The 72,089-nt window shown below is 39.9% G+C and overlaps 3 protein-coding genes across 4 annotated transcripts; 2 read left to right on the top strand and 1 right to left on the bottom strand.

Annotated features, from left to right (window-relative positions):
- The first annotated feature begins 13,123 nt into the window (after positions 1-13,123).
- LOC125904011 (uncharacterized) lies at positions 13,124-15,504 on the top strand. Its single transcript, XM_049601272.1, has 3 exons — positions 13,124-13,358; positions 13,454-13,638; positions 14,398-15,504. The coding sequence occupies exons 1-3, from the start codon at positions 13,176-13,178 to the stop codon at positions 14,822-14,824; spliced, it is 795 nt and encodes a 264-aa protein (XP_049457229.1). The 5' UTR covers positions 13,124-13,175; the 3' UTR covers positions 14,825-15,504.
- A 1,208-nt stretch (positions 15,505-16,712) lies between these two features.
- LOC125903985 (G2/M phase-specific E3 ubiquitin-protein ligase-like) lies at positions 16,713-19,913 on the bottom strand. Its single transcript, XM_049601233.1, has 8 exons — positions 19,740-19,913; positions 19,471-19,641; positions 19,008-19,375; positions 18,531-18,841; positions 17,959-18,137; positions 17,686-17,858; positions 17,386-17,600; positions 16,713-16,930 (listed from the first exon to the last, which is right to left on the bottom strand). The coding sequence occupies exons 1-6, from the start codon at positions 19,884-19,886 to the stop codon at positions 17,850-17,852; spliced, it is 1,185 nt and encodes a 394-aa protein (XP_049457190.1). The 5' UTR covers positions 19,887-19,913; the 3' UTR covers positions 16,713-16,930; positions 17,386-17,600; positions 17,686-17,849.
- A 7,466-nt stretch (positions 19,914-27,379) lies between these two features.
- On the top strand, positions 27,380-71,019 carry si:ch211-195b21.5 (uncharacterized). 2 transcript variants are annotated; one of them, XM_049601179.1, is made up of 9 exons: positions 27,380-27,748; positions 38,749-38,868; positions 48,685-48,830; positions 48,939-49,539; positions 51,220-51,859; positions 57,391-57,458; positions 57,622-57,718; positions 57,826-57,944; positions 69,032-71,019. In XM_049601179.1, the coding sequence occupies exons 1-9, from the start codon at positions 27,545-27,547 to the stop codon at positions 69,575-69,577; spliced, it is 2,541 nt and encodes an 846-aa protein (XP_049457136.1). In that variant the 5' UTR covers positions 27,380-27,544; the 3' UTR covers positions 69,578-71,019. The 2 variants fall into 2 exon arrangements, with proteins under 2 accessions (XP_049457136.1, XP_049457137.1); XM_049601180.1 differs by lacking the exon at positions 38,749-38,868 and having other exon boundaries at positions 69,032-71,017.
- The last annotated feature ends 1,070 nt before the right edge of the window (positions 71,020-72,089 follow it).

The raw sequence follows: 72,089 nt of genomic DNA, 5'->3' as shown, positions 1-72,089 counted from the left end.
CAGTGGTCAAACCAAACTGGTGTCCAGTGTTCCACCCGCACTGTACGTGGCCGACTTTTAGATCATGGCTTAAGGTCCTACAAGGCTATCAAGAAGCCCTGATCAATGAGAGACAGAGGTTAGGCGTCATTGGGCCCAGGCACACAAGAACTGGACAGCCAGGAACTGGAAGAAGATTTTGTGGTCAGATGAGTCCAGTTTCCAGCTTTATCTTCCTCCTACTAATGTGAGGGTACGCAGAAGGCCAGGCGAAGCATTATCTCCAGCATGTACAGTACTGTCAAGCATGGTGGAGGCAGTATCATGGTTTGGGGATGCATGAGTGCTGCTGGTGTTGGTCATCTCACTGTCTGTGATGGCACATTGACCACTACCAAGTATTGTACCATTCTCGAAACCCACATGCTCCCTTCTGCGCGTGCACTGTTCTGTCGAGGTAAAAACTGGATGTTTCAACAAGATAATATCCCTTGCCACACATCCAAGGCCAGTAGAACTTGGCTGCAGGAGCACAGTATCCAGGTCTTAGAGTGGCCAGCTCAATCCCCGGACATGAGCCCCATTGAAAATCTGTGGTGGATTATCAAAAGGTCTGTTTCAAAGCATAAACCAAAGAATTTAGAAGAATTAAAAGCAGTAATTCAAGAAGAATGGGACAAGATTACCCCTCAACAGTGTGAAAGGCTCGTGGGGAACATGCCAGCCAGGCTTAGAGCTCTACTACGTGCCAATGGCAGGACTACTAAATATTAATTTGGTGATGTGATGGTCTATTTATTTTTTGTTCAGTTTTGAACACATTCTCTATTATTTGTTGACTTTGATACCGACAATGTTGAGAACTGACATATTGAAACTGTCAAGAATTTAGTTTTGTTAGTTTTTCTTGTAAACAATAAACAAAAAAATATAATTTGTATTTGTTTGTATCTGTCTAATGCAGCCACACCTTTTGAAACACAAAAAAGATTTTTCCACAAATATTTCATGATAATATTTGAGATTGTGTAAAATTTTAAGGGTGTCCGAAAACTTTTTTCCACCACTGTATATATATATATATATATATATAATATATATCTAATCTATATATAGATTAATCTATATATATCTAATTCTTCGATGCATCGCATTTGTAAATAGCACGAATTACATCTTAGAAACCATACCACACTCGTTGGATGATAATTAAAAGACTATTTTTCTTACCGTTCTCTCGTTCTCTAAACACAACCCGCTAATCAGTATGGCCGCCGAATAAGCAAAAAATTACACGAAGAAGAAACTTCCGCTTGGGACTTTCCAACTTTCCAGTATAGACTAGATATATGGCGACGCCCTAGTCGGCCATCTTGACTGCAGTTGGGTCCCTCTCCCGCGCATAGATGTTTTAGCATTTCCACACAATTATCTTTTTGAGCGGTACTGTTTCAAGTCACAGTCCATCATCTACATACACAACCTAATCCGTCCTTACATTTGCAACATTACCAATCGTAGTCATGCTCTCACATCCCAGCAGATATTGTATGTTGCGCTCATAGACTGTATAAAAATGCGCTGCGTTTCTTTGCAAATGGAAGTTTTTTGTACAATGTCAGAGACGCTGAGCACGTGAGTAAGGCAAATGTATGCAGGGCGGTCAGAAAAGTGTGCTCGTTTTATGGGCATCTGCCTTCTTTCTGTTGGCTGAGTAGAAGTCTGTGTTAGTTTAAATAGGCTTAATTATTTAACAGAACATGATATAGATGAGAAGACATTTATGTGTGTGAAAACAGCATTATGTTGGGGATACAACAACTGCACAGTCAAACAGCCACTTAATATTTATTTTACAATGTAAAACATGATCAAAATCAGGCACCCCCATGAGATTATGCCGAGCCTTACCTGTTTGAACAATGTTTTTATATTTCATCCTAAACTGCTGCCAAGTGCGCTTCTCCCCCGCGGGATTGCACCTAAATGACATAAATTAATAGGCTACCATTCAAGCAGTTTTCCCCTGTAATATTATTGTGATTGCAAAGGACTACATTTAAACTTATGCATTCTCCCACGCTGTCTCCCTCTCTTTTGCAGCTGCAGCGGTGTTGCACTTCTTTTTGAAAACGTGTGCAAACTCTCCGTATGAGCGCATTAAGATTTCTAATCTAGTGGGGTGAAAAACGCAGCCCTCCTCTTCCCCGTTGCAATGGTGACTCGTCGAATTGGGGCTCCATTGATGCTGGCTTTTTATAGTTGTGGTGCACGCGCTTAACTCCAGGTGAAACTACTCCGAGTTGATTAAACTGATTCAAATCAGCTGTTCTGGAACCGGAAACTCAGAGTTTCCTATCTCAGAGTAGATCAACTCAGAGTTCAGGATTTGACTAAGAGTTTGTTGAACCTGTTTTGTGAAACGGACCCCTGATGTAGGTGTGCACATTTAAACACGGGATCCAGAATGCCGTTCCAACAGTTTATTGTGGACAATTGAGTAATTGGATAATTTGTTCTACAAAGAAATATAGAGCAGAATGGGGTCATCCCTGTGTTTCCCGGATTCTATGTTCCACTTAACCCTGCAAAAAAGGTTTTATGTTCCTTGCTTGGTTGAGCAGGGAACATAGAGCCTGGGGAACATAGAACTTTTTTTTCTGTAAGTGGGGAACATAGAACCTTTTTTGCAGGGTTAAGTGGGGAACACAGAACCCGGGAGACATAGAACCCAGGAAACATAGATACGCTCCCAATGCATTGGCTTTCATTTACTCAAACATGGGGAGAAACTCAAGAATATCCATCCTCTTTGTTCTGGCTGGTGGTGTGGAGGGAAATCAGAGAGGACTCACACGCCTGAAGGCCTGACCTATATAATTTTAGGGGCAGGACTTACTCAGGAGTGACAGGGTGATGATGCAGGTAGGGTGGAAACTTGTGATTTAACAGATGGTGAAGTTTAGAGTCTACTGTATATTAACACTGGACTGTTTTAATTATTGAAGTAGCCTATTTAGCAACACAGAGACTTGTGGTCGGTGGGATGTGAGGATTCTTAAAATAACATCAGATGTGAAGCCCTGACTGTATCTGACTGAACCTTAATGAAAGCTGTTGTCTTTTTTTTTTTTTCCTCTGAAAATATGAACCTTATAGTCAGACACAGTGTATTCAGGCTGTGTAGTTGAGGGGACAGGTCAAACTGATATGATGCTGATTTACAGGAGAAATCATGTGAAATGGAGGTTAAACCATGAACATAAACTACAGATCACCTGTAAAGCATTTTAATAAATTAATCTATCATAATTAAAACAACTGGAGACTGAAAACAAACTGATATACGGGTCTGATCACTTTTTTAATGAATTGACATCATTCCAGACAGGATGTTAGAGTGTCTGTGACTCCCAGTACGGACTGAAGGCTGCTGGAAACTGTTGGGAAACTGTCCGACTTCACCGCTGCTTTTAACCAAGCAAACTACTACTACTGATACGAGGAGAGAGGTCTTAAAGCCATCAATATAATGGCACCATTAAAATTAATTGGCTAAGATCCTTGTTAAGAGATGAAAATAGCCAATAGTTTCACATCCCAAACCATATTTTTATGAGTTTAGGAGGCATTAACTTTCTCCTTAGATGCGACTTTGATCTTAAAAGGCTCCCCATCCAATTATCTGCCTTCCATCAACGAGTTTACTATACTGGAAAATGATGTTCAAGCATAATTGTAGTCCCCATAACACCCCACTATGGACTTGCAGGTATGCCTTACTTAGAAATAAATCCATATTTTACCAAGATCGGTTAGAGAAAGGAATATGGTCTGTAATGCATTTGTTAGATAACACTGGAAATATTATACCCTTTGCAGAATTGTGTTCCAAATGTAATCATAATGACAGAAGGCAATACGATAATGTAATCAAAGCAATTCCATCCATCTTCCATCGAACCGCTTCATCCTCTTGAGGGTTGCGTGGGGGCTGGAGCCTTTCCCAGCTGACATTGGGCGAGTGGCAGGGTACACCCTGGACAGGTCGCCAGACTATCAGACAATTTAAAGTTATCAATTAACCTAATCCCCAACCTGCATGTCTTTGGACTGTGAGAGGAAGCCGGAGTGCCCAGAGAGGGAGACACAGGGAGAACATGCAAACTCCACACAGAAGAGCTCCCACACCCAGGATCGAAACGGCAACCCTCTTGCTGTGAGGCGAGAGTGCTAACCACCACACCACTGTGCCACCCCAAAGCAATTCCTCAATCTATTATTACAATGTCCAATAACTTATTTCAAAGTAATATTAACCCAAATCTTCCTTCACTATTGTTGAATGGTCATAATCTCAATAACCTAAAGTTGCCTAACGTCACAATCCAGCAAACCTTTATTAATGAGTTATATCCACTCTCAACAAGCAGAAACTCAATTCTACAATTCTTCTCTAAAAAGGAAGCTGAGAATTATTTAAGGTCCAAATTCTTTAAGTGTCCAATTGCACCAAAAACTTGAAAATTCTTAATGGAATATAGTCGACCCTTCTGCTGAATTTTTACGATGTTGTTTTGGTTTAGAGCACAACTGCTCATTCTGTAATGATGAAATTGAAACTACGGAACATTTATTTTATGATTGTAAATTTATTAATGTCTTTTGGGAAGATTTACATGACTGGTTATTCCCTAAATTTGTCAATTTCTCTAATTTAACAGAAGAGAATATTTTGTATGGTATACCTGTTAAAGATCCAGTACATGACCCTGGAATTAATACAATTATCATCCTTGCAAAATGCTTTATATATAAGAACAAATTCATGAAAACAAAACCCCAAATATATTTTTTTCATAAGGAGTTATGCCATTATTTTTCATCTCTAAAATGCATGAAGAAAAAGACTGCTGTGAAGCTTTATAATTTAGTAGAGGAGCCTAATCTCACAGAGTTCCCTTAGCTCTCTCCCCTTATTTCCTTTTTTTTTTTTTTTTTTATTTAGGCCTACTTGTGTATTTACTTTCTTTACTTTCATTATTTGTGTAAAATTGGCTTGTCTGTAGCCTATATAATTGTATAAGACACTGTACCGTGCCAAATTGTTTTGTACATTTGTCAAAAAAATGTTTAAAAAAATTCACCGCGGCTTTTTGTCACCGCCTCCTGCTGAAGTCGCCTGCCCTCGTCTACTTTCCAGGCAAGGCGCAGCTCGTCTCAAACGAGCCTATAATGGCCGGGTTCCACCGGGCACGTCAGCGGCGCGACACTTCTGCAACGCGAGTCCTGTAGCAGCTCGCCCAACTGTCAATTACGGCGGCTCCACTGGCAACGGAAGCGGCGCCACACACCCGTCTGTCGCGCGACAATTACGCGGCTCTTCTATTTTTGTTGCGCTACGCTCCCCTACGCGACCCTCCAGCAGATAAAAACTACATGAAATAGTGTGCTAAACGAGCACAATGTGTTTTTAAATGAATAAAACATTATCAGAGGTGATATGTGATGATTTTTTTTCATGCATTTACCCATGTTTATCCGTGATCCTACTGTTTAAACTATGTATTTTAATACAGTTCAAACTGTTTATTGTATTCTGTGGAACCCTGCATAAAAAAACATAAAATAAAAAAGTCAATAGGCCTATGCAGGCAATGAAGCTGATCCGAGGGGTGGAAAAGTACTGATGCGAGGTAGCCTCGCATCACCAGGCTCTTAACATAAAGTGAAGAGCCTGGTTTCTATTCACTCTGAATTTTGTCTGGATTCTGGTTCCAGTCTAGAGAACCAGAATCACCAAAGTAAAAGTGTTCACCAAAGTAAAACTTTAAATTCTGGCACACCATCAATTGGGGGTGATGAGGGGTGTAAGAAAATCAATTAACTTAATGGCTTGGGGCTTTTCTTGTAAATTATATTGTTTAAATTAAAAAATTTAACCGCTTTTTTATTAGCTTGGTGCTCTTATTTTGACGGAAAGGCGCATCCATCAAATTCCGGATCCTGTCTCACTTGCCCTGGTTCCCTTTCTTATCAAAACGGCCACTAACGGCCCCAGACTAGATGCGAGGTGTGTGGAGTTCGCTACTTGCTTGTTACTGGGTAGGAAGGGAGTGGGTGGTTCCTGCCTGCTTGTTGTTGGAGGTGGAAAATGCTTTAACTTACCCATTTCATGCAGCCTCTCTCGGCTCAGCAAACCGTAAATATGGAAAGCTGAAAGTGCCATATATCACCACTATTTCAATGCTACCTTTCTTAAGACGCGCTTTTTTACGGCCATTTTTAATTTAAATGTCTTAAATGCTTTTTGGTGTTCCATCAAACACGACGAACGCGATTTACTTGCGTGAGTAAATGAAAATTCATTGCGCTGCTCGCTCGAGTTTGGACGCTGGGCCATTTATGTAAAATTTACGTTATCGCATCACTGGGCGTTCACACAGAACGCGAAGTCACAAATTCGCGTGTTGAGATTACGTACAAAGTCAATGCAAAGACGCGACAGTCAAAGTCAAAGTCAATGGACGCGTCAAGTGCGACGCGATGGACGCGATAGACGCGTAGGCGCGGCGCGAAAGCCGCGAAATTCGCGTTCATCGCCTCATCGCTTGAGTTGAAAATATGAACTTTTGTGGTGAATTCGCGTGACGCTGTGCCGCGAAAGCCAATCAGCGTTGAGATTCTCCCAACGTCACTGGCGTCATGACATCAGTGACATCTTGACGCTCTGACGTCCAGTTGTTGATGCCAAGATGGAGGAGACAGATGGGAATGCAATCCCCAGCTGAATTGGAGCGCCTGTAGTAGGTGTCCTGCCGGGAGATCCTGGCGCCAACCCTCGCCAACAGGTCCTCCAGGGTTCCCACTCTTTTCTTGAAATTATTTTCCAGGACTTTTTCAGGACTTTTTCAGCTGCTACAGTATGAGTCAAGTTATCACAACATACACTAATAAATTCCACCCCAAGCTTTGGAGAAGTGTTATTTTCTACAATTGTACCTTATATTTTGTACATTTAACCAGATTGCTTCAATGTTTATTCCTCTCCCTCTTTCTCTCTTGTACTTTCTCCACAAAATAATTTTATATGTTATATGTTTATATATGTCCTTTAGTTCATGTGTTTACTGTTTACTTACAGTTTACTTTGTGCATCTGACACCTGCATTCTTAAAGTAAAAATCAAAATCACTGCAAAAATAAATCAAAAATATAAATATCAAAATCAAATCCTATCCTGCAGTGCAAAAAGGTCAATATAAAACAAAGCAATGTCATTTAAATTAAAATGTTCTTTTGGCAATCTCACTGTCTGGGAACATCTGACCAAAAATGGCTGAGATATCAGAGCTGGAGTTGAATGAGTAGTGTGACCTCACCAGCTTAATTACCCAGCGAATCTCTGCTTCAAACACAGCTTGGCTTGAAAAAATGCTGAGCTTCCTTGTGTTCCTGAGCTTTTCCTCTGTCCACTTGTACTAGACACTTGTAATGCTGTACTTTCACTACTGACACTTTCCTTATGTACACTGGCTGTCTGTAGCTCTTTGTTTGTTGGACAGCTGCTTCCCTCTCTTGTGTCTGTTGAAGGAGTCTTCCTCATGAAATCTGTCATTCTTCTCTCAATGTTTAATTGTCCAGAAATCTTGACATGGCCTTGTCCTCGTGCATGACTCCTGAGTGCTGAGACACCCATGTTACCAATATCAAAAGACTTCACACAGAGCTTGCAATATGCCCTGTGCACATCTCCAGACACTTCTCCTAGCCAGTCCCTGAACTGGTGGTGTTCTTTCCACTCAATTTTGAATTTGCACTGTCTTCCTGACATCATCACTCACTCCTGTAATTAGAGGACAACAACACACATTTGAAAGTCTATTACTGCTCATATTGACTGTTTACACAGTAAATTACTTTTCATACCTTAGTTTTTTCATATCTTTCATATTCTATGTATTATACATACTGTACACACCACATGGCACTTCACTGCTTATTTCACACATAAACTGCATTTCCTCATTTAGGCTAAGGGATGTGCCTCTTCGTTGTGGTCTGTGTGCATCTCACTCATGGATATATAAGATCTCACTTGGATGTTGACATCTAAATTACTTTCATTGCAAAGTAGCTAGCTAAAAACTGCATGAAAAGTCGGAGCTCTGCTCTCTGTGCACATACACAGTATTTTAATAGAGCTGAATTCCTAATGAAGTTTTTCTCATTCACATATTTTCTGTTTCTGCTGTCGGACAATGGAGTAAGTATGAAAGACTGAGTGAAACGTGGCCCAGGAAGACTACCTGTTACCTGTCGCTATCTCGAAACTGTCGTCATGGTCGCTGCGGCTCTACTGAAACCAGAGATGTATTTCATCTCAGTGCGCACAGCCAAAAGTGACAGCACGCCCACTACAGCTCTCTGCTGCTCCTCTGTCACTCAACAGAGGAGACAGAGAAAGGGAGAAAAACCTCATACTCGATATACAGCGATACAGCAACACTCTTGAACTGAAAGTCGCTAGTTTTGGCGCTTCTGTGGAGAAAATAAATCCTTACTTGGGTCTGAAAAGTCGGTAAATCTAGCAACAAAGTCATATGGAAACACTGGGCATCAGAACTGTTCTAAGGGAATATGCAATTTGATTGGTTGGTAGCGTCACATGGGGCACTGTGCCGGCTAGAAGCAGAGATGAAGCGCTACAGCTCAATGTTGCCCATTAAAGGCAGCTGAAAACAGACATACATGCGTAAAATGTTTAACCCGTTTGCGTTCACCCACAAGGCAGAGAGAAGCAGAGGGAGGAAAAATAATCTTCCAGGACAACTCAAGCTTTTCCAGGACATTTGACTTTTTTTCTCATTTTCCATGTGTTTTCCATGACTGGAAAATTGGTCAATCGATTTCCAGGTTTTCCAGGACGCGTGGGAACCTTGTCCTCAAACTGGGCCCCAATCAGCCTGAAGTACCGCTGAAAGCAGCTATCATCCAGACAGAGTTCCTGGAGGAGGTGGTGAAACTCGCCGAGCTGGATGAGCTTCTGCAGGATAGGGTGAACCCAAAAACGATGGCGTTTGGCCCTCCGACGCATCTGGGACTTCCAGAGCAGGTACAAAGCAGCGATGGTGGTTATCTCAGCCATGGTTGAGGAGAGAATGAATTTGGCGGGCCAGATGTTGTTATCTAGTGAAAATGGGCGGGCTCGCTACTCGCAACTGACGCGATAACATGAATTAACAAAATGGTCCGGCGTCCAAACTCACGTGTTACTCGCCACACGTTACTCGCGAGTAATTCGCTTCACTCGCACTCTCTGTGAACGCACAGTCAGACGTGCGAGTACGAGCCCACCCATTTTCACTAGATAACAACAACATTACTTCCGCCATTTCTTTCTCTTATTGACCACGACTGAGATCACCACAATCACTGCACTGTACCTGCTCTGGAGGTCCCAGATTCGTCTGAGGGCCAAACACCGCCGTTGGTTCTGGGTGCATGATAGCCTGCAGAGGCACACTGAGCTTGGCGAGTTCCACCGTCTCCTATAGGAGCGCCGCCTGGATGATAGCCGTTTTCAGCGGTACTTCAGGCTGATTGGGGCCCAGTTTGAGGACCTGTTGGCGAGGGTTGGCGCCAGGATGCGGTCTCTGTAGAGTAGACACGTTGAATCATACAGCTCCAGGTAGCCACACATCACAACGATGAGTTTCTCCTCAATCTTGGCATCAACAACTGGACGTCAGGGCATCAAGATGTCACTGACATCATGACGCCAGTGACGTCGGGAGAATCTTAACACTGATTGGCTGTCGCGGCACAGTGTCACGCAAATTCGCCTCAAAAGTTCATATTTTCAACTCAAGCGATGAGGCGATGGACGCAAATTTCGTGGCTATCGCGCCACGCCTACACATTTATTGCGTCCATCGCACTGCCCGGCACGAATTCACGTAATCTCGACGCGCGAATTTGCGAATTCGCGTTTGGTGGGTACACAACATTAGAACGACACTTTTAATACGACAAAGTGCTGTAAAACGCATCCGTTTTTTACGGCGTTGTAGAGAGGCACAGTAGACGCCGCTTTTTACATCGTAATAACTGTCCGAAGAAAGGTAATAATGAGCCCTGCCCTCTGTTTAACACAGCCAATAAGTTCAGTGTTTCTGAAACCAATCAGGGGAGAGCACAGCGAGACCAAAACAATAGATCCACAAGACTTGGCTGCTGTGTAGTCTCGCCACCAGACAATCAGAGATCTCCGCCTTCGGCTAGTCTGGGGACACTCCTTTCTAAAGTGTGTTTAACACACTGGCGAAAATGGCCGGCAACAAAGCAACGCTTCTTGCATTTTTGAAAAGGACACTCCTTCTCGGAAATGTGCGCGCCTCCTTTTCTTGTCCGCAAGTAAACAAACACACAGAGAGCTTGAAAATGGATGTCGAGAGATTAAACTCAAACTTTATCAAATGTGTGCTCATCCGTGAAGAAAATATTTTTTCCAGTGGATGTCTTAGTTACAACATGATTGAGCTAACTGGAGTAGTTTCATGTCGTATCCGACAACGGGAGGCTTTTAACAGATGACGTCCTGATGTTAGCTTTGCTGCTGCTGTTAGCTGTCCCTGTCAGCTGCAGCCACTGATGCTTTCTAGACATCGTGATTTCCTAAAACTGAATAAATACCGCACAAAGCAACACAAAACTGCTTTGCTAGCTCAATCATGTTGTAACTAAGATATCCGCTGGAAAAGATATTTTTTTCACGGACCGTTTAATGAGTTATTACCTATTACAGACACTGCTAACGGCTAACAGGGCTAACAGCTAACGGTTAGCCCAGCTAAACGTGCACACAGGAATAGTAATGTTTGATCAATCATTGTGTTTATAGACTTTACAAACATTGGATTAGTCCAAACGGTGATACAGTGATGTGAAAAATGTGACATATAGGCTATATATATATAGCTAAAAGCTCTGCTGGTTTTCTACCCGGAAGTATTTGTAAACAACAAGGTGATTCCCTCTAGTCCGGCCGGACGGATGAGTCATGGCCTATGGCAAGCCGTTTTAACATTTAATCACTAAGTCCGACTATCCGGAATTACCATTATAGATATCTATAACATCATTTTGACTAGTAGTAATGTCATTGTGACTAGTATGAATTAAGATATCTGTAACGTCATTCTGACTAGTCAAAACTGAATTACAGATATCTGTAATGTCATTTTGACTAGTCAAAACTGAATGACAGATATCTATAACGTCATTTTGACTAGTCAAAACTGAATTAAGATATCTGTAAAGTCATTCTGACTAGTCAAAACTGAATGACAGATATCTGTAACGTCATTCTGACTAGTCAAAACTGAATTACAGATATCTATAATGTCATTCTGACTAGTCAAAACTGAATGACAGATATCTATAACGTCATTCTGACTAGTCAAAACTGAATTACAGATATCTGTAATGTCATTTTGACTAGTCAAAACTGAATGACAGATATCTATAACGTCATTTTGACTAGTCAAAACGGAATTACAGATATCTATAATGTCATTCTGACTAGTCAAAACTGAATGACAGATATCTATAACGTCATTTTGACTAGTCAAAACTGAATTACAGATATCTATAATGTCATTCTGACTAGTCAAAACTGAATTACAGATATCTGTATATGGCAAGCCATTTTAACATTTAATCACTAGACTGGATATTCATTGCTGATATCTGCAACATAATTTTGCCTAGTCAAAACTCTTATTCAAGATATCTGTAATTAGATTTTGCCTAGTCAAAACTCTAATTACAGATATCTGTAATTCAGTTTTGACTAGTAAGATTCAAACTATTTTTGCCATTCATGTGTATGGGGTTTGTCATAATAGATATCTCCAATGTAGTTGCGGATATCTGCAATTGTTATTGCGGATATCTGCAACTGAATTGTGGATATCTGTAATTCCAGTTTGAGATATCTACAATTTAATTTTGACTAGTCATAATTCAAGTTCAAGGTATCTTTAATTATCATCAATTGAAGATATCTACATGGTCCTTTCTAGATATCTTGAATTGAGTTTCAGATAGTCAGAATGACTATGGCAAGCCATTTTAACATTTAATCACTAAGTCTGACTATCCGGAATTACCATTATAGATATCTATAACGTCATTTTGACTAGTAGTAATGTCATTGTGACTAGTATAAATTTTAATTTAAGATATCTGTAACGTCATTTTGACTAGTCAAAACTGAATTACAGATATCTGTAACGTCATTCTGACTAGTCAAAACTGAATTACAGATATCTATGATGTCATTCTGACAAGTCAAAACTGAATTACAGATATCTATGACGTCATTCTGACAAGTCAAAACTGAATTACAGATATCTGTAATTCAGTTTTGACTAGGCAAAATCTAATTACAGATATCAGCAATGATGTCACTCAAAACGATAGTCAACTCGTCACACATCGTAAATGACAATTGTAGATATCTGTAATTCAGTTTTGACTAGTCAAAATAATAGTTGGAGATATCTCAAACGTCAACACGTGACGTTCCTCATGCGAGGCTTGCCATTGGCTTCCCATTTTTAAACCAGATTTTAAGACTTAGAGGCAATGGCTGTTGCAGTTGTGGACAAGATAGTTAGAAAATGCCATGAAATTGAAAGAGCTTATCATCAAGGGATTTGTGGCGAACGAGCTTCGTTCACTCGACAGTTGTAATATAAATTTACAGCGTATTGCAAATGTTTTGTCTCCACACACGCTTGAGGAGCTACGACGAAGTCTGGATGGTGTCAGAACACGGATAACGCGTGCTGGAGTAGCAGCAGAATATGTCGGGTTTTCGCCCATCGCATTCAGGTGGGTTTATTTTACTTACAAACATTTACTTACAAACATATGTAACATTTAATGTTAATGAGAAGGAATTGCTTAAACTGTGCGTGTGTGTGTGTGTGTGTGTGTGTGTGTGTGTGTGTGTGTGTGTGTGTGTGTGAGAGAGAGAGAGAGAGACTTGGTTCGAGTTAAAACTGTAGCTATTTTCTGTGAAATAACCTCGATTGAATCTCATTTGTCATGAACACTATTTTTCCTTGGTTTCAGGACGGCGAGGGCGACCAGCCATTCATGTCACCAGGGACCAAATTGACTTCCTCATGAAGCAAGGCAACACAGTGAAACGAATTGCCACAATTTTGGGATGCTCGTCATCATTTCTTTACAAGAGGACAAAATTGCTTGGGATACCAGTGAGGAGAAGATTTTCTGTGATAGATGATGAAGAACTTGAACGTCACGTAAGACGACTTCAGGGCCTGTATCCAAACTCTGGATATGAGGTAGGCCTAATTGATGGTTTATTGTATTTTACAGTTTTATTGCTCCAAAACATTAATTTGTATTCTTTTAGTAATTAAGATTACTACAATTTCAGATGATGAGAGGCTTGCTACGTGCAGATGGATTGCTGCTTCCACGACGAAGGGTGCGTGAGATGTTGGCCCACATAAGCCCAGCAGCTGCTGCTCGGAGGTGGAGCAGCACTGTGGCAAGACGGGTGTATCATGCACCTTACCCCAATAGCCTGTGGCATATAGATGGGAACATGCGCCTCATAAGGTGAATTCATCATGAAATTGATATTTAACCATTATCTGTGACCTCTATACTGTAATGATGTAGTCACAGCTATGGGTCAGGTAGTCAACATTTGGCCATGCAGCACACATTAAAAAATTATATGGGAAAGCAATCAGCTGATAAATATAAAGCAGACTATCTCTTCCTTAATGTTATTTCATTCATTCTCAAGAAAACCAACAAACAAATATTCAATTCCATTATAGGTTATAAAAGATAATATTTAGAATTCTTGCATGTGAATTTGGAGAGAGCTGCCATTCTTGGTAGGACAAACACACACAATTCTACTCATTTGGAATGGCAGCACTGTTTTATAATTGTGATAATTTGGGGAAAGGGGACAACACAAAAGCAGAGTGTTCTCACTTTCTCTCACAGGCTGCCTAAATGATGGCTTTTTAAAAACATTTGCAGCATAAAAACTATCTATCCACAATGAATACATAAACATCACAGAAACAGGCTATTATTAAAGCTGTAGTGTAAACATGTACAATCCTGATAGCCTGTTTCATTTGAGTCTTACTAATGAAAGCTGCAACTCAAATATTTCTTCTGCTATGTCATTAAAAATTACATTTGACATTTAACACTGTATGGTCATAACACCTTCTAACCATTTCATTGGTCTTTTTTGTGTTGTTATTAATTTCTTGATAATTCTGTTTCTCACTGTAATAGTTACTTGTTTATGAACCAAAAGCATTTGTTTTGTCTTTGTATTCACCATTTTAGATGGGGCTTTGCAGTTCATGGTGCCATAGATGGACACTCTCGGCTGATCACTTATCTGAACTGCAACACAAACAACCGTGCCACCACTGTACTGTCTCAGTTTCTTAAAGCCACATGCCATTATGGACTACCCTCTAGAGTACGATCGGATTATGGTGGTGAGAACCTGCAGGTGGCTTTATTCATGAACCTTGTGCGGGGCATCAAGCGCCAGAGTTTCATCACTGGGGAATCAATCCACAACCAGAGAATTGAGCGTCTTTGGAGGGATGTGTTTTTGCATGTGTTGCAGTCTTTTTACAGTACATTCTACTCTCTTGAAGACTCACATCTTCTGGATCCCAGTAATGACATTCACAAGCTTTCACTCAGCATGGTTTTTCTTCCTGAGATTCAAAAAAGTCTGGAGTGCTTTAGGGAGGCCTGAAACAACCATGCTTTGCGCACGGAAAACAACCGAACACCATCTCAAATATGGACGGAAGGCATGCTCTCAAATATGGCAAGAGACAGTGCAGCGACCAACAGTGTGTTCGGGGAAAATCCCTACAGCCCACACCATTTGGAGGCAGTTCTGGCACAGCATGGAATTGACTCTTTACCTGCTACTGATGATGATCTTCCAGCTGTAATTGTAGAGCAGTCTCGAATCAATCTCAGTCAGCAGCAACAGGAGTCAATCTCTCATGCCATTGATCACATTTCTGATTTGAAGATGAAGTACCTGACATGCTGTGCAGAAATTTCAAATGTTATGGCAACCTAAGACTTTTAACCCATTTTTCAAATGGGGATGCCATATGACATGTCTGATGTCCTCTGTGACAGTAAACTGAATATCTTTGGTTTGTGGACAAAACAAGACATTTGAGGACACCATCTTGAGCTTTGAGAAACATCATTTTTCAACATTGTATAGAACAAATGCAATGGTCTAGGTCACATATGTCAAACTCAAGGCCCACAGGCCGAATACTGGTCGCCACGTCATTTTATGTGGCCCCCAGAGCTTATGTAAGCTGTATATGATTGTCTTAAAATAAAAATCTATGCTGCTTTAAAGCATACATTGACCATAAAGTTGTTATTTTGAGTTAATTACATACAATATACTACTTTTTATGTGTAGCAGTGTATTCAGTTTGTTTACAGGTGTATGTGTTCCATGCAGCCGAATGTTTCAAACCATCTCTCATTAGTTGGATGCAGGGTTCAAAATTAACACCCCGCCAAATGTGGGTCAGTTTTCTGTTTGGCGAATAAATCAATTTAAAAACTCTGTGAGTCTCTGCTGCGTTTTGGTGTCAGTTGTAGGCCTATCTCTGTCCTCTGCTGTCTGTGTTTGTCCCACATACAGGGAATTCATGGTGCATTTACGTGACCCACGTAAAATTTATGACTTTGTACGGTAAAATGCCCAGGTGGCATGGCACTGACAGACTTCATGGTGCATTCAAGTGCACATCGTAAAGTCATAGTCCCTTTGTTGCATACATCTGTCTACATCTAACATTACTTTCTTGTTCTTTAATTACATAATTTTTAATGCTAAAATAAGAATAATATCCCAGTCATTTCTACATAGGCAGATTTTTAAAGTTCTATAAAAAAAAATCTTATCAAAATGAACAAATTTGTACAAGTCTTCAAATACCTCATTTTCAAGTTGTTTTACTGCAGCATTTATTAATAATTAAATACTAAATTCACCCAATATGCATCTGGCCAATGAAAAATATGCTTGGCCAGTGGATTTTTTTTATCTACCAGTCAACTTGGCCGGTGAGTCAAAAAGCAGTGTGCTTACGTATATTTTTACATCTACATAAATACACATACTATTTTTGTAAATCATGTATTGAAAAAATAATCAAATACAGAGACAGTTACTTAAAAATATGTTAAGGAGTAGTTACATTTATACCATCTTACAGTTACAACTGGCCCTTGAGGGCAACCATAATGCTGATGTGGCCTTCAGTGAAAATGAGTTTGACACCCCAGGTCTAGGTTTAAACAATCCATTTATTTCGGTTCAGTTCTACACTTAATTTTAACTCTCAACAAGTTGTACCTCATGTAAACATGGTCAACGTTGTAAACATTATAAAATGCCTGTTTGAAATCATATTTAAAACTTTGACAAACATCGCAAAACTCTGCACAGCAACAGTTTTTTTGGTGGAACAGTATTTGAAGTTATTTGTGTCACGTGACAGTGGAACAGTAGCAAGAAAAACAAATGCATAGACACGTGTTGTAGGTGAACTGTTGCTTTCAGAGACTGTTGACACAACACCAAAAGTAGGGGCCTGCAGAATGCCCTCCTTCATGTATTTCCTGAAGTCCTCATAATCACTATGTATGGGCAAGCGGAGGATTAGGAGGCAGGTGTTGGCCTCTGGAAACACTCTGTTGGCCTCGTGGATGAAGTGAATTTGTGGACGGTGTGGAAATCCGAGTGGAGGCACTGTTGAGGCTCCAGAGCTAAACTCCAGTACCTTCTCAAGTGTGATTGGACTGCATTCTCCTTCTGTAAGACAGAAAGTGGTGAAAAATATATGGTATATACATATACAAACTAACCTTGTATAGATATGAATGACAAAATTGGAAATTGTTTCACAAGTATTTTAAAAAATAAAACAAATTTAAGTAGTTCTTGTTAGTACTTGTTTAATTCTACCTAAACAGCTAACAGTATGTAATGCCTTTCACTTCTTGATGCAGCTGGAATACAGTCCCTGAGGGTTAAAGACATTGTCATCTTTCCAGTGCAATAATGTGAACATGTAATTTGATGCAATGTCAGCTAATTTTACCAGTTGGATGTCTCCATCAATTTTAACAGAAGAAAAAAACACTTTACATCCATCTTCTACAAATTTACATATATAATACCTGGGCCGATATGCAGTACCATTCATAAATAAAAGATATAAACTGAAAGTGAAAGTGAAGTTATAACTGATGCCATAAATAGTATACCTTCGACATCAATGAGCCAGTCACGCCAGTAGCATATTGTGCTGTTTTCTTTGGCTCTGTTGTTGCTGCCCTGTACAGAGTAGTCAACTCCAAATAGAGAGAAGAGGTCCTTCGCCTGCAGTGGCCTCTCCTCACTGACGAACATGCTGTGGAACACTGCTGAATTCTCTCTAAGCTCCTCCAGTAATCCTAGGGTTCTAAACCTCTCGACAAACCTGTAAAACATGTTACATCATTTGTGACTTTTTCCCATTTGTGACAGTCTCACTAATCTGACCAATCTGACCGGAAAATGCTTACTGGTCCAGGGCAGTCTGCATCCTTCCATTGACAAAAAAGTCTGCAGCAGACTGGACAAGGGAGTCCTTCTCCTTCAAGTTGGAGACATGTCTCAAGGCACCTATAATGCTGAGACTGTCTGCTGCTTCTGCAATGGCACTGTTTGCCTCTTGGACCGTTGTCGCTTACTGTATCTAAAAAGAGTTTATTTCTTATTAGAAATTTAATAGAAAGCAACTTGAGGGCTGTGTCACATCAGACTGTAAATTCAATGTAAAATAAGCTCCTGCTTACTTTGATTAACTGTTGCCTGAAGGTATGGTCACAAACTTCATCTACAATGGTGGGGGATGTTGGTATCCCACAAATCTGCTGGAAAAGCCTTTCAGAGAAGAAATGTGGTCCAACTCCTCCATGAACGACGCACACAGCTATCATTTTTGCCACCCATGTGTATAGATTAGTCTGTAAAGCTAAAATGAAAGAAAAAGCTGTAAATTGTTGTTCTGTTCTTAAAAATGTAATGCCTTAAAAATGTAATGTCTTAAAATTGTAATGACTGACATTAGTGCTACAACAGATGATAAATTGTTATAGCACATTTCAAAAAAAGTAAAAGGTCAATTTAAAACATGAATCAATGAAGAATCCAGGTAAAAAACAGAATAAAGAGTTCAAGGCAAAATAATTATTAAACAAAAATAACAGATACAAGTAAGATGATACCCAGACAATGATAACACAAGATAATACCTGGCAAATCAGGCAGGAGAAAGAGTTCAGGGATAGCGTTTCTTAAAAATTTGTTTCCATGTATAAACTTGCAAGGACCCAAAGGACAGTCATGAGAATGTGGGCTTACTTACCTTGAGTATCAAGAGATAACTGCCGATCTTTCTCGTGGCCCTCAAAGATGTTTGACTGGTGGATGGCCCTCATCAGCAGCCTTAGGTACTCTCTTGTTGGGCCACCTTCGTCAACTGCCCCTTCACCATTGCCATCTTCATCCACAAACACAACATCCAATTTTGCTTCAGGGTTGAAGTTCCTACGTTTGAATGCTCGCAGGCTACACAGCAAGACATTATTCCTGCACACATTTATTTGGTTGCTGGTTGGACAGAAGCTTTCATCAATTTTGCTGACCAGTTTTGTCAATATGTTTTGAAGATCAGTCCTACAACCAAAAAAGTTAATGCATTTTATTCATATGCCAAATGTACCACATTTTAAAACAGTTCTAAAACAGAGTGAGTCCTTTGTGTGATATAGATTAAGAGAAATGTACACACAGACAAACAAAACAAAATAAAGGCAGGCAGGGTTAATGAGAAAAAACATACTCATCCACAGGTCCTCCCAGTTGATGTTGTGATACAGGTGACAGATTTTGTGAAACTGGCTCCTCTTGTTCATCAACAATAATGACTACATCCTGGGCAGATGGAGGAGTGAGTGGTCCATCATCAAGCATTTGGATGTCTGTTGTGTATGAGAACAGGTTGAGTGGTGGTTGAGTGGAGGGCACAGACAGTGGTGGCTGGGTGGAGAACAGAGTGAGTGGTGGTTGAGTGGAGGGCACAGACAGCGAAGGCTGGGTGAAGGAAACAGACAGCGAAGGCTGGGTGGAGGGCACAGACAGCAGTGGCTGACCAGGAGATGCATGGTGTAGGGCATAAGCTCCATCATTTTGCTGACCTGAGATAATTTCCTTATTTGAAGACAAACATGCACAATAGATGAGCTCGCATGAACCAAACACAGATTCCATTGAGACAGGACGTAAGATATGCAACATACATTTACCTGTACATCCTGATTTGAAAGCCAAAGTACATATAGAGTTGAGGATGCTTTTAGGTCATGATCCATTATTGACCCAGAGGAATTGCTCTCAATTGACCTTGATGATGTGGCTTCCTGCACCTTAAAGATTTCACTGGCCATTTCATGTTGACCAACAAAGTCAAACAAAACCTAATAAAAAAATGAGGCACAGTGTTATACCAGTCAGGTGTTACAACTGCCGAACCACTGAGAAGACCCTTAATATTTTGTGAAGCTGAACACCCCACCTGAATTGTCTCAGACAAGCAGAATTTCCTCATGTTGACATATCCATTGGGATATTTAAATTTTAACGACACCCCATCTGAGGGTTCCTCACAGGCAGCCATTCGCTGACGTCTTGCTTGAATAGCCTGAAATGTGATTCCTCTCATTAGAAAACAGTTGATAACTAAAACAAGCTAACACTACAAAAACAAACCTTTGACGTCTTTCCTCAAAGGCCTGATAAGCCCGTTTCTTCATCTCCTGTTAAAAAAAAGAACATATAAAAAACAAGTGTTTATGCTTGTAGTGACCCTTTGCCTATCAAAAAAAGGCCACCACCACGGTTGCTGGGAGACTATTTTAAGACGCGTCTAAAAAGACAAATGTCCATTAGTTTCAATGGTAACTGGATTTATTACTTGCAATCCGCTGTGTAGTCCATTTTACTAACATAAACAAAATAACAAACCAAAAATCAGACTTTTCCTCTTCCACATTGCCTTGAGCACGGTCAAAAACTTTTGCTTCCACACAGCAACACCTGTGTAAAGTTGCACCTTGATTAAATCACTTCCCCTCACTGCCTAATTGTCAGCACACCTGCTCCCCAAGTAGAGTTTTACCAAAAACAAACATGACATATTTCACAAAAATGTCTCTCACAATGCTTTTTGTATGAGCATGTAAAACATAAACAAAAACACTTTGAGAATATTACCTTTTCCTGGTCCTCCAACAAGGTTTCATTATATTCTTGGTCTTGCTGGGCACGTATTGCTCGCCATTCTTGAAGAGCCTAAATCATCCAAAATGACATTCCTCATAAATCACCATAAAATGGTCGACACACATTAAAATAAAAAGAAAATAAAAGACAAAAATAATAATAAAATTCTAAGATATAAATTGACAGAATGATTGACCTGATCTGAAACTACATTTTGAGCTTGGGTACTCTCAGCCACAAGGATGGTCCCATCTTGTACTGGGGCAGTTGAGAGTGGTGGGAATGAACTCTGGGATATGGCAGAGGATGTAGGTGTCACCTGGCGGTACACAGAAAACAAATTATGTCAGCTTCAGGAAGAGAAATATAAACATACAGCAGTAATATCTTTCAAAATAATGTCTCTTGGATGCTCGATTTATAATGCTATTTATCTTAGTGGTAAAGTATTGTATGCCCTTTTCCAATATCCCCAACTTAACTGAAAATTTATATGTGCTACTTAACACTGCATATAACTACAATACTTGGATCGTAATCAGTTTTACCTGATCTGAAACTACATTCTCTTCAGCCATTTGTGAGGTCTCATCTACTGCTGGAGCTGTGGAGAGTGGTGGGATGAATTCTGGGACCTGGCAGAGGGTGGTGATGTTAACTGAGGGTAGACAGGGAGATTTTTAACTTCACCTAAAAACATTACAGAGGACACTTCTATGACACATGATATAAATCCCTGTGTATATAATTCCATACCTGCAATATGGCAGCCCGTGGTAGAATGTAAACTCTACTTTTGCCAACTGCTTGTTTGAGCTCCCTCACAGAACTGACTTGTAATTTCTGGATCTTGCGTCCTTTGCCCATCCTTGCCAATTCAAAGCCTACCAAATTTAAACTGACAAGAGGGTAGCTTTGGCAAACAAAGTTATTCAATTCAGATAAACTCCAGTTTAACTCAATCTTTGACCTTGTTTGTCCAGCCTCTGTGGATTCATGCACAGGTTGTCCTAAAAATGGAAATGCAAACATCAGTGTCATGTTTCTAGTGGCAAAGTCGTACATTCATAGCTGGTACTGTATATGCAAGATCTCTCCAAACTGCTCAGATGCCTTGAATGTTTGAGAAGCCTGTTTCAAAGAAAATAAGTTTGACAATACCAAGGATCCAAACTGTCTGTCATATTTTCAGCTATAATCATAAATATAATCATCAACCTAAGCCTGTTCACAGTATATGACTACCATTAACCTAAGAGAATTTGTTTGTAGTAATTCTACAGCTTTAAAATTAAGCTCACCTTACACTCCTAGGTCCTACTCCTAGGTGTGACATGGAAAATTATATGAAAATACAGAGAGAGAGAGAGAGAGAGAGAGAGTAAAACATCTCTTCGACATTTTAAAAGCTAATGCTAAATGTATCCAACAAAGTCAAACATTTTCCTATACAGAGCCACTAAGCAGCCAAAGGGACCACTTTCAGGCTCAGATTAATGTAGTAGAGCAGTTCATTACATGGTTTTCTTTACAAGAAACAGATAAACCTCGCCCAATGTCTTTGTGTCATATTTTAGAAGGATTGAAAGCAAATAACACTCAATTTGTATGCACTTAAATCTCAGACTTACCTAATCCAAGTTTGGAGAGTTCAGCAAGTTCTGAACTGGGGTAGTAGAACCTCAATATCTGGCCCTGACAGGAGGAAAAGGTTTGTCTGCCAAAAAGGGTTTGCCCTGCGTCCACTAGATCCCCCTGAAATCAGATACACAACTGTGTCAACAGTCAGACCTAGCTAAAACATTTCCACCAGTCACTAACCAGAAGGGGACAGAACTCAGAATAATTGCACATTACTTGAGTAACTTTACAGTTACTCATCCACTTTACAGTTACTCATCCAAAAATTAGTTTGAGTAAAAGCTGGCAACTCTGTTACTGAGAATCACAAGAATTTCGGAGCTATGCAGAGCGTCCCCGTAAACATAGTAACTCTATACTACTGCCAGAAGAGTCGCTGATTGAGCTCAATCCAAGGGGAATAGTAACGGGAGAAGGAACGCCACGCATTCACAATAAAAAATGAAACAACATATTTTCAGAAAAGCACCCCAACAACTGCAATAGGGCAAGGATGAAACTAAATGAATTCATATAAATTTTTCTTAAACGAAAATGAACTAGTCAATTCTGTCTGTTACATACTAACGTTACTTGTCACACATCCATGGGAGTAAATTACAATATAATACATAACTTATAGCCTAATATAATCCATATTTCCCACTTTCCTCCGGACCATCTGAATGAATCGCTGCTTTGTGTACCTGCCATGACCATGCTCGGTCGGTGTCCTCGTTTCGTGTCGTGACATTGTCACTTGTAAATTAGTTTTTCGGTAATGGACGTGTGGCATGAGAACATGTGAAAAGTCTAATTAGTGTGACTACAGAGCCAACTTTTACGCTAGCTAACATAGTGCTAACCCACAGTGGCAGCCTTAAAACTACCTGTTCAGACTTACCCTGAATTCGTTGTAGTTGACGGCGAAATAGTCGTCTTGTTATAGACAGTAAACCATCTCTCGCTGATAGCTCCTGTCGTGCACGGGCTGCAGCGTTAAAAACTCTGTCAAAAACAAGAGTTTCTGCCTCCTCTAGCTGCTCCGACATGGTGGTATGGCTTGATGAGAAAATCGCTCCCGCTTTCCACTTGCCGTAGCAGCGGCGTATTGGCGCGCAGCGCTGATTCTGACATAATTACAGATATCTGTGATGTCATTTTGCCTAGTCAAAACTGTAATTCAAGATATCTCTAATTATGTTTTGACTAGGCGGAATGGGCGTTAAAGATATCTGCAATTTGAGATATCTCTAATCTAAATTGATTTCAAGATATCAATAACTTGATAATAGTGTGGCAAGCCGTTTTAACATTTAATCGCTAGACTGGATATTCATTACTGATATCTGCAACATAATTTTGCCTAGTCAGAACTCTTATTCAAGATATCTGTAATTAGATTTTGCCTAGTCAAAACTCTAATTACAGATATCTGTAATTCAGTTTTGACTAGTCAGAATGACGTCATAGATATCTGTAATTCAGTTTTGACTAGTCAGAATGACGTTACAGATATCTTAAATTAAAATTCATACTACTCACAATGACATTACTACTAGTCAAAATGACGTTATAGATATCTATAATGGTAATTCCTATGGCAAGCTGTTTTAACATTTAATCACTAGACTGGATATTCATTGCTGATATCTGCAACATAATTTTGCCTAGTCAAAACTCTTATTCAAGATATCTGTAATTATATTTTGCCTAGTCAAAACTCTAATTACAGATATCTGTAATTCAGTTTTGACTAGTAAGATTCAAACTATTTTTGATAGTCATAATGTAATTGTAGATATCTATAATGACAAACCCCATACACATGAATGGCAAAAATAGTTTGAATCTTACTAGTCAAAACTGAATTACAGATATCTGTAACTGTAGTTTTGACTAGTCAGAATGACGTCATAGCTATCTGTAATTCAGTTTTGACTAGTCAAAATGACGTTATAGATATCTGTCATTCAGTTTTGACTAGTCAGAATGACATTATAGATATCTGTAATTCAGTTTTGACTAGTCAGAATGACGTCATAGATATCTGTAATTCAGTTTTGACTAGTCAGAATGACGTTATAGATATCTGTAATTCAGTTTTGACTAGTCAGAATGACGTTACAGATATCTTAAATTAAAATTCATACTAGTCACAATGACATTACTACTAGTCAAAATGACGTTATAGATATCTATAATGGTAATTCCTATGGCAAGCTGTTTTAACATTTAATCGCTAGACTGGATATTCATTACTGATATCTGCAACATAATTTTGCCTAGTCAAAACTCTTATTCAAGATATCTGTAATTATATTTTGCCTAGTCAAAACTCTAATTACAGATATCTGTAATTCAGTTTTGACTAGTAAGATTCAAACTATTTTTGATAGTCATAATGTAATTGTAGATATCTATAATGACAAACCCCATACACATGAATGGCAAAAATAGTTTGAATCTTACTAGTCAAAACTGAATTACAGATATCTGTAACTGTAGTTTTGACTAGTCAAAATGACGTCATAGATATCTGTAATTCAGTTTTGACTAGTCAGAATGACGTTACAGATATCTTAATTCATACTAGTCAGAATGACATTACTACTAGTCAAAATGACGTTATAGATATCTATAATGGTAATTCCGGATAGTCAGACTTAGTGATTAAATGTTAAAACGGCTTGCCATAGAGCACTACCTCTGTGAGAGACTTGGGCTTGCTAACTGTGTGTATCAGCGTCGTAAGTTTTATTTTTATACAGTTTATGGTTTCCCCCTTTGCAGCACTTCAAAAAGTGGTTTGCTTCTAGCTCTGTGTCAAATAATGCCTACAATATTTTTCAAAATGTATGAAGTCCAAATGTATTACTCATCAAACAATTTCCATTTATTAGTCTTGCTTTTTGTTTTGTTTTTATGTCATAATTATCTGAACAATCCTAGCTAAAACATTTATTTTGAGATGCTACTCATTACAGTTATTTCCATGTTCACCAGTAATCATTAGCACAATTTCTAATGTAAAACATATGAAGTTGCGCCACATCTGATCTCTGCAAACTGGTGTGATGTTACACATTTTAACCACAGGGTGGCAGTAGTGGTTAAAACTGGCTTTTCCCAGCTGCTGGAGGTACAAGGCTACAATCTGTCGACCACACTCAATCAGCTCTTATTTTTAATTTCATCATAATTCTTGCAGTTACTAAAATGATGTTGCACTGGAAATTAAGCTTCTATTATTCAAACTTGACTCACCTTTATATCCTCCGCAGCTTTTTTAAAATACATTTCCAGTGCTGTAAATTGTTGAAATGTGTGCAGTTTAAATGTAAAATTAAACAATGTATTAAGACTTGCTTTGCTGGTTTTTAAAGTATATCTGGTATGAATTTTAACAGTAACATGAACACCACCACACACTGCTGCAATCAATAATCAAGTCAGGAAAAACTTCCAAAACTATTTTATTATATTATTTTAAAGGTTGAATGAAGTCTCTCGCTGTCTGGATGAGGAGGAGGCGGCGGCAGCAGTGGGAGTTGAATTAGTGGAGCTCATCACAGTGTGCAGCTCCTCCTTTGTCTTGATCAGAATGTGCTCCCACTTCCTTAGCCTGGGAGGAAGAGGAGAGGTTGTCAGGGTCAAACTGGATCATTTAATTGACGTGTTTTGTATTTTCTTTCCATTACTACAAGAAATTTAAAGGACAGCAAGAAGGACTTCAGCCCACGGGTTCACGAAGAAGCTGGGGAGAATGAGACAAGTAACAGGTTCAAAACACCCCCTCCAGGTATCCTCACCTGCTCTATACAAGTCCTGAGAAAAGTATAAAGATCAGCCTCCCTGATGGAATCTGATAATTGGCAGTGTAATCAGTGTAATGTTCTCAGCCATAGCCTCTTGTCAAATATGCACACCTATGCAATTAGTTGATTACAGGTGTGTGCGATTAACACATTAAATCAATCAAATAACAATATATTCTGGACCGCAATAGAAGATATGTGGCGATCTAGAGAAAAAGAGAGCGTGCTGCCAAAGTGCCTTGAGAAATCGCTTAGTTTACCGTTTCCTCGTCCCTTGGATACTTTGCGTGCCTATGAGAACATATGTTAAGATGTGGACATACACTTTAGGTGTCAACCTTAAATTCAGCGATGTGCTTTCCATAAATCTGACGGCACGCACTTACCACACTGTTGGATTGACTTCCTTTACTTCCGTTGGTGGTCAAGACGATCAAAACAGACTAGCCGACTGCATGCCATGAGCGTGAGATGACGTTTCACGGCCAAATCAAATAACCAATCGGAGGAGAGCCCTTCTAGCCAATCAGAGGCGGAAAAGGCGGTACCTTCCCCTACCATCCTTCGAAAAAAAAATATCGCGCACCGGGACAGCTTGTGAGCATAATGTCAACAAACTCCACACGTTCACAGGCACACACGTTAACATTTATTTACATTAAATCGCAAATCGCAGCCTTTTATGCGGTTATGTAATTGCACAGCCTGACATCGCGATTGCGATTAGATTAATCGTGCAGCACTAGTTGGTACCACTAGCCTACAGAACAGTATACTGAGCAGTATTATAAAGATAAACTAAAGCTCTTCACTGACGGTTCCAAAGATCCAGGGATGGGTAGAACAGGAGTGACTGTTTATATACCGCAATTCAAGATAGCAATCAAGGAAAGAACTTCAGATCATTTGTCAGTATATACAGTGGAACTTATTACTATTCTGACAGCCCTGGAGTGGCTAGAGAGTAACAACGAAGGAGAGGCATTGATTGCATCTGACAGCTGGGCAGCACTCACAAGCATCAAATCTTTGAAATCTTGCAGACAAGATATCATCTTCAGAATACATCATATAATATACAAACTGTGCAATAAGAATGTGACTGTATGCTTTATGTAGGCGTTGAGGGAAATGAGGATGTTGACATACTGGCCAAGCAAGCAATCGAATTTCAAACAATAAGCATGAATATGTCATTAAGTAAGGAGGAGGGGGAAGCAATCATTAAGAAAAAAGTACAAAAAACATGGCAAGAATACTGGGACATAAACAACACTGGAAGACAACTTTATAATATTCAAAAACAGGCTGGGGTAGGAAGAAGGTTGGGCAGGAACTGAAAAGAAGAGGCAGTCATCACTCGTCTCAGGATAGGATATTTGGTTTCGTTTAACTAATCTACTGATCCACACTCCACTTCGGTAGGTGGCGGTATGAGACCTTTAAGTTGGTTGCCAGCCGCCAATCAAATCAAATCAAAAGAAGAAGAGGAAGTTACTGTTGTATATCCGGTGGCAGCCACAGTCGCTGCAGACCTTTGAACGAGATAGGCAACCGTGTGAAAAAAATAACACATTTGATTGGAAACAGTTTTTTCTTTCTTTAATTTGGGTTGTTCACTCAGCGGTACTTGAGTCAACCCGCCTTGTAGAACATCAACATGTACCGGCCAGGTAAACCTACACGCGGACCGCCACCGTTCGGACCTCCACCTACCCATGGCCCACCTTTCAGACACGGAGGGCCCTGCAATGTTCCTCCCCCTGGACACATGCCACCTGCACCTTGCGGGCCATTTTCGAACCCAACACCACCGGATAGCCATTTTCTCCTCAACAGGCCACCAAGAGGACATTTCGTCAATGTACGTACCCAACAGGTTAATAAAGCTAACGTTAGCTCAGCTGGCAAAGCTATCTAGCTACAGGATTCAGATATGGGGTTGAAAACAGGGCGCTATGCTAGCCAAGAGAGGTGTAAATAATCGGGAGAGGTTGTTACAAATGCCAGTCTCTGATTTCTGAACAGACCAGGGTCGTTTGTTTGACTTACGGAAAAACAAAACGCGGGAATAAAGAATACTTTTTAAAAATGCATATGAAGATGTGGTAGAAACCTCTACAGGCTTTTATGAAAACCATACCCAGAAGATATAGAAATGGTAAAAAAGTCGATACAGTTTTAAATAAAAGAAATTAGAAAGATCTCACAGTGAAATTATACAACTAAAATTTAAATATAAAGTAATTGTTATGCTAACGGAATGAACAACAATTCAGTTCACAGAGTGATCATTATTGTTGTAAATCAAATGTTTTTAACAGCAGAGCTTTTAAAAGTCTTTTTTGTACAAAGTTAATGACATGGAAGAATCCAGTAAATGAACATTTTCATTACATAAAACAACTCCAAAGTGTTTGATAGAAAACTGACCACAGGATGTGTCATACGAAGGAAGATGAAGATTCTAAATTTGTCTAGTTGTGTTTTTATGGAATTGTGAGTTACCGTAAAATTTCTATAGTAGTGGCCCAGGCTATTATTTGCTTAAATCACTGAACTCAACAGGCTTATATTTGGGACAGACCTGTAATTCTTTTTACACAAAACTGTTGCTCATCACAGAGGGGAAATACTATCAAATTGTTTTTATGAACCAGTATGAATAAATTATATAAGATTAGGCTTTGAACAATTTGTCAATTATGTGTTATGTTAAGCCACTCATTTCACTGCACTTGAGGGTTACAGCACCCAGCATGCTGACACAACACCACTTTATCCTGTTAAAACAATATTCATAACTTGGGATTTATTTTAATGAGAAACGCTTTTGATTCTATTTATCGGTGGACCGTTACAGACTTAAGGAATACAAAAAACTTAGCGAGTAATTTAGAACACATATTCTAACTTTATGACAGCTTCAGGGGAAGGGAGTCGCCACTTTTTTTCCCCATATTCTGCTGAATCTAAATGGATTATGCTCCTCTCTTGTGTTCATGGTTTCGGTAAAAAGAAATCAACCAAGCTAATAATGTGTAGCATCTCTATATTGACAAAAGTTTTAACATTTATGTTTGTATGTGTGATCTAAACTGCTAACTAATGTTAGCTTGAGTGGGTAGTGAACAACCTGGTTGAGACAGGCCTTTATTTGTCAAAATGTGTAGCCACACCAGATTCGTAAAAGACACTGGGCGTTTAATTGGGATTAGGTTTTAATTTAAGTTTTACAGTATTAACAATATAATGTCTAAAACTGCAAGGTAAATCTGTAATCTCATATTTCACTTAAAAGACAAATGTATAGATCTGAATGATATTATTATATATCAGATATATATCATATTTCAGATATGTCAGAAATAGCCAACAATTGCTATTTAATGAAGAGTGGTGCACTAGGTGCAATAACCTTAGAAACATTACATTACATATCTTATATCAAACAAATGACTGTCACACTATGTCTCATGCAACGGTGACGTAGGTCATATGACTGGCTTGACAGCAGAAATCTCTGTGTTTTAATGTCATTCTGCTTCTCACTATACAGTGTACAGATAAATATCTTGACATGATATTTACTCTACTTTAGCTTAAAAACGACTTCTATTATATAAATGTAATCAAGTATTAGGTAAAAGTACAAGTAAAAAGCACGCTGTTGGAATTTTGACAATTATGACATTTATTTCTTCAGAACATATACCACCAGAAAACAGAGGTCTTTTCACGACTTAAAGACTTAAAAAACACAATCTAGTTTTTTTTTTTATCATTATTCTGTCTGTCCCTCCTCCATCCTTCCTTCCTCCCTGCCTCTCCTATTTTGCAGTTAGTAACTGCAATTCTCATTGAAATGTAGAGGAGTAAAAGTGAAAGTTGACAGAAATTTTTTTTAAGGGGTTGGCGTTTGACCCCTCTCCTGTAATTACACTATAGTAGTACAGTATATTGAAAACCACGGCATACTGCTATAGCTACATGTCTTCAGAGGAGATGGTACAGTAACAGGTGCAAGAAGCATGTTTTGGCTCCTTTGACCCTATGCCAGTCTGTATCAAGGCAGAGGTATGAAAACCTGTGGCACTGTAGTGGGTATAAGAACACATGCTTGTGTCCACGCTAGGGTTGGGTCGTTTCTCGGTAATACCAATTCCGGTAAAAGCGGACGTCTACAAGCCCTGTGCGCACAAAGCGCGACCACGCGGACTCCGCTCCGCGCACCAGTGTCACACAAATGACTGCTCGGCATGTATTTTTCACATCGCAGGGATTTTTCACGGACATTTTTACAGAAAACTACAACGCGGAAGTTCGCTCAACTATAGAGTGCCGAAGTCACGCCCCCTCTGGTGAAGCTCATGGGACCTTAGATTGGAAAAAATATGAATGGCAGTGAATGAGGAGAGAAATATTATCTTTTGTTCCCGTTTGAGTTGCGACATGAAATCCAAATATGTCATTAATGAATTCAAAACATAAATTTTAAGGTCAAGAAAGTCATACTTTGTGGTAAAACTGTTGAGATATAAGCTTTTGAAAAAAACGCAATTAGAAAAACTACACAGGAGGCGGTCGCCTATGTGACATCATAGCCTTCACTCACTTCCAGCAGCAGAGAAGTGGGGGTGCGGCGGGGACTGAGCTAGGGGGTGCGAGTGCGCATGCGCCAAGGCCTCTTCTGTAGCCTGGGGAGTCGATAATAGCGGACAGTTTAGTCTTGAAGAAATCAAAGAATGCGCCACAATGGCAACACTTTGGCTTTGAGCCAGACGAAGGAGGCAACCCTTGTTTGCACTGATTGAGTAAGCTAAACCTGCAAATTTATTTGTAAGGAATAAAAGAAACAACGTGTTACTGTCACTCTGTTGTCATATGGTTGTTTTTTATTTTAAATTAGTCAATTGCGCCCCCAAGTGGCGAAAATCCTGTATTACCAACTTGATGCAGTTTTTCACAAAAACTGGACCATTTGTTTTTTTCTCATACCGACCCAACCCTAGTCCACACTGACATTAAAATATGAAGGCAAAAGAAGAATCTGTTTATAAAATCTTTAACCCTATGGGCCCTAGGCGTTTTTGGGGTATTTTTACTGCCTTTACTTTTAAACTCATATCACAGTCATTATAAAGGCTACATACACATGCTATATCTTGTTTTTTTCAGGACAGTCTGGGCTAACCAGATTTGCCATCATTCCATGTCCTACTATGTGCCTGTATTTTATATAAATTTTTATATCAATGAAAAAAACAAATCCGTGTGACTAAATTCTTACATTTTTACATGTATCTCACCATAGCAAATTGCAAAAAGACATACTCTGCCATATATGAAGAGGGGAGACTCTCTGGAATCTGGCAATATAAGAACCATGATACTGGGACATTCTGTCACTTCACAGCTGTTCAAAACATGTGGTTTGTGCCAGGCGGACATGATTGCCAGTATTTTTTTCATTATTGCAAGAAATTCCATTGACTCATTCACAAGTCAAAAATGTTTTTAACCGAAAGAAACATTCAATATTTACATCTAATATCATAGAAAAATAGTCAACCCAGTGGCATGATGTCCTCCAAGATAATATTTGCCACTTTGTTTGCAGTAAACAAAGTTTGTTGTTGTTTTTCAGTTTCAGTCATATATTTGTGGGGGGGGCACACATATGTCCCCCTCAATATATATGGTGACTACGGCCCTGTCATGCATGCAAAATTAGGCTACAGTTGTCTGGGTGCGCAAAGGTGAAGTGGCTGGTCTTGTCATACGATATCTTGTCATACAATATGGAGATATTTGCATCTTGAAAGCCGGACTACAAATGTGGATAGACAGGGAGAAACACACACAAGCCTAAGACGTGGTAAGATACGATAGTCCTCACTGTATGAAGTGACTGATAACAACATCTGTATAATGGATTGTAAAGAAATTCATCAGGTTTTTATTTTGTAGACAATTAATCTGTATTTATAGCGTGATGGGATGACAGCACAATGATGTGTGTGGTATCACTGGAAAGCTCTGCACCTGCGTTTCATATGATATGCGTGGCATTTCTGTGCAACCCTGCATTCGCGAGTAATCCAAGAGTATTGTGTTTGCAAAGCTGCATGAAAGCTCTGTTATACATAATTTTAGTGTAACTTTCTTATTATTTTTCGCTGTGAAAACATTGGACTACCGACAAGTGCTTGGTCTTGTCGGAAAGCTATGATTCCGCTGTTTCACGTGATATGCGTGGCTTCTCGCTATGACGGTCGCGGAGAAAATCCACAGAGAAGAACAGATGTGAATTTGGACGCACTATGCGTCGTTCGGGCCCATAAGGTTAATCTATCAGAAATGAAACCTGTGATGGAAGAATGGTACATGGGGGTCGTGTGACTAGCAATGGTAACATCACAAAAGTTACCTAAAGGCTGTATTTGTTTTTAGAAGTATCCTGTCTGGTGCTTGAGTTAGTTTTGTTGTAAATGTTTCTTTTAAACAAAGAACAGTTTATGACAGGGTGTTATGTTTTACATAATTAAGCTTCAAGGTTATAATTGGGTAATGAGTTTGGATTATTGAAAGAGATATGTATGAGACATACTGTTTGGTCAATCTGAATGCAGTGAAAAAAGCCCCTCTAAGTTGCATGGTAGTGGTGGGTGAATGCGACTGAATGAACTGTTCTCTCAAAGCAGGACATCTGCTTCATACTCATGAAGAACAACAAATAGATGCAGTCACATCACATTTCTCTAACATCTGTTGGGCTAACATTAGCTTACCTACATACAAGCATGGACTCGTTATACATATGGTATACACAGCATAGCAAAAAAGTAGATCCATCCGTCCATTTTCGTAACCGCTTATCCTCTCGAGGGTCGCGGGGGGCTGGAGCCTATCCCAGCTAGGGCTGTCGGCGAATATTCTAAATTCGAATTTAAATTCGAATTTGAAAAAAAATGAACCTTCGAATGTGAAAATTGATATTTGATTGTGGAGAAAAGAAAAACACCACCGCAGCTGTCCTTTTTGCGAGTGGGCGTTGGCCTGGGCCGCTGCACTGAACGCACTGCATAGGGCCACACCGCCAGCGGAGGTACTGCGAAGCGCAGCTCACCGAAATTCTCGCACGAGCCGGAGCACTTCCGTTCACATCAGATGCGCATTTCTCCAAGTTGGTCGACAAGTGGTTCTGCTCCCAGCTGTTGTCTCTGTCACCCGGCTTGACACATTCGCTCGTGGCTCGCGCAGAAAATAGACCAGAGCCGGCCACGGAGCTGCGCGGTGCGGTGCAGCCGGTGTGGATGACACAATCGGTTAACATGGGCGCTGAAAGGAAACTGGTTTCGCTTCTCGGCGCCTCGAGGCTCTTCGCAGTGCTTCCACGGGCGGTGTGGCCACAGGTCAGAGGGGGGGGGGGCGAGCGAGAGGTCCGCGGTCGTTTATAACGTAATGTTATAGATAATTGTTTTATATGTTTTAATGTGTATGTAAAAGACGTTTATGTTGAAATAAAAATACCTAAAAGTAGTTATGTTTCCTTGTATTAATACATATACAAGTATGTTTCCTTGTATTAGTTTGCCCTCTTGTGGATATAATGCGAAAAAAAAATTCGAATGGTTTGAACCTATGAGTTATTTTTAGAAGGAATATTCGAACGTCATTTTTGAGCAATTTTGACAGCCCTAATCCCAGCTGACATTGGGCGAGAGGCAAGGTACACCCTGGACAGGTTGCCAGACTATCGTAGGGCTGACATATAGACTCACATTCACACCTATGGACAATTTAGGGTTACTAATTAACCAACCCCAACCTGCATGTCATTGGACTGTGGGAGGAAGCTGGAGTACCCGGAGAAAAAAAACGACGCTGACGCAGGGAGAACGTGCAAACTCCGCACAGAAGGGCTCCCTCCTGGGATTAAACCAGGAACCCAATTGCTGTGAGACGCCAATGCTAACCACTACACCACCGTGCTGCCCCAAAAAAGTAGGTGTTTTACTCTAAACCCCTAAATATTTTGAATCAATACTCATTAGGGCTGGGAATAATTTGATGTGTATTGAAATTTTTAAGTATTTAGATTCTACAAGTGTTCCGATTTGATATTATGATTTATTGTGCTTTATGTTTTATTTCTAACATTAGACCTTGGGGAAAAGTTAAATCATCCACTTTCTAGAGACAGCATATCATGAGAAATGTTTCCAAAAACAACACACATTACATGTCAGTCAGTCTTTGTGACTGTTATATCAGCAGCATCACACACTGCATAGAAAAGTGGCTAATAGACTAATAACTGTTTCTATTGTCTTATTTGTAACAGTTATATGCCTCTCTGTTTATCAGACCACAAATGAGACCTCACTCATTTAGCTAGCTAGCTAGTTAATTAGCTAGCCAGCCTATAAAATCTATGATCCCTCTGCCTCTCCCCACTAATAGGAGACTATTTGCAAGAGGAGAACAGGTGGAAGGTCAGGAGATGGACTAACTAGCGACAACTCAAATTCAGTTGGTGCAAACACCAGTGATGTTGTTCACAGCGGGCTGGGTTTAAGCTGTGTAACAGCAGCAGACAGTTTGCTGATCTGGCAGGGAGTTTGTGCTGGGCTGGCTGAATACGAGTTAGAGCTGTCAAAAAAAATTTGAAGTTAGAAATATATTCGAATATATATATATATTTTTTATAAGTTCGAACCTACATTTGATAATTCAAAAATCATTGATAATTAATTAATACTATTAATATCCTCATATATCACGGCGAATCCCGTTCGGGCAGAAATGGCTCGCGCACAAGCTGGGCCAGAGAGGGACGCAGACCCCCAAATTCCACCAGATGCATGGTTGGTTGCGTCTGTGCACGCAGCGGATAACTAGTGCAGCCGTTCCGCAACGGACCCGCATCCAGTGGAATTCCGACGAGAGACGGAGGGAGAGGCGCGGACGGAGGAGCCCGCTGCGCCAACACCACCCACTCCAGCCTCACCTGCTAGTTACTGCCATCCACCGTGCCATTTAGAATTGAACAAATGGGCTTATTAGGCAAACTATCGATTTCTGTGTACATTGGTGTGAGACCAAATATACAAACATGAAAATATGAATAGCTACATGTCAGTGAAGAGGCAACTGGACTTGCTTGAGTTTCTTGAAGACGTTTCACCTCTCATTCAAGAAGCTTCTTCAGTTCTAACTCACTGGTGCAGAGTCGCAAGCTTTAAACTCTGGGTAGGTGTGAACCCGTACAGAGTCGTTGAGGTCACATGTGAGTTACTGACCCACCTGACCATCTTGTGTGTCATTAGGGTTAGATGGGTCCAGGTGAGAATGGGTGTAAAGTCGTCTGGGGAGGGATCCCAAGACTGCTTTGTAAATGGGTGATAAGTGGTGTCGTAGGCAACCTCCTCTATTTAACGATGGTTGTTCCAGTTTTAAGTAGATGGCTTCTTTCATGCCTCTTTCAAACCATCTGTCTTTTCTGGCCAAGATGTTAACATTGCTGTCCTCCAAGGAATAGTAGGCTACATTCTGTATGCCTTCATACTTGACGGAAGTATTATTGAGTCTAGTTTGCCTAATTTTCTGAGCCTCAGAAATAAAACTTGCCTATACTTTGCCACTCAGTCCACCCTCTCATTTTCGTCAAACACCACTTGGTGGATGTATTGCTGGGGACCTGAGGATGTGCGTTGTCATCTTTGGTGCAATAGGGATACAAGACACTTTCAGTTTTAATAAACTTTTAGTAACTTTGAACAAGTGAACAGCCTTCTGAGGCTACACTGTAAGTAGTATACATTTGAGTTGTACATTTTTAGATGCTTTTGGGGCCTCTATAAGTTATTATGGGGTACAATGAGTTAGAATAATACCACAATTAGGCCTGTCACGATAACAAATTTTGCTTGGCGATTAATTGCATCAGAAATTATTGCGGTAATATTGTGCTTTTAAGATCATGTGTATATATATATATATATATATATATATATATATATATATATGTATATATGTATATATATATATATATATATGTATGTATATATATATATATGTATATAAAATAAATATATATATATATATGTATATGTATGTAATAATAATAATAAAGGAATATTGATGCAAGTTTACCCTTTTAAAGAGAAATAAACAAGAATAAACAAGATTATTTACAAATGCAAAAAAAGAAAATTTAAATATCCAAAATAACACATTAAAATACAAAAATAAATAAAAAAGACCTTATAAATACAAAAAAATAGACTCTCGGTCTCTCACTCTCAGGTGTGCCGTTAAGTTGGTCATATTCGCTCTTTTTGTTGAGATGGTTCTAGAACAAACACGGCACACCGGCTCGTCCAAATTACTGGGCCCCCCCCCTGTCATTTGGTTTAAATCCAAAACACTCCCACACAGGGGCCGTGGCATTTGGTTTAGGAACAAGTTCCCTGTCTTTCTCTTATGCTCAACTCTCTGTTTTCTTCTCCACCTCCTCTCCCCTTCATGAAGATCACACTGTGTGTGTTTGTGTGTAGCCCAAAGCCCCGCCTCCCCCACAGAGACAAAGACACTCAATGACAAGAGCTTTTCCTCCGTTCATTACACTAATGAAGCAACTCACCTGGCTGCCAGACGATGCACGGCAGTGAACGCTCTTGTCGCCCAGTCTCTTTGGTGGAGAGAGACGAGGAAAACAAACACGCATGAATATGGCAACTAATCGCGGCCGGAAAAGTTACCATCTCCCTTTTAATTTACCGTGCAATTAACCGACTTATCGCATATCACGACAGGCCTGACCACAATTCAGTATTCTATATATTGTCTTAAGAGGTCCTAGGAAATGTGAGCTAAAGCCACATTTTCACCAACACTTGTTGTAGTACCCTTAGAACTGGTACATAACCCATACCGACATTAGGGCTGTAGTCTCCTAGTTGACTAGTCCATTATTTGGTCGCTATGCTCTCGTCTGACCAACTTCTCATTAGTCGAATAATCGCCGTGTTACTTTCATAAGGAGAAAAGTGCTACATCAACAGCTTTCCAGGATTAATCCATTATTTCCTGTGGCGGGGGTACAGGCTAAGTTACCTGTGAAAATGGGGATGTTTTCAAAACACCCCCGTTGTTGACAGAAATTTGGACTCGCCCACCCTCACGCTCAGCGTTGTGGTGACACAGACCTCCTGTCTGTTTCTGTATACTGACACCATTTCCCTCAGTGGAAACGGAGCTTGTATTTATTTGTATTTTACAGATAAGAAACAATAAATTGTGAAGACAGTAGTGATTGTGAAATCAAAGCTTCATGAAACAGTGAACCACTTTGACACACCTGCTTCAAGAATGACACACTGCTTCGAAGCATTTCATACAGTCAGAAGAGTGACATCTGCTGGCTGTGTGTCAGAACTGCATCTAAGTGGAAGACCTGGAAAAGCCTCAAGACTGCCTGTAACGAGGCCTCGCTCCCGGTAGTCACGTGACTGTGGGTGTGCCGAAGCAGGGATCGAAACACTGCCTCAGAACACTTGCGCTTCAAAAGATCGACACTGTGTCGAGCAAACTGGCTCGAGCGTAACATCACTAGAAGACAGTAAAGCCTCCACTAAAATAGCATTTTAAGTCGTGTGTGTGATTTATCCTTCAGGGATTTATGCTTCAGGATTTATCCTGGCTTCTAATGAACAGAGGAAATCTTCACTCGTCGCTAGGCTAATGTATACAATGTAAAATGCCATAGGCTGGCGCTACTAAAGTTACAGGGCTGCCAACTCTCACGCATTGGCCATGAGACACACACATTTGATTGGCTTCACACGCTCTCACGCCACACCCCCGATTTCTCACGCTGAAGTGTCTGTCTGAGCTGGCTGTCGGCGTCCGCTCAATATTGTACACAAAGGGTTAACAATTGTTGGTGTTTACCATACGTCCTGCCTCTAACCTCGTATTGCTCATCAATTGGCTCTTCCGTTATTTTGGTAACGTGTGATTGGTCCTCCCCAGCGCCGCTCTCTCCACTGACTTTGTGGGTGCGCGTCACTGTACAGCTCACGGCAGTTCGTGAGGGAACGACACATACACGCGTGTCACCGTTAGCGCTCCACACCGGAGCACCGAGTGTGAACGGTGAGTCGGTTGGTTCAGTAAGTAAGCTAAACAAACACCTGTTGATGTTAGGCTAACTGAATGGCGTTCCTGGGCAACTCTTTGCTAGATAATGAGATGCTAATGAGCTAATACTAGCTGAGCTAAGTTTGGCAACTATTAGATCAATATTATATGCCAGAGAACATGAAATTCCACTTCACATGCTCCATCAGCAATCATAGATGTCATGTAGTGATGACACAGTTCAAATTAATGTTTGTAGTAAGATGACATGATAGAAACAGTCTGAATAAATGAAATGTGAACACTATAAATAATAGCTCCCTCAGTGACAGTCTTCAGCATCCATGGTGTGTGAAGGAGACACTTAGGAGAATACAGATCCACTGCTCCCAGTAAAAACACCAACACTGAGTCATATTTATGTAATAGATACTGGATGTAAGTGCAACATTTTGCACACACTTGTATTATAATGATTTTGGAGCATTTACATTTTTGTTGATTTGTTTTATTTATGTTTAACATGATGAAGCTGACCAACTTGTGTTGACATTATGGCTGTTCTTTAGCCTATACATTCAGATGTTGTTTAATGAATTACACAATTGTAAAACATACAGTATGTTTTCCTCAGGCTACAACAATCAATATCTATGACTGTTACATCTCAAATTGTCCCACTGTTCACATGTCTTGCATCAATATATTTTTTGTCAGATGACAAGTAGTAGAGAGACTGGAGGAGATGGAAGAGATGGAGGAGGAGAGGCAGGAAGAGAGACAGAAGGAAATGGAAGAGAGACAGGGGGAGATAGAGGAGAGACAGGAGCCTCACAGGTGAGATTGAATCATGAAGGATATATGTTGATAGTAAGGATTCAGCATTGTGACTAGGGGTAAGAAAAAATATTGATTCATGCATAATATATGTTTTTACCTGATATCAATATGAATTTGGATCACTGTTATCAACCCAACTGCAGACCGCAGGCTGGTACTGAAGTTAAGCCCCTTCAGAGTATACTGTTACTGTTATTATTATAGTTTACCCTGGGAAGCACATAGGGACAGATGTGGTGAAGTTATCAGTGTATATTCATGTAACTGATAACATTAGAGAATACATTAACCAAGACTTTCTTGTATTTAGTGTAGATATCTAAATATGCATTATAAAGCAGTGATCAGTTTCACATGACGTGAAATTGCATTAAAAAATCATCAACGTACAAGTCGCCGCCATGGAGCACTTTTATGTCCCTACCAATGTGAAAATCAAACCTACGCCCTTGGAGCCAAAACGAAAAAAGTCCCTGTTTCAATGCGCAGTACACCTCCCGACCGCTACATTGGATGTTGGTGGCGCTGTGGCCCAATTGACACCGGGATTGCACTCAGAAGAAGGAGAAGAAGAAGAAGAAGATTGATTTCCCCCGCTCTTTTCAGGTATGTATGTTAAGTGTTTGCGCTCTTAAACTTTAAGTAACGTTTCCATATTTGTTTTTTGTGTGTTGTGAGATCATTTAAAGGCATTTCAAGAGCTTTGTGCATATTATTTTGAGGTTTCAATGCAGCTGTAAAAGTATACTGTAGGTTGATGCCTAATTAATTTTGTCTGTTTTATCTATACAAAACCATTCCTCTGTGCTGCTTTATAATTGTATATTAATTACTGTATAGTAGTATATACAAATTAGAATAATTTGTTATGTATGTATAAAGCATCATATACAGTGGGTGCGTACATTTTGTTTTAGACAAAATTAATTATCAACCTTTACTCATCTTTCAAAGGAATATGAGATACTTTTTTTCCACTGTGTTCTTGGTTCATTCTTCATAGGCGACAGGGTTAAGTCTGTTCATGAGGCTTGCCACCATTGCAAAGCTGGTCCTGGTGTTACCCCACTCCAATGCAGATGCAGAGAGAGAGACTAAAACCAGGAACAGCCTGGCTCTGGATGGAACCCTGTCATCAATAATGACAATAAAAATGGCTGGCCTGGAGTCCTGCTTCACGTGGGAGCCCTTCACAGAAATCATCAAAAAAGGCCACAAGCAAGTACAACAAAGCACACAGATCTTAAGGACTTTGACAATAGCCTCCCTATTTTGGGAATTGTTTGTATAAATGGTTAAACTTTAATTTTTTTTTATTTTTTTTTATTTAAATTGGTATTAGCTGCATGTAGTTTGGGGATGTTCAAAAATGTCACAATAACATAGCTTTTGGGGGTTTTCATTTTTATTTAATTGTTTCTTGCATGATGTTGCATATCTGTTTACTGTTTGATTATTTTTATACAGAATCCCAGAGTAAACATGCACAAATTTGAGCCATGCTGTGTCTTGTGTCTTACTGTTGGATCAGTTGGTTCAATTGGTACATTCTGAGTTAGGCTAATACATTGAGAACTACTGATGTATAGAGTGCCGAAGTCACACCCCTTCCGGTAGAGCTCATGGGATCTTAGATCGGAAAAAAATATGAATGGCAGTGAATGGGGAGAGCAATATTATCTTTTGTTCCCGTTTGAGTTGCGACATGAAATCTAAATATGTTGTTAATGAATTTAAAACATAAATTTTAAGCTCAGGAAAGTCATACTTTGTGGTAAAACTGTTGAGATATAAGCTTTTTAATTAGAAAGGCTCAAGAGTACACAGGAGGAGGTCGCGTATGTGACGTCATAGCTTTAGCTCGCTTCTGCAGCTTGGCCTCCCTGCTGAAATTCCACTGTTTTATGATTAATCGATTTATGATTGAAGATGTCTGTCTGTTTTGTTCCAGGTTGTAGTCACTCCAAGCTGCAGGAAGCGAGCGAAAGCTATGACATCACATACTCGACCGCCTCCTGTGTAGTTTTTCTAATTACGTTTTTTTTTCAAAAGCTTATATCTTAACAGTTTAACCACAAAGTATGACTTTCTTGACCTTAATGTTTTTAGACAAAATTAATTATCAACCTTACTCATCTTCAAAAATGAACAAAGCGAGACAAAAGATAATATTTCTCTCTTCATTCACTGCCATTCATATTTTTTCCGATCTAAGGTCCCATGAGCTTCACCGGAAGGGGTGTGACTTTGGAACTCTATGGAAAATGGTATATTTAAAAACAACAACAACAACAAAAAAACGTTTTTGTTGTATGGTAATGACACTGAATGGGCCATACAAAAAATTGCAGTGTATGTGGCAAAATTTCAGTTGGCCCCACCAAATCTCTCTCCGAGGTTTTTTGAAGTTGGCAGCCCTGAAGTTAACATGTTGTATTTGTTTGGAAAACGTGTTAAGTGTGACAGTTGTTTTGTCGGTGAATCTTGTGAGCTGTAATGGAGCCAAACTATGTGCCATTACCTTTGTTACATGTTGCTGTTGTCCCTGGTTTTTTATGAGAAGAGGAAAAGATTGCTAGACGCTAGGCTAGTTTATACAATGTAAAATGCCATAGACTTGTGCTAATAACATTAGCATGTTGTATTGGTGGGGGAAATGTGTCCAGATAAAGACAAGTGTTTGTCTGTCAGTTCTGCGATTTATAATGAAGCCAATTTGCTTACTTGTGTTTGAAAATGTCTCTATTAAGCCATATTTAATGTGTGTTTTGAATCAACTATATAAATAAAGTTTGATTTGAACTAAACTTTACAGCACTTAACACAGTCCTCCACTGCTGACTAGTGGTTTGGAGGTGTAACTGCAGAGTGACACAGACACCACCACACAAGTAAAAATAACGTGCACATTTTTTTTCCCCACGACTGATTGATTAATTGAAGATTATGTGCGACTTTAGTTGACCAAGATTTTCTTTGGTTGACTACAGCCCTAACCGATATGTACCTTAACCCTAGTGTGGTTTAAGTTTTCACTGCAGACAGCGCTCTTAATGTTGGCAGGGTTGTTACATTCTGGTTTTAGCCGCATCAACCACGAAAGTAGCGTGACATCATATCTAATGCGACACAAGAAACGTATCTCAGGAAACACTATATGGCTATTACAAAGAGACAAGCTTTGTTTAAGAAAAGGCTCAAGGTGACGAAGAAGACAACCACCTGTGGGCGAGACAACAAAGATGGCACAGGAGGGTAAGCTAACCTAGGCTTTTGTGTCCTTTGTTACAATTGATTCATCTGCTGTAATGTACTTTAACTAGCTAAAGTTGCTTGTTAGCTTGATATAAACCAAACAGCCCAGCAGTATAAAAGTTACAGTAAGTTGGTTAGTCAAAGCAAGCATTATACATCATGCGTTGTACTCGTTAGCCATCTTCTGGCTACTGAGTGGGTTATTGTGACAGCATATCTCACTATTCTCTGAATTTTTCGAAGTGAACCAAACAATCAATAGATCAATGGAAAAAATAACATGCACATTAATAATGAAAATGTTCATCAGATACAGCTTTACAGAAAATAGTTATAACTTAGCTTCACATCAGCAGGCTGCAACAGTGAAATCCTTTTTCTGATTATACTAACAGTATAAAGTTACTTAATAACTCCCCACTAATCACACCACTATGGGACAGTTGCTGTTACTACTGCTGTTGGCTGCATTATTCCGCATTTTGCGTGCAATGCATTTGTACAGTTTCTGTGTATTATATACTTAACTTACACACGTATCCATTTGTTCTATCTGATTTTCTCTATTAATCTGTATCTATTTTGTCCTTGTGCTCCTGTAACACTCAAATTTCCCCTCTGATGGGTGAATAAGTAACATTTATGTTAGTGAAAAGTGATGTAGCATTTTCTATGCAGGACTGGAGTGTGGAGTATTTTTACATTGTGGTACTACTACTTTAGGATCTGAATATTTCCTTTACCACTGCCATTGCTCACTACATGTGCTGTGTATGTGTTTTTCAGATTACGCACCTGTTCTAAAGTCCTGCAACAGACTAATAGTTTGGGCTTTCAACCAAGCCAACAAGTGGTGGGATGTGATTGTGCTTGGGTGGGTGCAGAATTTCAGGATGTCCAAATGAATATTTCTGCACTCGTGTAACGAGCTATGTCCAGTGATGGAGAAGAGAGTGTGACAGTTCTGTGAGCTGCAAGCATGTTGTTGGTTCCAGATCACACTCATTTTCTACAATGGGAAAAGCTTAAAGAAATGGCAGCCTACATTGACAACAGCTGGGGGCCTCCACAGTGTATTGGTGCAATTGATGGGTCACACATACCCATTTTGGCACCGCAGAAGTACCAATGTGACAACTTCAATCGTAAAGGCTGGCATTCCATCATCCTTCAAGAAGTTGTAGATGGAAAAGGACTGTTTTGGAGTGTATATTCAGGAATGTTTGGGAGTTTGCACAATGCTCGAGCTCTAATACTGTCAACATTTACCCCTTTTCCACCAAATCAGCTCTGGTTCTTGAACTGGTTCTGTTCACAATTCCTGGAACCTTGGTGCTATCTGGTTAACTAGCCTGCATTACCCCATTGTTGAGCAAAACCATTGTAATCAAGGATGTGTCATCAGCAGAGGGCCTTGCACAATGAACAATGGAAGTAAACAATGGTAGCAAAATGGCAGATTACATTAATTACCTGGAAGCTTTTGTTCTGTTAGAACACATTTGTTTTTAGATAGATAAACTTTATTATCCACCTCAGTGGAAATTTGTCTTTGGCGTCTCTCAAACAGTAAAAGTACATACAAACACATAACATGTACAAATATACAAATACTATGTTGTTGTTTTTTTACCCAAAAAACAAGCATAGATCAGCTGTTAATGAGACTACTGCACACTTTTTGATGATTTCTCACTTGACTTCCCCATTGCTGCCTTCTCCATCCTCTCATTCCAACCTGTAGAATATGACACACCCAGTGATGTCACTATGACTCGCACTTCAAGGCCAAGAAAACCCTGTTGAGAATCAAGTTTTTGGGTTCTGAACCAATTTTATTTTGGTCAAAATGCTCTGGATGTTTCAAATTTAGTTGCAGGAACAAGAACGCAACCCGTTCCATGTTGGTGGAAAAGGCATAATTGTGGCAACTGATTAAACCTGGTAGCTTTTTCTCAACATTGGTGGATTGAATTTTTGCTATTACATCCTAATGGATTCTGCCTATGTCTTGCAGAACTGGCTTCTGAAGCCATTCCCTGATATTGGGTGACTGACAGTATAACAACAGATGTACAATAAAAAAGTGTGCAGAGCACTGATACCTGGAAAAATCTATAGTAGTGTCTGTCCTTCATCTCTCTCTGTCTCTGTCTCTCTCTATGTATCATTTTGTCATATGGAATACTGTAAATTTATTATGTTGATCTGGTCTGTACGATATCTATTGCACGTCTGTCTGTCCTGGAAGAGGGATCCCTCCTCAGTTGCTCTTCCTGAGGTTTCTACCATTTTTTCCCCCGTTAAAGGTTTTTTTGGGGTGTTTTTCCTTATCCGCTGTGAGGGTCCAAAGGACAGAGGGATGTCGTATGCTGTAAAGCCCTCTTAACCAAGGGTGGCTCTGGCACAGAGTGCTGCGGAGGAGGGCAGGGATGTACAAGAGGGTCTGATGCACTACTTGAGTAGTTTCTACTAATACAGCATATCTCAACTGTTCCAACCACAGGGTCCATATTTCTTTTTAATCATTATTTTAAGGTCTACACAGGTTAATATATTTAACATCATACTTGGGTTTGGCCATGTTGTCGAGCTAGTTTACTGTTTCTGTCAAGTTGCTATCCGTAAGTCACTCACTCTACAGCAGGAAACGACACTTCAAAATAAAAGCATTGTGCCAGAAATTCACTGTACTTAAAAATTAAGTGTGTTTTTTATAACCTTACCAGTTTGTGAGTCACTTGTGGTCTGTTCAAAATGGCCCGCAACCCACATTTGGACTGTGATCCACCAGTTGGGAACCACTGTACAAATTCGCAAATCTTTGTCAGTACTGTTCTTGAAACCATGGCACAACTTGCAGTTGTAATGACCACAAGTATATTTTTTTTAAACAATGACTTTCTGGCTCTTTTTTAAAAAAATTGCTTGGGTTTTTAATAAATGCTTGAAACTGCTTGGAATTGTATCTGCCATTACTATTGGCTCAGACAGATTATACAGGATTTTATTTATAAAGCCCAATATCACAAATCACAATTTGCCTCACAGGGCTTTACAGCATACAACATCCCTCTGTCCTTAGGACCCTTGCAGCGGATAAGGAAAAACTCCCCAAGAAAATGGGGAAAAAATGGTAGAAACCTCAGGAAGAGCAACTGAGGAGGGATCCCTCTTCCAGGACCGACAGACATGCAATAGATGTCAGGTGTACTTATAGACAAGTTACACATTTTGAAGCATAAACTTCTGTGTTTTCCTCTAATTTGTCACCCATCTGTAAAATGCTATCATGAAACCTGATTTTGGTAGTTTATAGCACAATAACATCTGATTTAATATGATGAAGTGAAAATTATTTTGAATATCCACATATATGTATATAAAAAATGTAGTTTACCACAGCTCTAGGTGCAAGAAACTTTTGAAAAAGCTAAAGAAGTGCGTGACTATGGAAAGAGTATACAAACCTGGTTTTATAGAATAGAACATAAATGCATATGGTAAAGAACTTAATATGAAAAAGGGAAAAACGGCAGTGCTCAGCACAGGAAAACAGATTTGCACATACAAACATTACTAGAACAGCCAAATATAAATAACAATCTACATGTGCAAATACAAATTAGTGCAACACATACAAAGGTGCAGAAAGGCCAAACAACTAGTAATATGCTTTTGCCAGCTGCACCAAGTGTAATGCCCAGGATATGATGCATCTAGTCATTAGATGAAGTACTGGACATACTCAGCTGCCCCACAATGCATTTCTCTCTTTAGACAGCGCAGCAGCCTCTAACGGGAGATTTTGAGCCAGGCAAAAAGCTGTTAATATGTCACTTTACGAAGTTTTAATATTTACTCAGCACAAAGGTAATCTCTTAGATTCCCAATATGTGGTCAGTAAATCCAAATGATACCTGTTTGGAAAATTGTTGTGACGTTTTTGGAGATACGGAGCAGCTGGCAGGGTCGGACTAGCTGTCAGACATGTGACAGTCATGGTGCTTTAGTATACTTCAGTGGGAACCAGGCCCCCAGGAACGTAGCTCAGCTTGCTTCCAGTTTTTCCCAGTGGCTACTCGCGATATTGCAGTGAAAAAAAAATCCCCTGTAGCCCAAAAACAATTTTCCCAATGGACCACCATTAAAAAAGAAAACTGTTGACAGGACAGCTCCAACTGCAAACAAGGTCAATAATGACTCTTTCTATTTTGAATTTGATCCATGGAGGGTTTATATTTGTAAAACTTCCCTCGAGCTGAGAAGCGATTTAAAATACATCACGTTATCACAATGCAAAGTCTACGAGCCGAATGGGAACTCGTGGGAAGGGCCAGCAGGAGAAATGCAACTGCTCGTATTCGATGGGCTGCACACAGCAGAAGTAAACCCAGAAGCTAGAAACTTTTTTCAACGTATGCGCCAGTTCCATTGGACAGAATAGGCGCCATCTTGGGGTCTGGTATCTAGTTATTATTAGATTTGTTACCATAGATGGTCACACATCTATGGTGTGAAAAGTTTGTTGGTCATGGCATACGTAGTCCTCCATTTAGTAGCCAGATTGAGTAAGTAGTAGGCAGTGCGTACGTGTGAGATTACAAACACTACCATTCTCTCCAGACCCAGCGGTGTCTTCTTACTCAGTTTCACCAGGTGTTGGCAGGAGGAGGATGAACAGCTCACCTCCCAGCCCTCTGTTAAACTGCTGGGGGCTGATTTAAGCCTAGTTTAGACCAAAAATTTGCAAAGAGACTAGTTGACACAACTCACAGCTTGCAACTACTCGCAATGTCCTGTTCTGTAACGTTCTAAAAACCTCCCAGTTCATCTCTGTGCAACAAGTCTGTAGCACATAAGCACATACAGCAAGCAGCAGCAGAGACCCACTGGGCAGTTGACCAGCCTCAGGTTCTAAAACCAGTCGCTGGCAATTTGTCCACCTGAGTTGCAGGTGACACCATCAGCTAGCTTGAGTCAAGCTCAGACCGGCCAGTTCCCACTGCTGCAACTTGTCTCTGCAGCATTCTAAAATGGTTTCATCTCCTTGTTAATCTTTGATTTGAACTGGGCTTGAGGGATCTCCAATGTATTACTGTTTAAATAACACAAAACCAGTGTTTGTTTAATACTTTCATTCTGACTTGCCAATATTAGTAAAAAATATGAAAATAATGTAAATTGGCCTCATGTAGCATACCTATTGTCTTTATCAAAGTGTAATTCTTTTATTTTAGGTAAATATTTTGATAGAAAATAATTGCCTTTTTTTTTATTTTCCTTTTTTCAGTGTAATGTGTCCCAGTGACTCAAATTTAATATCAAAATGTATGACTACACAGAACATAACTTTTCATATGGGATTTTACTGCTTCTCTTTTTAAAAAAAAAAAAAAAAAAATATTTTTCATGAAAAATCTTTTTGTTTTTCCTCAATAACATCAAGTGGCACATTTATACTGAGCAAAAAATTTAAACTCAACACTTTTATTTTAGTTCCCAGCTGTCAGTAATATTTATTATGTTATTTATATGAATAGATATTAATATAAAATTGAAATAGCAAACAAATCCCATGTGATTAGGCTTAACCTGTGCAGTGGTATATTTGGATATTAACTTTAAATGGGTCACATGACATGGCATTTATTGAAAAAGAATTGTGATATTTTGGTCGTTTGACATTATCAAAGAAGTCCTAATATGATAAGAAAAAAAATCAATAATAGGTTTGCAGAGAAGCTGTTCAAAATGTTCTTCTGACCATATATAATCTGAAGTGGTTTCACTGTACATGACTCTAATTTTGGTTGGACCAGGGCACGGTGGAAGTGCAGAGAAAGAGAGACCAGTATGCCAAATAGTGATGTAAAAATGGTTTTGGTGCTGGTTAGAAAAACATTGATGCGTGTAATTTTAAAAGTTCACGGCACCAATGTGTGTGCACAGAGAAAGTATTCTGAGCCCTGTAACACGAGACCATTTAGGCAGTTGTTCAAGTTGTCAAGCAGTCAGTGTGCACTTACTACTCAAAGCTTAAAAACAAATGTTGAACAATGTACAACTGTCCCTTTGATTTAATATAATTTCTAACTGTACATCAAATAAGTATCATCTTAAACAAGCAGTGTGGAGGATTAAGGGGCTTTCTATTAGCAGAAATGGAATTTAATATTCATAATTATGTGTTTATAAGTGTATACTCACTTGAAACTACAAACTTTTTCCTGTTAGCTTAGGATTAGCCCTTCTTATCTGGGTGTGGGTCCTGTTTACGAAGCCCACCTTCTTGTACTGCCATGTCTCTACAGAAACCTAGAATGGACAAACCAAACACTGGCTTAAGAGAGGGCCTTTCATGTTTTACGTTAGCAGAATACCAGCATAGGTTCTACTGTACTCTTGGAAAGGGAGGAGTAGGGGGAGGGGTTTCAGTGGGTTGCAGTGTGCAATTTCAGCGCTAGATGCCACTAAATCCTACACACTGCTCCTTTAAGTATGCTGTTGCAGATCTTTCTTGTACAGCACTATAACATGAATTCTGAATACTCTCAGCCCCACTGTAGCAGTTTCTCCATAGACCGTAGTACAGTGATTGCTTTGGGAGGCAGCCAGCAGATCGTCCCTCCTGCACAACAACCACATATTCAGGTCCCACAGTGGAATCCCACTCCTGTGGAACATCATCTTCCAGACAGCAGGTATATGTGTGTTTGTGCTAATGAAATGTTTTGTGTAAGTCCAAGCAGGAAGAGTTGCACTCATTTTGAATTTGCTGTTGTTTGAAACAAATGCATGCTGCTTTTCAGTGAACAAGCTGGTGAAGAATTCCTGAGATGCATTGCAGCCAACAAGCCTCTCCCAGACTATCTTAAAGGAAACATGGCATACAATCTGGCTGAAGCTTTTAAGTCAGCTAATGTCCTGAAAGAAGCAGTCAAATTAGACCCTGAGTTCCAGAAGCAAGCGACCAGAAGCAAAAGCCGTAGTCGAAGCCGCGGCAAATCTAGAGCCAGGAGCCATGCCAGAAGCAAAAGCCGGGCACCCAGCAGAAGCAGAGGAAGGAGCAAAAGTCGTGCTCGTGGAAAGAGTCGAGCAAGAAGCAAAAGCAGGGCGAGGAGCAGGAGCAGGGCTCACAGTAGGAGTAGGAGTCGGAGCCGGGGCAAGAAGAAGAGTCATGTTAGGAGCAAGAGCCGGGCCAGGAGGTCCAAGTCAAGAAGCAGCAGTGGTGAAAGGAGCCATGGCACAGACAAATGGAGAAAAAGGAGCCCCAGCCACAACAGCAGCAGTGTTAGCAGTAGTAATAACCTCATGGGGAATAGTCTGTTAGAAGGACTGAAGCTGGTCATGAACAGCAAAGAACTGGAGGAGCGGTTGCCCACACTCAAGGATGCTATCCTTACTATTCAGGTAGAGCACATGATTCACTGTCCAAAATGTCTTGTTTTAGACTGTTATTAGTGTCTAATTTATGAGTATTAGCTTCTACCAATTTCATGGAACTTGATTTTAAAACTTGATAGCTGCAGCTGTTAGTTGGTGGGATGGGGCTGATCTGCCACAGACTGAAAGAGGTGTTAATAAGGTGATGGGATGTTGCTGTCGTGTGTGTAATGAAATTATGAAATTTGTTTTCAAAGATCAGTAAGTAATGCAAAGTAAATTACCCCAAATATAACCATTTTGTATGCACAAAATGGGCCTTGAAACATGTGTATGCCAGTTCAAACAGATAAGTTTGGATTTATAAAAACAAACTTGAAGGAAAAAGGTGCACACTTTTACAGAAACTCTGACCCATTCATACAAACATTTTGGAAACAGAAGATGCAGTTGGCTAGATAGTGAATTGAAGCCTAAGTCTATGAAGATCCTTTTCATTTCACTTCAAAAACTATTACTTATATATTCACTTAAGCCATAGGTGTTACACTGTGTTTGTGTGTAGACACTAATTATTCCACAAGCACCTCAACCCAACCCAAATCATAACCATTTACTTCTTGGATTTAGTCTGTTATAGTCTGCATTGGTGTTTTCACCAACTGCTGGTTAATCGCTACATTTCCAGTGCACATGTGAGGTGCCATATGATGCCTACACTGGGTTGCAGTAGTGGAGCCATTATACAGCCCCTCCAGAATGTTGCAGTGTTGCAATCGCAACAATTAACGCAAATTCAGACAATTGCCGTAAATTCAACCTTGCAATTTAGATAATTTAAAATGTGTAAAGTGTGAATTCATTGTAGAGCTGCTTGCAGCATCTTGATTTGCTTTGAGACTGCTGCTGTGGGACCGGAGCTCTGTTTCTGGGACAGAGTAAAAAAAACATACAGTGACAACGCTAACTTTTAGCATTACATGGCTATCCTTACCCTTTTTTGTTTCCTGATTGATTGTCAGAGATTAGCTGTTGTTGCCCCCTACCCCCCCAGCACCACCATCACAAACATATTCTGACGGAAACATTAAATGCTCATAATAATAAGCTCAGAATCTGAGACACTATGACAAATATTTGTGCAACTACAACTGGCCCTGCTATTTCATTGCAAAAATGCCTGTAGACATTGTAATATGCATCGCAAGATTTTAGAAAATCTGCTGTGATATCAGACACTTCAGGCTGCAACACTCCCAAAAACAAACTACGAAATTCTGGAGGGACTTATTATAGAGCTGCTGACGAAAAACTATTTTACTACCTGACATGTAAGCACATAGGACCTGTTGCCATGCATGGCTGTGTGGAGATGTCCAAGTGAAAGAGCTGCCTTATTGAAAGCACTCTGAGCCATTAGGGTTTGGTGCATCTCTCCAGTTAGAAGGCAAGGTTAGCAATTCAAGTCTCCGCCCCACAGACTAAGCCGCTGTCGCCAATTTCATTGTATCAGTCATCCAACTGGAGAACAGTGCATTGAAATAATTGTACAATAGAAATTTTTAAGTTGATGATGATCCTCAATGGAAAATTGCAGAAGTGTGTGTACAGTGTAGAAAAATGTGATTATCCCAGTGGGGGATTAGTGCTGACTGTGCTGTACTGCACTGTTAAGTGTATGTCATTGCTATGATCTCTTCTGCACAGGCCTCAGATGAAAGCAAAAAAGTGGAGAGCATATCTGATGAGCACAGACACCAGCAACATGACTATGAAGAGAATTCAACATCGTTGGAAAATGACATGCTCCTTCCTCATGACAGAACAGGCAGTGACTTCTCTTGGCTTCAAGGACAAAGTCAGGAGGACTCTGCAGTCCTGAAAGCTGAGGAGCTTGAAGATGAAGAGTCATTCTTGTATGGGAATGAAGACACTGGAGGAAAACAAGCTAGTAAAACTTCCACAGCACTTTTTGCAACATTTTCCCAGATTGGAGAACACACCAAATTACAGGAAACTGATTGTTCTGGCAGTCAGCATTATCAGAGCAAGTCCATATTCAGTAGTGCTGGGGATCCATTTGACCTGAAGCAACCGTTTCATATGACTCCCACAAGCATAGCTAATCTGGACAGCAGTGAGTGTGAGAAGATCAAGAACATATTAAAAAGTCTGGGCACAGCAGACATCAGCGAGGTCATGGTAAAGATGCAGGGTCAAAAGGAGGGGAAGAAGCTGAGTCCTGCACTTCCTGCATCAGACCGAGCAGCAGCAGGCTTAGCATTACCAGCACTGAGTAACATCAATGTACGGCAAGCTCTGGAGTCTTTACAGTCACTGATCAAAGGTGAGAATCCATTTAATCCATTTAAGTCAGAAATTATTTTTTAGATTTTATTTGTACTAACCATACCTTCACATCTTCACATTGCAGACAACTTTTTTAAATTGATGATCCCAAAAGTGTATATGTGTGTGTGTGTGTGTGTGTGTGTGTGTGTGTGTGTATATATATATGTATATATATATATGTATATATATATACATATATATATAATATGTATGTATGTATGTATGTATGTATATACAGTACAGGCCAAAAGTTTGGACACACCTTCTCATTCAATGCATTTTCTTTATTTTCATGACTATTTACATTGTAGATTCTCACTGAAGGCATCAAAACTATGAATGAACACATGTGGAGTTATGTACTTAACAAAAAAAGGTGAAATAACTGAAAACATGTTTTATATTCTAGTTTCTTCAAAATAGCCACCCTTTGCTCTGATTACTGCTTTGCACACTCTTGGCATTCTCTTGATGAGCTTCAAGAGGTAGTCACCTGAAATGGTTTTCCAACAGTCTTGAAGGAGTTCCCAGAGGTGTTTAGCACTTGTTGGCCCCTTTGCCTTCACTCTGCGGTCCAGCTCACCCCAAACCATCTCCATTGGGTTCAGGTCCGGTGACTGTGGAGGCCAGGTCATCTGCCGCAGCACTCCATCACTCTCCTTCTTGGTCAAATAGCCCTTACCCAGCCTGGAGGTGTGTTTGGGGTCATTGTCCTGTTGAAAAATAAATGATCGTCCAACTAAACGCAAACCGGATGGGATGGCATGTCGCTGCAGGATGCTGTGGTAGCCATGCTGGTTCAATGTGCCTTCAATTTTGAATAAATCCCCAACAGTGTCACCAGCAAAACGCCCCCACACCATCACACCTCCTCCTCCATGCTTCACAGTGGGAACCAGGCATGTGGAATCCATCCGTTCACCTTTTCTGCGTCTCACAAAGACACGGCGGTTGGAACCAAAGATCTCAAATTTGGACTCATCAGACCAAAGCACAGATTTCCACTGGTCTAATGTCCATTCCTTGTGTTTCTTGGCCCAAACAAATCTCTTCTGCTTGTTGCCTCTCCTTAGCAGTGGTTTCCTAGCAGCTATTTGACCATGAAGGCCTGATTCGCGCAGTCTCCTCTTAACAGTTGTTCTAGAGATGGGTCTGCTGCTAGAACTCTGTGTGGCATTCATCTGGTCTCTGATCTGAGCTGCTGTTAACTTGCCATTTCTGAGGCTGGTGACTCGGATGAACTTATCCTCAGAAGCAGAGGTGACTCTTGGTCTTCCTTTCCTGGTCGGTCCTCATGTGTGCCAGTTTCGTTGTAGCGCTTGATGGTTTTGCGACTCCACTTGGGGACACATTTAAAGTTTTTGCAATTTTCGGACTGACTGACCTTCATTTCTTAAAGTAATGATGGCCACTCGTTTCTCTTTAGTTAGCTGATTGGTTCTTGCCATAATATGAATTTTAACAGTTGTCCAATAGGGCTGTCGGCTGTGTATTAACCTGACTTCTGCACAACACAACTGATGGTCCCAACCCCATTGATAAAGCAAGAAATTCCACTAATTAACCCTGATAAGGCACACCTGTGAAGTGGAAACCATTTCAGGTGACTACCTCTTGAAGCTCATAGAGAGAATGCCAAGAGTGTGCAAAGCAGTAATCAGAGCAAAGGGTGGCTATTTTGAAGAAACTAGAATACAAAACATGTTTTCAGTTATTTCACCTTTTTTTGTTAAGTACATAACTCCACATGTGTTCATTCATAGTTTTGATGTCTTCAGTGAGAATCTACAATGTAAATAGTCATGAAAATAAAGAAAACGCATTGAATGAGAAGGTATGTCCAAACTTTTGGCCTGTACTGTATATGTATATATATGTATATATGTGTGTGTATATATACAGTTGAAACCAGAAGTTTACATACACTATATAAAAAGGCACATAACCTTTTTTTTCTCACCGTCTAACGTTAAATCAGACTAAACTTTTCCTGTTTTTGGTCAATTAGGATTACCAAAATTATTTCTATTTGCTAAATACCAGAATAATGAGACAGATCATTTTTTGGACAATTTTTTATTACTTTCTTGAGAGTCAGAAGTTTACATACACTAAGATTAGTATGCCTTTAAACAATTTGGGAAAGCCCACATGATGATGTCATGTCTTTGGAAGCCTCTGATAGGTTTATTGACAACATGTGGGTTAATTAGAGGCACACCTGTGGATGTATTTTAAGGCACACCTGAAACACACTGCTTCTTTGTGTAACATCATGGGAAAATCAAAAGAAATCAGCCAAGACATCAGGAAGAGAATTGTGGACTTGCACAAGTCTGGTTCATCCTTGGGTGCAATTTCCAGATGCCTGAAGGTGCCATGTTCATCTGTTCAAACAATTATACGCAAGTATAAACACCATGGGAATGTCCAGCCATCATACCGCTCAGGAAGGAGACGGGTTCTGTGTCCCAGAGATGAACGTGCTTTGGTCCGAAATGTGCACATCAACCCAAGAACAAAAGCAAAAGACCTTGTGAAGATGCTGGCTGAAGCTGGTAAGAGTGTGTCATTATCAACAGTGAAACGAGTCCTGTACCGACATGGGCTGAAAGGCCACTCTCCCAGGAAGCCATTACTCCAAAAGAAACATAAAAAAGCCAGATTACAGTTTGCAAATGCACACAGGGACAAAGACCTTAATTTTTGGAGACATGTCCTGTGGTCTGACGAAACTAAAATTGAACTTTTTGGCCATAATGACAATCGTTACATTTGGAGGAAGAAGGGGAAACTTGCAAGCCTAAGAACACCATCCCAACTGTGAAACATGGGGGTGGCAGCATCATGTTGTGGGGTTGTTTTGCTGCAGGAGGGACTGGTGCACTTCACAAAATAGATGGCATCATGAGGAAAGAACATTATGTGGACATACTGAAGCAACATCTCAAAACATCAGCCAGGAAGTTAAAGCTTGGGCGCAAATGGGTTTTCCAAATGGACAGTGACCCTAAGCATACTGCCAAACTGGTTAGAAAGTGGCTTAAGGATAGCAAAGTCAATGTTTTGGAGTGGCCATCACAAAGCCCTGATCTCAATCCTATTGAAAATTTATGGGCAGAGCTGAAAAGGCATGTGCGAGCAAGGCGGCCTACAAACTTGGTTCAGTTACACCAGTTCTGCCAGGAGGAATGGGCCAAAATTCCTGCAAACTATTGTGAGAAGCTTGTGGAAGCATTTCCAAAACATTTGACCCAAGTCATACAGTTTAAAGGCAATGCTACCAAATACTAATGAAATGTATGTAAACTTCTGACTCTCAAGAAAGTAATAAAAAATTGTCTAAAAAATGATCTGTCTCATTATTCTGGTATTTAGCAAATAGAAATAATTTTGGTAATCCTAATTGACCAAAAAACAGGAAAAGTTTAATCTGATTTAATGTTAGATGGTGAGAAAAAAAGGTTATGTGCCTTTTTGTACGGTGTATGTAAACTTCTGGTTTCAACTGTGTATATATATATATATATATATATATATACAGTACAGGCCAAAAGTTTGGACACACCTTCTCATTCAATGCGTTTTCTTTTGAAGGCATCAAAACTATGAATGAACACATGGAGTTATGTACTTAACAAAAAAAGGTGAAATAACTGAAAACATGTTTTATATTCTAGTTTCTTCAAAATAGCCACCCTTTGCTCTGATTACTGCTTTGCACACTCTTGGCATTCTCTCTATGAGCTTCAAGAGGTAGTCACCTGAAATGGTTTTCCAACAGTCTTGAAGGAGTTCCCAGAGGTGTTTAGCACTTGTTGGCCCCTTTGCCTTCACTCTGCGGTCCAGCTCACCCCAAACCATCTCCATTGGGTTCAGGTCCGGTGACTGTGGAGGCCAGGTCATCTGCCGCAGCACTCCATCACTCTCCTTCTTGGTCAAATAGCCCTTACCCAGCCTGGAGGTGTGTTTGGGGTCATTGTCCTGTTGAAAAATAAATGATCGTCCAACTAAACGCAAACCGGATGGGATGGCATGTCGCTGCAGGATGCTGTGGTAGCCATGCTGGTTCAGTGTGCCTTCAGTTTTGAATAAATCCCCAACAGTGTCACCAGCAAAGCACCCCCACACCATCACACCTCCTCCTCCATGCTTCACAGTGGGAACCAGGCATGTGGAATCCATCCGTTCACCTTTTCTGCGTCTCACAAAGACACGGCGGTTGGAACCAAAGATCTCAAATTTGGACTCATCAGACCAAAGCACAGATTTCCACTGGTCTAATGTCCATTCCTTGTGTTTCTTGGCCCAAACAAATCTCTTCTGCTTGTTGCCTCTCCTTAGCAGTGGTTTCCTAGCAGCTATTTGACCATGAAGGCCTGATTCGCGCAGTCTCCTCTTAACAGTTGTTCTAGAGATGGGTCTGCTGCTAGAACTCTGTGTGGCATTCATCTGGTCTCTGATCTGAGCTGCTGTTAACTTGCCATTTCTGAGGCTGGTGACTCGGATGAACTTATCCTCAGAAGCAGAGGTGACTCTTGGTCTTCCTTTCCTGGGTCGGTCCTCATGTGTGCCAGTTTCGTTGTAGCGCTTGATGGTTTTTGCGACTCCACTTGGGGACACATTTAAAGTTTTGTAATTTTCCGACTGACTGACCTTCATTTCTTAAAGTAATGATGGCCACTGCGTTTTTCTTTAGTTAGCTGATTGGTTCTTGCCATAATATGAATTTTAACAGTTGTCCAATAGGGCTGTCGGCTGTGTATTAACCTGACTTCTGCACAACACAACTGATGGTCCCAACCCCATTGATAAAGCAAGAAATTCCACTAATTAACCCTGATAAGGCACATCTGTGAAGTGGAAACCATTTCAGGTGACTACCTCTTGAAGCTCATGGAGAGAATGCCAAGAGTGTGCAAAGCAGTAATCAGAGCAAAGGGTGGCTATTTTGAAGAAACTAGAATATAAAACATGTTTTCAGTTATTTCACCTTTTTTGTTAAGTACATAACTCCACATGTGTTCATTCATAGTTTTGATGCCTTCAGTGAGAATCTACAATGTAAATAGTCATGAAAATAAAGAAAACGCATTGAATGAGAAGGTGTGTCCAAACTTTTGGCCTGTACTGTATGTATATATATATATATATATATATATATATATATATATATATATATATATATATATATATATATATATATATTTTAGTATAACACAATGATTAAGAAGTCACCTGATGTAAACATGTGTGCTGATTAGTAAAGTCAGATGTGTGCAAGAAGGTAATATATAGTTTGGTGTGCCTTTGCTCACCCAATGTCTCATTTGGAATCAAGTTGTCTCAAGTTGATTTTGGATCTGTTTTTGTCCAGCTGTCATTTTGTGACAGCTGAACAGAGAGGTGTGCCCGGTAAGTTGGAGTCTGATGTCACCTGGCTTGAGGATTTAGCTTCTCTGTCTTTATTGTTCTTTGCTTTTGACAAATAAAAATACAAGATTATGTTATTCTTTCTTGCTGAAGCAACAAAGGAGAAACGGGAAAAAAGTGATGGCAGTGGCACATCTCAGACATCCTCTGATAAACCCAAGGTAAGTGTTTTCCAAGATGCGTCACTGGCTATTCAACATCTGAGTGATTAAGTGGAATGCGTCAAAGACTGGCAAAACTATTTAATTTTTATATATAATTATATATATATATATATATAATTTTTTTATAATATTTAATTTAACTGTCAATCGTGTTTCCAAGGCAGGTGATGATGAGGAAAGAAAGAATGAGAAACAATTCCGAGTAAATAAAATGGAATCCTTGATGAAAGAACTGGAAGGATTGTTGAAACAGGATGGTAAAGCAATTTTCTTTAATGACAAGGCTATGTTTCCTGTTGTTTTTACTGTCTTCCATACACTAAAATTCTCCATATGTTTCACTACCTTTCTTTACCTGTTGCAGGATTGAGTTTTCTGACACCAGTAATTGGGTTTTACTGCCAGAAATGTGAGGAGTTTATTGGAGATTTGAATAGTGCTGAAAACCATGCAGATGTCCACCGCCATAGTGGCTCCAGCAGTGTAAGTATAATTCCTGTTTTCCCATGTGTTGGTATTTTTATATTTTTATCAGAAACAAGTTCCATGAAAATACCCACACCAACAGTTACTAACAAGTATTGTGTGTATCCAAAACCAGCTATAGCTTCTTCCACTGTGGCACTGTTGTCTAAGACCATTAAAAACACATCAGTAAGTCACACCATTGCACTGGGCGACATCATGAACACCCACACTGTAGTTTATTTTAACACAGTCCCACATATGTTGTCCTGCTGACACAGAGAACACCACCCATTGGACTTTGGACTGCGTTCCATAGACAGGGTTGGGAAGACGAGGGTAACCGAAGTGAAACACAGATTAAACGGTCGCACATCGGCGTCAGCCGATATTTGCCTTTTTGACTGCCATCAGCCTCTCGGCAAGTAGGATTACATTCATTAATGGCAGCGGGCGATGTTTTTCTGTTGTGTCAAATCAATGTTGTGCAGGCTAAAAAACAGGGCTCAAGGTTAACAGCACCCGTCATCTCAGGAAAATTAGAAAACATGTTTGGGAAAAACAGATCTTACCCCGGATTACTTGGGGATAAAAGGATGCAGTAGACTCACCATCAATGCATTCTTTGTTTCCCTGGCACAAAAGGGGACGTTAATCACAACAAAAACAAAAAACATCAGAAATGGTTTCAGCCAAGTGTTATTTTAAGGTGCTTTTAGACCTGCAGTTTGGTTCATTTGGTCGCGCCAGAGGGAAAAAATGATACATTAGCCCCTTTTCCACCAACATTTCCAGGAACTTTTCTTACCAGGAATTTATTTACCTGGGTAAAAGAATTCCTGGTAATCTGTGTGGTTTGCATTTCAGAGTTCCAGAAAATGTATTCAAATCAGGCTGATGACATAGATGATTCGGCGTGTGTCGTATATTTAGCTCCGCCAGCTTGTTGGCTTGTAACATGTTACATTAGTGCTGGTGGAGAGAAGAGGGGCTGTTTGTCTCAGCCGTCTGCTAAGTTTAGAAGTATTTTAAGATAAGTGTCAAACTAAGTTAGTCTACATACTAGTGCTGCACAATTTGAGAAAAATTTGCGATTGCGATTTTGTCTGACAATATCGTGATTTGCGATTGTGATTACAATATAATAAATAAATGGTATCATGAGTCTTCTCACTTGATTCAGTGTTTCTCCTACATTATATTAGGGGGGCACTGACCAGACATATTTATTGTTATGGACAGTGTGTAAATGACCATCAACAGACTGCTGTTATGCACACTCAAACACGCTGCTTGCACAGCAGCGCAGCACGGCACTGTACACACATTCAGTTGCCTGTGTTGTGTTCAGGCGTTGTCACCTAAATTACAAATTCCAGCGAGTGAATAGGCCGTAACACAACACAGCAGCATGTCAAGTTGGACGAATCCCGAGCAAAATTGCTCAGTTTTTCATTTGTTATTATATAGTTTATTATGGAGTCTGTGATTTTCCTGTGTCTCTTTGAGGTCTTGTCATATGGTGTGACACTTATGGATGTTTGCGTAATTGTGCTTTGTTGTTTTATGAGGCTCTGGCGGCTTTCAGTTGTCTCTTTGTCTTTAACGTTACATGGCTTGGCTTTCTCTCGCATGCATTCTTCCTACTTTTCTCTGTGCTGTCTCAAGTGCTGATATAGACTGGTCGTGTTGCATGGGACGTGGCGACTTTAAAACTTTTGAAGTTTTATACAGCACATCTTTCTGTTAAACGTTGCCATGCATGAATCCAAAGTATTGCCATATAATAGATGTTGGGGTTTTTTTTCGCTACCAACTCAGCCTGTTCATGGTCGTGCTCATGCTCTTCTTCAGCGTCTATGTTGGACACTGCTAATCCTTGTATCATTCGTTCATTTGTTTTTCAAAATAAAACCAAATATGAAAAAACAAAATAATGACTTGTTTTTTCAATATTTGTTTCCAGACCCAAAATGAAAAAACGGATAATGACTCATTTTCCGATTTCCGATTTTCTGTTTAAATGGAAAAAACGGATAACGGGCTGGGATTCAGGCCCTTCATACACTTTCAATATTTTCATCTCTCACACATTGCATGACCCGGAAGCCAAGGTTTTTTTTATTTTAATTTCTTTATTATTATTATTATTATTATTATTATTGAAGAAATATACAAAGATATCACACAAAATATCAAGACAAAAACGTTACATCAGTGAATAAAGGCAAAAAATAAATAAATAAAGGAGGCTTGAGGTACTTGTATAAAGAGATCTGTGGAAAAACTTTTGAACTTCGCAGAGGAGCGCTCCATTCTCAACTGCTTGTGGCCTAGTTATGACTTTATCCCTGTCTTTATTCAAGAGAGTGGTAAATCAGTTTGAGAGCATTATTTATTGATTTCACGTTCAGATTTTGTAATATTGTCCCTCAAACCCTGCCCTCGCACTCAAGTACCCTCTGCTTGTGCTTAGATCTACTCTGTTTCTGCTGTGTGCTTGCACTCAGATACAATGTTGCTCTCACAGATTTCCTGCTTGAGCTTCGGTTTTTCTCCTCACGCTCAAACTGCTTCTGTGCACTTGCAGAATTTCTGCTCTCAGATTTCTGCCCTGCCACTGCCACTCCCACCCCCAGGGATTTATTAAATGTTTCTCTATTGCTTTCTTTACGACTTTTTGCACACGTGCATATATATATGTATATATCTATATCTATATATTTATATCTATATATCTATATATATATCTATCTATATATATATATATATAGATATATATATCTATATATATATATATATATATATATATATATATATATATACATATATATATATATATATATATACATATATATATATATATATGTGGTTATTATAGTAAAAAAAAAAAAAAATAGGCACACGTGTGTAAATTAACAGTCCCTTTATCCCTTGATGCCTGAATGTATTTACAGTTATATATAAAAAAAAAATTATATGTGCTTTTGCTTTTAAGCTGATGCTAAATTAATTGGAGATTGTTAATTTCTCTTTAGCACATAGGAGAGATATACATTTAGGTATGATGCAAATTAGCAACAACAGGAATAAATGGAAAAAAATTGGTTAAAAAAAAAAAAAAAAGGACAAAAAAAATAATATTAAAACACATTTTCCCATCTCAGATATGTAAATTTTACTGATGCCTGTGGTTGGGATCCAGATCCGGTTCTTTTTTGGAACCGGGTCCAAAGTTCCGGTTTCATCACATTTGGAGTAACAGTTCCTGCAAACGGTTCCTAGATTGTAAAAAAAAAAAAAAAAAGTCACGTGCGTTTCCATTAGAGTGCGGCACCTATTTCTGTCAGAACCCGACCGAGCCTGACATTATTTAATTACTAAAGCACTGAGTTTGTGTCACACAGTTGTTATGGTTACAGGCTATTTAACAGGCTGGGCGTGCGCCGTGGGTGCTCAGCGGAGAGGGAGACGGGAGCGGGCGGCGGGAGGTCCGAGGCTTCCAGTGAGGGGAGCGGTAGAAACAAACAGCCAATGTGTGTGTGTTCTGTTCAGGTGTTGTCACGTAAATAACAGTGCCCAAGCATGAATGAGTAAGTATTTTTTATTACATTGCTGTGGTTAATTTGAGGTAATAGTGTTACTGTAGAAATCAGAGAATCACTTTTTGTTGTTATATATTCTCAGGGAGATGATACAAGCTCTAAATCTGAAATACACACCACACACAAATGTGTATTTTCATCTAATTGTACTGTGCAACAGTTAGAATAAAGTTTTTGTATTTGTATGATTGCATTTGTGTTTATTATATACTTGTTTAAGTATAGCAAGTATATTGAATATAATGTAGAAATCGGTAAGGAATCGGAATCGTTAAAATCCTAACGACTCCCAACCCTATTGATGCCACACAATTATTTTCCATGTCCTGACTATAACACCAACTATTATAATCCAATGTGAAACAGAGCTCAAGTTTTTCACTTAGAACACTGGTGCTAGGAAGAGCATCGTGATTTCCATCAGAGTCTTCATCACTGCTGCTCCTGTTGTCAGTACTACTGCTCCTGTTGTCAGTACTACTGCTGCTGTCATATCCTGGTGTACAAAAAAGAAATCATTGTATAAGAGTGCAGACATTTTAATCTACATTATATACACATCATGTATACATGGTTACATTCACAAACACATGGCTATGTGTAAATGGCAAAAAGCTGAAACTCTACAAGACAATTATAGCATTATTACTGCTGTTTTTTTTATAAGATTATCTATTTGGCCTGTTGCTTTAGGACAGCATGAAGTGGGGAAATAGAAAATGGGAGAATGACACGGGCCGCAGGCCAGGATCGAGCCGCTGCGGCGAGGCAATGCCTCTGTGCATGGGGTCTGTGCATGCTGCGTACAGACTACACTCCTAACCAGGTGATGAAACCGGCAGCAATAGGCCGTCGGTAACCTAGTGGATAGTGCCAACGTGGTGTAGGAGTCTAGACTTCATCACTGTCCACACTGGCAAGACAGCTGTTGTCACTTTTGACTGGTGGAACCCTGGTTTGAAGTCCACCTGGTCGCTTCCCATAGAACATAGATGAATTCATTTTGTTCTGTGCTGTGGAAAAGTACAAAAATTGCATTTATATCCCAGCATGCTACTTTTATAATGTTTATAGAAATTAAGTAGAGTGGCATTTCCCAAAGAAAATGCATGTGAGTGCTGAAATCCACCTAAATACAGCATTATTTCTGTGCTGCCGTTATGGCAGAATGTGGCGAATTTGCGAGTCGCGTCAAACATAAATCTTCAAATAACGTATAAATTACTCGCCACATGAAGTCTATTCCAATATGTCAGCTGTAGAAGCAAACAGTAAGCTGACACGTATTGTTACCTTAGCACAACTTACCTCATATTGAACAATTTCTCCAAATTTGCAGCCTCCACATGCAGCGGTTGTTAGCCAAAGCGTTAGCTTCCATGAACCGGATGTAGTTGTCACTCCGACCGGTCCGACAAGAAACCAGTGCTTGCAAAAGAAAATAACTTGGCTTCCGGAGAGATGAAAATATTGAAAGTGTATGAAAGGCCCGAATCCGGTCCGTTATCCGTTTTTTCATTTTGGTTCTGGAAACACATATTGAAAAAACAAGTCATTATTTTGTTTTTTCATATTTGGTTTTATTTTGAAAAACGAAGGAACGAAGGATACAGGCCCTGCGTTCCAAATCGCATACTTCTACTATATACTTTTAGTATGTACTGCAGCTGCCCTTAAAAAGTATGTAGTGTAGTATGCAGTATGCATGCTACTGGGACACACAACATCCGCCATCACATCGCTCCCTGAACTCCGACCCTCTTGCTCACTTCCACCGCCGTCCATAGCGCCACATTTGAATATTTTGTGTTGTTGTACTTCGGAGATGCAGCAAATCTCCTCTCGTCAAGCTTGCCAGAGTCGTGCATACCGTCGGAGGTGCCAGAGAGCTCTGTTGCTGTTATGTCGTAATGTATGTTGTTGTTTCTAATAAACAGTCCCAAGCCTATTATTAGTGACCTGTCTATTGAACTAGTCACCAGTAGGCATATTAACCCCCTTCACACACAGCTCTCTGTTGCTGGCAGATATTTGTTGTTAAATATATTTACAGCTATGTAGCAGCTGGCACTATATTCTGTCTGCACGTGAAGCAGCCTTACATTCACATTACTTTTATTTGTAGTGTGACACATTTGCACATTCTTACTACATTACTTAATATGTGTTTGACTTTTACTATTTATATATTTACTAGTCCATAGTGCTCATACTTGGCCCATAGTGTATTCATATTTAGTCATATTCATTCATTATTTATACCACACTTACACCACTGCCTATACTGGTAGAATCTTCTATATTGTAGTCATAGTTGAACCCTAACATTGATTATACTATAATCACAATAAAGTTGAATGTTGTAACCGTGTTCTTGCAAAACTGTATGATATGTGACAGTATATAATCAGATCATTGCAGTCCTAATATGTAGTGTCTTAGAATCTCAAATTAAATAAACCATGTATGAAAGGAAGTGTGGGCGTTGGTTGTACACGCAGCTCAGTCAGTGCGACGTAACTTCTGCTGTGCAAAGGATTGTGGGTCAGAATGGCCAAAGAAGCATGCTGACATGCATACTGCGAAATGTGACCGGATGTAGTAGAACATCCTGGTACTTTTGGCATACTGCATCTGACATACTATGTATTGGGACACACTAATTCTTTTTCTGGCATACTAAATAGTATGGTAGTATGGGTACTGGAACGCAGGGAGGGATTACTGCTGCACGCTGGGTGATCACCTGATCATACAGTGGTGGAAAAAAGTTTTCGGACACCCTTAAAATTTTACACAATCTCAAATATTATCATGAAATATTTGTGGAAAAATCTTTTTTGTGTTTCAAAAGGTGTGGCTGCATTAGACAGATACAAACAAATACAAATTATATTTTTTTGTTTATTGTTTACAAGAAAAACTAACAAAACTAAATTCTTGACAGTTTCAATATGTCAGTTCTCAACATTGTCGGTATCAAAGTCAACAAATAATAGAGAATGTGTTCAAAACTGAACAAAAAATAAATAAACCATCACATCATCAAATTAATATTTAGTAGTCCTGCCATTGACACGTAGTAGAGCTCTAAGCCTGGCTGGCATGTTCCCCATGAGCCTTTCACACTGTTGAGGGGTAATCTTGTCCCATTCTTCTTGAATTACTGCTTTTAATTCTTCTAAACTCTTTGGTTTATGCTTTGAAACAGACCTTTTGATAATCCACCACAGATTTTCAAAGGGGCTCATGTCCGGGGATTGAGCTGGCCACTCTAAGACCTGGATACTGTGCTCCTGCAGCCAGGTTCTACTGGCCTTGGATGTGTGGCAAGGGGCATTATCTTGTTGAAATATCCAGTTTTTACCTCGACAGAACAGTGCACGCGCAGAAGGGAGCATGTGGGTTTCGAGAATGGTACAATACTTGGTAGAGTTCAATGTGCCATCACAGACAGTGAGATGACCAACACCAGCAGCACTCATGCATCCCCAAACCATGATACTGCCTCCACCATGCTTGACAGTAGGTACTGAACATGCTGGAGATAATGCTTTGCCTGGCCTTCTGCGTACCCTCACATTAGTAGGAGGAAGATAAAGCTGGAAACTGGACTCATCTGACCACAAAATCTTCTTCCAGTTCCTGGCTGTCCAGTTCTTGTGTGCCTGGGCCCAACAATGCCAGGCTAACCTCTGTCTCTCATTGAGCGGGGGCTTCTTGATAGCCTTGTAGGACCTTAACCCATGATCTAAAAGTCGGCCACGTACAGTGCGGGTGGAACACTGGACACCAGTTTGGTTTGACCACTGCTGCTGAAGCTCCTGTGATGTCATTCGGCAGTTTTGCCTGCACATGCGGATCAGGATGCGGCCATTTCTTGCTGAAGAAACCCCTGGACGCCCAGATCTTGGTTTGTCTTCCAAGCTGTTGGTTCATCTGTATTTCTGCAGAGTGTATCCAACTGCTGAAGGACTGCATCTGCACTTCCTGGCTATCTGGCGACAGCTGTACCCTTCCTGGCTGAGAATCTTTATCTTCAGGCGTGTTTCCTGCGTTAGGTTCCTTGTTTTAGCCATTTTTGTGTCTGAAGAACTTTCAAATGTGCTGGCTTTATGTAGACACGAAGCTTGGCAACAAGAATTGTGTCTTTTAATAAAAAGAACGACCTTCATCACTGGTACCAAAATGACCCAATACTCAAAATTTCTTATGTATTTTTATGGAACCAATCATTTTAGGATTTATTTAGTATTTTGGCTGTGACTGTACTAAAAGAAATTGCACTTGAAGACCTAAGAGTGATTCTTAATGCAGTATTTCACAAATGCATGGGGTGTCCGAAAACTTTTTTCCACCACTGTATGTGCTGCACACACCAGGATAGCTTGTGGGCGTAATGTCAACAAACTCCACACACTACAGGAGATGTAGTCACGTTCACAGGCACACAGGTTAACATTTATTTAGGTTAAATCGCAAATCGCAGCCTTTGGTGCCGTTATGTAATCGCACAGCCTGACATAGTGATTGCAACAGCGATTAGATTAATCGTGCAGCACTACTACATACAGACAGCTGTCATTTCAGCTTATTAGTAACAATTCGCTATCAGCCGAACCAGCGTGCTGTCCTTGTGTAAGACATAACGTTAGTGTCAGTGGATGACAGACTGTGGATGGAGCATATTGAATATCCCTGTCTACATGTTTACATGTTCATGCTTTCTGAACACATGTATTGATAAATTATTGGCTTCTTACTCGCCAAAGTTTAATTGCACTTACAGTAGTAAGTGTGGCTGCCATCAGCTCAAGTCATTCACAAGTTATCTTCACTTTGTTTCCACCGCCTCCGCTTGGCTGTTCACCGGTATATGTGGAGGAGTTCAGCGCCAGCACAGAGGAGATACTGTTAGCACTTATCAATACTATGGTCTTTGATAATTTAGCCCCAGAGCTAATTTAGTACCGGGTTTCGGTACCCCTCCTTAATCAGAACACAAACGAAATGAAGCTTGAGGAAATTAAATAAAGTTTACAGCGGCTGCCCGTGTCAGGAAGTGCAGAACGCTGCAAGTGTGTATTCCACCAATCAGCTGTCTTCAGCACACAGCCACGCACCTTAAGAGTTGCCGGTAATCTGAAAAGTCCTGCCCCCCATACTAGGTACTTTTTTCAGGGAAAGTTTGGGGTTGAGGGAAAGTTTTTTTTTTTTACCAGGGTAATTTAGGTGGAAATGCGCTGAGGTTTTTCAAAATCCCGGGTAAATGAGAAAAGTTCCTGCGGTAGAAAAGGGGCTATTGTTGTATTATTAGTTTCGGTTGGGTTCCTGTTCACACTGACTTTTTGCAAACGAACCAAGAGGAGTAAACATGAAGTCTGACAGGTAACTTGTTGATTAGACAGTTTTGATGTTTGTCATCCTGCATTATCCAGACCCATGTGAGGAAATCAAATTCTTGTGACTGACAGAAGTTTATGCAGCAGCATTTTAATGCATCTAAAGTGTTAATATTTCTGTTCTTTGGTTTTACAAAGAGCTCATAGAGGAATTAATGATTGTAGGCATTATTAGTAGGCTATTATTAGACTGCAGATCAATGGCATGTTATGAATAATGACAACAAGAGACAGGATGAAATGAATGTATTTTATAAAGTGATGATTTGGGACTTAATACTGAAATGAAAATGCTCAACTTCAACAAACACTGAAATGAACAAAAACTTGATTGCGCAAGAACTACTCAATCTACCAAAACAACTGTTTATAAGGAGTCCTTCTTACTGCCAAATCTGACATTCAGTCAACTGCTTCTAAGATCTTGTGCAACTGACATTATTTTCATCTTTGATATAGAATGATACATTATCTGCCTCTACAATACTGGGGATCACTGTCACACACTTTTTAATGGACTTAATGAACAATGTACACAGTCAGAAATAATGATGGCAGTTTTAACAGCTTTTTAAATTAGGGAAAATACCCTCACTGACATATGTGTTACCATGGTCACATGTATGCATTAGGATAAATAGGTTATGGGATATATGTGGCCTTTATCAGGATCAGTTATGAAATGGCAGACAGACTTCATGATCAGAAGATGGATTGTTACTGGTTTAGCAGTTGAAATCATGCTAAAATCACATCTGCTGTCATAAAATCCTGTGGTTGGTTTGTTTTCTTTCATACCATAAACTAACTGCACCAGAGTCTGTTTGGAAGTGGACCCACCTTTTCGAGCCGTTTCAGTTTGGCACCAGGGGTTAGATTGACAGCTTACACACTAGCCCAAACTAACCGTACTTACCACGCAAACAGACCTGGGTTTGTTATAACCGAAACAAACAAGTTAGGTGTAAAAGCGCCCTTAAACATTGATATCAGCCCAGAGTTTTAGTTTTAGTTTTGGTGACTGTAAGATAAAATATAATATAGTTATATTAGGTACTATATTCTTTTAGCAAAAGGGTGAGGGGGAAGTCCTGAGCATGCTTTAAATAAACTGGTCTTTACAAAATGTTTATTCATGTCGAGAATGGCTACATTAAAAGGTTTTGTGAAAAGGTGATGACGTGAGTTGTAAGGCCAAAATGTCTACTTTGTAGACCTAATTTAAAGACAGCCCATGTAACTCCCTAATGGCAGTGGCCCTCCAGCAAGACAGTGCACTATGTCATACCACAAAAAGTGCTCAGGAATGGCCGAGGAATGTGGCAAAGAGCATTGACCTGGCCTCCAAATTCCCCAGATCCTAATCTAGTCAAGAATCTTTGGAACATCCTAGTTCCCCACCTCACAACCTGCATAACTCAAAGGTTTGGCCACCATCATCCTGGTGACAGACACCACAGGACACTCCCCAGAGGTCCTGTGTCCATGCCTTGACAGGCCAGAGCCAAGTTCAATCCAAGGAGGCCCCACTGTGGATCAGGGTACCACAACTGCTCAATCAGACTTGGATCTGGGGAATTTTGAGGCCAGATTGACACTTTGAACTCTTTGCCACATTCCGCAGGCAATTCCTGAACAGTTTTTGTGGTGTGGCATGGTGCATTGTCTTGCTGGGAGGACCACTGCCATCAGGGAGTGCTGTTGCCTTGAGGGGAGGTACTTGGTCTGTAACGCTGTTTGGGTGGTTGGAGCACGTCAAATGGCATCCACATGAATATTGGGACCATAGGTTTTCCAGCAGAACATTGCATTGTAACAAAATTATATATGTTATTCACTTCACCTGTCTGAGGTTTTAATGTTTTTGGCTGATAGGTGTAAATCCTTTGATGATAATATCAACTCCATGGATTTTTTTAATCTCACAACAAACTTTATCACATTTTATGAAAAGCAAAATTTGTCATCTAGCACCTTCAGATGCTGGGGTTTAGCTACCACCTCTGTCTTAAAGATGCCATAAACTCTTTGTTTTTTTTTTATCTTCATGTTGCAGAATTGTTTTATGTGTTGGGTTTTTTTTGTGTTTTTTTTGCAGAAAGTGCAGACAGACAAGCATGCTGGAGACAGCGAGGGATACTCGCACCACTTTAGCAACAGCACTCCACACCCACGTCCCTCAGACAGGAGAGACCACAAGGACTATGGTTATGATAGAGATTCAGGAGACCACAGGAATTACAGAGACTACCAACGAGACAAGAGGGACGAAAGACATCACAGAAGCAAACATCATGATGACTGCAGAAGCCACAGGGCTGGGCAGGAAAACATCTCCCTGAAAGAGGAGATGAGGAAGGAGAGGATGCTCATAACAGTGTCCCGTGGAGTGACACCACCTCCAAACATCAAGGTTAAGGAGGAGGTGAGCAAGGAGCAGACTATTGGAAATCATAGCAAAGTCAAAGTGGAAGACACAAACAGCAAGGGAAAGTCATCCAAAGGCAAACGAGAAAAAGATGGCAAAGGCAAAGATGAAAGCAGTGATAGTAGTGATGATGATAAAGAAAAAAGGCCAAAAGAAAAATCACCCAAAAAGAAAAAGAAGAAGAAGGAGAAAAAGAAGAAGAAGGAGAAGTCCTAGTTGTTGTATTAATGCTTTTCACTTTCCACATCCATAATAGACTGACCCCTGCGATGATGCTGGCAGCTTGTTGCTGTCCAAGTTTCTAAACTTAAAGATCCAGGTGTTATCATGACAGTCCTGGGAACGTTGTCCTTTATTTCTCTCTCTCCCCAGTTAGTTGTTTTTTTTTTTTTTATTGTTGTGAATGTGTTGCTGTATGGCAGGCCCTCACATCCTGGATTCTTGTTTTATTTTGTATACAGGTTCATCTGTCTCAGTACCTTTGCTATTGTTTGCATATTTTCAAATGACCAACAGCATTGTAGTTTTAGAAATGATGTGTGTATTCTGCAGTTGAGTTCCATTTTCTCACTTGTCTGCATTTTTCATCAGAAATATAAGTTGACAGATGAGTCTGTCTCATGTGGTGACTTTCTATCATAATGAATAGTATGTGTACAATATCATTTTGTCATTAAATGATTAGATGAATGTTTTTTATCTTTGCAGTGTGTTGGCCGTAATAAATGACCAAAACACAATTCTTGACATGTAGTGATAGAAAGTAATCTGCTGTTGAGAGTAATGCTGAAATTTCTATACAACTAGGTTCATTTAGTATTAAAATGTTTTCTCGGCTACGGTGTAGAGGCAAATGTAATGGTGCCTGTATTGTAATGATGCACAGGTCAAGGCTTTTTAAAGCCGCACCAACCTAGCCTATTACAAGAACCAGTCTCCCCTAACTGACCAATAAACATGTGTTAATCAATGACCCGAACTAAAACCGCAGACCTGCAAACCAGAGCTGAAAGTTTCTGGTATTACCAACCTACTTGTTGTTGACTATATTGTATGTAATTTCCAGTAAATAGCACAATATAAAACCCTTTTTTTTCTGTTTGAAAAGTAGCCTAGAAACGTAGTAAAACAGCAAGTACTCACCCATCTTTTAAGTGGTTACGTCTTAGAAATGATAATGCCTGCACAGTTTATATCCTATGTGGTTCTTTTACATGAGTGCACACCCGATAGGTACAGTGGTTTGTTTACATGATGTTACAGAAGTGCATTCAATGTGGACAGAGAGGCGCTTGATTGCTGTGAGGACACAGTGTTAGGTCTACATATTTCAGAAGGGAATATTTTTACCAGACTGTGCGTATCTGTGTGTTCCAATACATGTGCTACCTATATAGTATATGCCAGAAGAAGACTTAGTATGTTCCAATACATAGTATGTCAAATGCAGTATGCCAAAAATACCAGGATGTTCTACTACATTCAATTGTATTTGCAAAATGCAGACCAGCATGCTTTTCTGGCTATTCTGCGCCACAGTCGTCTGCACAGTGGGCAATACGTCACATTGATAGAGCTACAGACAGATGGCTTACCAGTGCACATTGATGGTTGACAGCATATTCATGTGACCAAATGACCAGTCGAATAGTAATAATAAAAAATATTAATTGTTAATATGTACAAAATAATCATAAAGATTACACAACAAAAGGACATAATTATGAAAATAATGATGACAGAAATGCTTAAGTTCACTGTTGTTAATGTAATACGTTAGGATCTAAAATGTTTGTAGTTATTACTTAAAAGTTAAAACTACATACACTCCAAAGTAAGAACTGCAGGGCTCTCCGGGTTGACTGCCTTCTCTGACAAGCTCTGTGAACAGTGTTTGTGTGATCTCCAAGGTAACAGATAGATGTGTAAGAGGGTCAAAGTTCAGAGCGTAATTTAATGAGAAAGTAGTATGTTCCAATTGTGTGCATGCAACAGTTTGTACTTTTTAGGGCAGCTGCAAACAATCACAACAACAATACAGTAAACAGCATTAAATCACATACAACAAGTTAAACAGTCTTGCTTAGCCTGTAAAGCTGTGATAAAGCTATGCCCAGTTGTTACGTTACCAATCCTTGAATGGATGGAAGAAAGAGTCGCTTTATGGTGTGCTGCTTTGTTAGCTGGCAGAGGAAGGCTGGAAAGAGCTGTGGTTCCAGGTGCAGTCTTTGTTGTGTCCTTGCTCCAAAGGTGCAGATCCAAGGAAGCCTGTCGCTTGGGGTCCTTGCAGAGTTAGACGTTGGGGTGCTAACTCAACTTGGTTCTCCTTGTTGCTGGAAAGTTAATTGCAAACCTTGTGTTTCCTCCTGCAATGAGCGAGGGCAAGTCGTGGTCCAGAAGAAAAAGAGAGGCCTGTCTGGGCCCCTGAGGGAAGAGGGCATCTCTGGGCTTGTCCACAGCTCAGGACGAAGAGGAGGACTTATGAGAGAACACAACTTTCCTAAAGTTTGCTTGGTGACATTACAAAGGGGCATGTCACTGTGAAAGTACTGTCCAATCAAATTTGACAACTAACATCATCCTTGATGACATGAACCAATGCACTTTGAAAAACACGCTGAGAGACTTCCATCAGTACATTACATGCCCCACCAGACAAAATAAAATCTTAGATCTCTGTTATGGTAATGTTAAAGATGCATATAAATCCATCCCCCTTCCGCCTCTA

Source organism: Epinephelus fuscoguttatus, linkage group LG16, assembly GCF_011397635.1.
Source record: "Epinephelus fuscoguttatus linkage group LG16, E.fuscoguttatus.final_Chr_v1".
NCBI classification, from domain to species: domain Eukaryota; kingdom Metazoa; phylum Chordata; class Actinopteri; order Perciformes; family Serranidae; genus Epinephelus; species Epinephelus fuscoguttatus.
Note: the sequence above shows the minus strand (reverse complement) of the source record. Positions and strands in the feature narration are given on the sequence as shown.

Excerpts from the sequence above, each read along its gene's own strand:
- si:ch211-195b21.5 (XM_049601179.1), top strand. The coding sequence starts at position 27,545 with ATGTACCGGCCAGGTAAACCTACACGCGGACCGCCACCGTTCGGACCT. Across the intron at positions 27,749-38,748 it reads CAAGAGGACATTTCGTCAAT|ATGACAAGTAGTAGAGAGAC; the intron begins GTACGTACCCAA and ends ATTTTTTGTCAG. Across the intron at positions 38,869-48,684 it reads GAGAGACAGGAGCCTCACAG|CCCCACTGTAGCAGTTTCTC; the intron begins GTGAGATTGAAT and ends GAATACTCTCAG.
- LOC125904011 (XM_049601272.1), top strand. The coding sequence starts at position 13,176 with ATGAAGCAAGGCAACACAGTGAAACGAATTGCCACAATTTTGGGATGC. Across the intron at positions 13,359-13,453 it reads ATCCAAACTCTGGATATGAG|ATGATGAGAGGCTTGCTACG; the intron begins GTAGGCCTAATT and ends CTACAATTTCAG. Across the intron at positions 13,639-14,397 it reads GGGAACATGCGCCTCATAAG|ATGGGGCTTTGCAGTTCATG; the intron begins GTGAATTCATCA and ends TCACCATTTTAG.
- LOC125903985 (XM_049601233.1), bottom strand. The coding sequence starts at position 19,886 with ATGAGAGGAATCACATTTCAGGCTATTCAAGCAAGACGTCAGCGAATG. Across the intron at positions 19,376-19,470 it reads TTTCAAATCAGGATGTACAG|GAAATTATCTCAGGTCAGCA; the intron begins GTAAATGTATGT and ends TCTTCAAATAAG. Across the intron at positions 18,138-18,530 it reads GTTATCTCTTGATACTCAAG|CTTTACAGACTAATCTATAC; the intron begins GTAAGTAAGCCC and ends CTTTCATTTTAG.